Here is a 70,994-nt window from a genome sequence, read left to right on the forward strand (position 1 = left end):
ATGCTGACTTCCTCCCGTCTGTAGGCCTTCCGTGTCTCTTCGGGCTGCACCTCCACCTCAAGTGTACTTTCCCCTGCCTCGCTACTGGCTCTAAATCATTTTCCTCCAGCATGCCACTCCCTTTCCCAGACATTAGCAATCTCTCGCTTCCTTCGACCTCCCCACCCCTCCTTGCCTCTCGACAGTGAGCTACGTGCTGCCTTTTCCTCTATATATGTGCATGACCAGCTCTGGGAGGGAGGGAGGGACCGCATGGCGTTGCTTCTCTGTAATCCCAGAATGCCTCATCTCATCCTGGGTCTTTGCCCATTGACCTTTGTCACTTTTTCAGTACTCTCCCTATTGTGCCCACTGCATGGCGACTGAGTCATCAATGGCTCCCCAGTGTCCTCACGGTGGCCTCTGGAGTCAGACAATGGGCACCTGATCAGCTGTTACACCAGCTAAGGACCTTTGGCAACTCCCTTTCTTCTCCTAAGCCCTGAGCTATGGCAGAACAATCGCTTCCCCAGAGAGTGGGGGAATTTCATTACGCCCAGCCAGCTAGACAAAGAGGAAGTACCCAGGCACAATGCACCTGACATCCTGACTCCACTCCCTCATCAAACAGCTGCAAGGGATTCTGGAACCTTGGTCCCTTAGACCTCAGCTTGGACTTTACATAGGATACACAGACTGGAGAAGTGTCAATCAAAGGTGATCTGGGCTCTAAAACTGAGGTGAGCCTGGGGTGACAGATCATTCATGCTACCTGAGACTTTCTTTGGCTGTTGAAGCTGCCTGTCAGTCAGTGTTCTTTGTGTTTCTTCTGTGAGCACTGGGGCCCTGCTGGGGATGATGGGCTAAGAAGCTTCTGGTTCATGTCTTGGAAAAGAACCTTTAAAGAAGAGCTGACAGGAAGAGGAAGAGTCCTTCCAAAGGCCCCAGTTCTTGGCCAGCCCTCGGTTCCTTCATTTTTCTCAACTTTTGTTTTAGCCATCCCCAAGTGAAAGCACTACCCTTTGTCACCTAAGCTGATGTTGTTTTAGCAGTTGAAATGGGAACCAGCTTTGATGCTCTGGCCACCTACACTGAGACAGGAGGGAGGGCAAAGGGCAGGTGAGGTGGAGGAGCCAAGGTCGGGGAATTTATGGCAGTCCGAGGTTTATGGCTTTGATATGGATTTATTAAGCACAATTTAGGGCCGAATGTTCGCCTCTGATCCCCACCCCCACAGCCGTGTTGGCAGGAGTGGAGACAGGGCTTATTGCAACAGCATCAAAATATTTCCTGGTGCTTATGGCGGAGGGAAGGGACAGGAAGGCAGGAGTGGCCCCGGGGGCCAGGAAGGGAAGTTAGTGGGTGCTCTTCGAGATAGCAAATGCGATGGTTTGTCTCACCCCAGAAACTTGTGTGAGGACAGCACCCCTCAGGGTAGTGTTCCCATTACAGCTGGGCTTACAGAGGTGGAGTGATGGGCCCTACATGACACTGACCACAAAAGTGTGTGATTCACAAACTAGAATGCTTACGAACCCCTTTGGGGGGGGGGGCTACAAGTGTCACTGTAGCTGGGCAGGAGAAAGTCCCACCATTCCTGGATGACCTGGGAAGCGACACCCGGCTTTCACACACCGGCCCTAGCACACCCCACCTGAATGTGAAGATGTGATCTGCACTGGCCAAAGATGGTGCCATCGCGACCTAAGGGGAAAGGACCACCAAGACTCGAGACCTGGCTGGAGAGCCTCCCACACACACCACTTCATTATTATTGCTCTTATGACTTCCTGGTGTCCATATGCCTGAAAGGTTGAGGTGGCCCAAAAGAGTTCCATCTTTGGATCTCTGTCTATTCTTGCAACCCTCTGCCTCCTCCCTTCCCACGTTCACTCTCTCAATACATCTGATACTTAGAGCCAAGAAGCCAGGGTCGGTCAGGGCTGGGAAACAGATCAGTTAGTAAAGTGCTTATCTCGCAAGCACAAGGACTCAAATTCAAGCCCCAGAAGCCAGGCGTAGAATCACATGTGGTGGCACACACCTGTAATCCCAGCACTCGGGAAGGAGAGACAGGCGGATCTCTGTGAGTTCCAGGCCATCCTGGTCTATAAAATTAATCTGGGCCAGCCAAGTCTACACAGAGAAATCCTGTCTCAAACCAAAAAAAAAAAAATGTTTTAAATTAATTCATTATGCATGGGTGTTTCCCCTGCGTGCATACTTGTGCGTGGCATTTGTGTCTGGTACCTTAGGAGACCAGAAGAGGGAGCTGGATTCCCTGCAACTGGAGCTACAGATGGTTGTGAGCCACCATGTGGGTGCCAGGAATTGAACCCTAGTCCTCTGGAAGAGCAGTCAGTGCTCTTCATCAATGAATCATCCCCTGGAGAGTGCTGTGAACCCCAGTGATTAAGACGAGCAGATCCTCAAGGTTTGCTGGCCACTAGCCTAGCCTGATCAGTGAATTCCATGCCAGTGAGAGGCCTTGTCTCCAGAAACGATGTCCGTGATGTCTTTGGAACAACACATGAAGCCGTTCTCTGACCTCCCTGGGCGCACGCGCGCTCGCACACACACACACACACACACACACACACACACACACACACACACACACGGTTGGGGGTGTGGTAAAGGATTGGATTTCTACCTCTGCCTTTCAAAGAAAATCACCTTTCTGAGTCTCAGCTTCCTCATCTTTATGATGGGAGATTATCCATGTAGCTTAACCTCTTGATAGGAAGAGGTTTGTTTTGTTTTGTTTTTGTTTTTTTTGAGACAGGGTCCTCTATGTAGTTCTGGCTATCCCTGACTCGCTTTGTAGACCAGGCTGGCCTCGAACTTACAGGGATCCCACCTACCTCTGCCTCTCGAGTGCTATGATTACAGATGTGCACCACCACTGCCCAGCAGATAGGAAGAATTTTCTAAAAGGAAGGATTCTTGCCCACTCTGAACATCCCAGATTGTCCTTATTCTAACACTAAAGGGAAAAAGACACCAGCACAAGGACTTAGAAAACATATGTGCCATTTATTTTGTTTGATATACATATATTTTTTTGCTAAAACACAGAGTAAGAACTGTTTTTGAGGTTATTTTTTTTCTTTTTTGACCCCTTAGGCAGTAATGGTGGGGACTTGGGGATCAGTGTGGGACCCCATGATGTTTGCACACCCACAGGAAGGTACAGATTTACCTGATGGAACATAGCCTACTTACAAATGTTTTGTGTGAAGTTCACTATTTGTATTTTACCAAGGTAGGTCACAGAGAGTTCTAGCAAAGGCAAATGGCATAGTTACCACAAGAAATCACGGACATCCATGTCTAATCCTCCCTACTCTCTGGAAAGCCTCCTTTATCCTGGCAATTTCTGAGAACTCCCTGAGGAGAAGAGGGTAGTCTTGGGAGAAAACAAGGGAAAAACCCTTGTCCACTGCCAGCTTGTTCTTAGACCCTAACATTATGTATTGGGGGCGGGGGGGGGGGAAAACTCAGAAGAAAAAACTTCAACATAGTGTCCTCAGCTTATGATCAGAAGAGTAAACGTTATTTTATTTCATGTCTCCCGTATCGCAATAAAGTTATTAATGTGAGTGGATTTCTCCTTCAGAAAGGATGAATCAGGGCTGTGGCTGACCCCTGCCTCAGAAGACTGCTACCTACCACCGAAGGCCAGCATTGCCTACTCCGCTTATGAGCATCACTGGGGATGGAGGGACAAAGGGTGGGAACGACAAAGTCTAGAAGGAGCCCAGCTGTCCTGCCTCCTGCAGGGAAGTCTGAGCAATCTGACTGGGGTCTCTGGGGGGACACTGGAGTGAGGGTGGCCAAGGAAGGCTTGAGATCTGTGAGCATGGGAAAATCTCTCCTGAGACCTAGCATTTGGCTTGAGGGGTTAACACAACCTGTCCAAACCTCTTTTTCAGAGGACCTATCCTAAAGGCTGGAATTTCTGGCTACTGGGGTGCCAGCCTCATCCACTCAGAAGGATCAGCCAGTCTCCCACTTAGCACACTTCCAGCCCTGGAGACATTCCTTTTATTCCGGTTGGTCAGTGGCACTTTGTAGAGGCATCGAGAGTCAGCCAGGGCCTAGGCACTGACTGTGGGATTAGTAGTTTCAGAATGTACCCTGAATGTAGCTCCTCAAGCAAGCCTGAAATCCAGGCTTTCTTGTCCCTCTCCTGCCCCTCACCCAAACTCTCTCAGCCCTAATTGCTGGACTAGACCTCTTCCGGGAACCACAGCCTTGTTGCTCCTCGCCTATGCTTGGGGAGAGCAGAGGAGAGAGAGGACAGGAGCCATGCGTCCATTTTACTATTAACAGTAAATGGGATTCTGGACTGCCAGTGGACTCTAAAACAGCCTCTAGCCGGCCAGTTCTGCAGAGGGTAAGTCTCTGGATTTGACACTGGTAAAGGATAAGGAAATCTCTTGAATTGCATCATGGGAAAGACAAGGCAGCTAAGATCTACTTTCATCTTCTGTGACAATGTCTGGGTGATGGGGAGGATTCCATAAGATGGTGGACGTCAAATGCCTTGTGACATCATCTGGGAGTATGGAAGAGCTTGGCCGGCCCTGGGGAGAGCTCTGATCCATCCCTTTGCCTCATCCCCAGGCTCTGGTATGTCCTCCTTGCTCGCTACCAGCAGTCCTACATCTGTGGGATGTTGTATTCATTTTCTGACAGCCCCACACTGCAGTTACTCCTGACTTTAGTCTATTTTTTCCAGTGGTCTCCATTGAATCCATGGTCCCTAGTGTGTGCCCCATCTCAATGCCATGGAAACTGATTCCTTCACTGCCTCCTTCCCATGATATTTTACCTACCTCCAGGCCTTTGTCCTGGTCTGCGTCAGTTGCTGTGCTACCCAGAAGCCCACCTTCCCTGCCAAGGGACCGCTGCAAAGCTAGACTCTTTCTAGATGCTTTCCTGAGGACGGCTGCCTGCTGCAAAGCTAGACTCTTTCTAGATGCTTTCCTGAGGACTGCTGCTCTCTATTCATATTCTGCTGAAATTGTCACTCTTGAGCGGTTCTCCGCTGTAGAAAAGCGTAGAGCTTATCACTTCAAAGTTACAGCCTAGTGCTTGAGGGAACAACGTGTTGACCCAGGTCAGTGCTTACACAAGGTTCTCGGAATGGATGGGGGAAATGGCTGCCACGTCTTCCTCGCCTTCCAGAGAAGTGGCTTCGGAGAAGTCAGAATGGCTGAGGAAGGTTACAAGAGAGGATGGGGTAGAGGGTCACCTGAGGTCAGCACAGCAGGAGAGGGAGGAGTACCACACTGCAAGCTGACCCAGCCTCAGAGTCTTGGCATCCAGACTGCCCTGACCAGCACCAGGAAGGAAGGGGCCCCACCTGGGGGGGGGGGAAGGGCCGTGTGTTTAAACAAAGTCCTGTAGCATCTGCAGATGGCCGTCCTTTCGGGGGTGAAGAAGTTGCGGGAAGATACAGAGGGAGATGAAGACAGTGGCTTCAACTTGAGAAAAGTAGTCCAAGCAGTGGAAGACTTCCCAGCCGGGGTCTCCTCAAAGCAAAGCCCTGCCCTCTGGGATGTGGGGTCAGGGGTTGGCAATGTGGTGTTTTTGGGCCCCTACACCCTTTCCGTGGCTGCTCTGGGACTGGCCCTCTTGTCACAGCTTCCTTGCTGTGACTAAGTTTCAACCAGGCGGTCTCTGAGGGTGTGAGCCAGCAGAAGCCCCAACCCCCCAGCGACTTGCTAGATGGCTTCTTGCTTGGTGATCGTTGGCTGGGGAGTGGCAGAGGGAGGCTTGATGATGGTGGTGATGGCTCCTGGCAGAAGCTTGTAGGGTTCAGATCCTGAGCCACTTGGTGGTGATGGCTGTGGAGTCTCAGGGGTGGCTGAAAGGAGAAAGAAATAAGTTACCCAGAACTGCAGCCTTTGTGGGGGATAACTGAAGCTTCTCTAGGGAAGCTCTTCCATCTGCCGAGACAAGTCCATAAAACACAATGATAAATCTAGTCCTTAAGATTCTAGGGAGTCGCAGACCCCAAAATCTGCGTTCCATGAGGTCCTGCTGGCCATGTCTCTGCCATTTGACTTGGAAACTCAGGCTGCTTTTCCCAGACCAGGGCCCAGGTGTGACTCTTCCCAAAAGTAATAAGACATGTGGTAAAAAAAGTATTCTGGCTTGGAAGAAAGAGCAGCAACTGGGGCCAAGAAATAATAACTGGACCAGAAATGGCATTTTTTTTTTCAATAATTAGGGGAAGACTAATACAAATGAAAAGGTTCTCATCACAGGTTAGGTGAATAACTCTCAGCCAATTGGCTACTTTCACTCAGAAGGTAACTTTCCCAAAACTAAACTCAAAGAAACCCCTTTCAGCCCATTGGCCACGTCATCTCACTGATAATCCTGTCCTTTGAAGAGTTTTGGTTGGTCCTGCTTAGTTGTCAGTCTTATTCAACTGCCCAAAATGACCTTACTTACTATCTGGCCAGCCCTATTTCCATGAACACTCTCATCCACTGGATGACTTCATCTGATGGAATTCCCAGCCAACAAACATTCTCAGCGGTCCCCTCACCTAGTGGATGGCTTCACTCGGTAGACATTGTCAATCACCTCACTGAGCACACAGCCTCATGGAATAAACAGCTTTAATTGGCAACAGCCCCACCTCCCCAATGTCCACTCTGAAATACAGAGAACTATTATTCCCCGGTTCCAACTACTAGATACAATCTTCTCCTGCCTCCTTTCTGAGGCCCCCTCCCCCACACCCCCTTGTAGGGTAGGACCCCAGGCTGCCCACCTGCCTGCCCCCTGGGTCGGGGCCACTCACACATCTGTCCATTGCTGAGGTGAGAGGGCATCGTGTTGGCAACTATGACATTGGTGCCCATGTGTTCCTGCATCAGGTGGGGGTGCAAGGGGTGGTGAGCATGGGGCGCATCGCTGGCAGACCCTGTAGACAAAGAGGAGGATGTCAGTCAGGATTGGAGATCTTGGAGAAGGAGCACAACCTTGAGGTACCATTTCCCCCAATGTGGCAGTCAGTCTGCCCATCAAGACCAACAGTGCCTCTTGGGCGCTTATTCCTGGCTTAGTAATGCTGAAATCACCAGGTGCGTCCATGGGCTTGGTGACTTGAAAGAGACCAGGCCCTTCTGAGTTGAAATACAACGAGTGGTCCCTTTGGTTGCATAGTAAGATGACCACTAATTGCTCAGCACTGCCTTAAAGCACTTTCTAATTTTTACATAATTTTATCCTCCTGTTAGTTCTACAGAACGGGCACCATTATCACCCCTTCTACAGACGAGATAGCAGTACCCAGGGAGGTTATCTCTGCCAAGCGTGTTGGGAAGCAGATCACAACTCCTGATCCTGACAGCCAGTGACACCTGACCCACAACAACCTATTCACAGGCCACCCTGAGAACGAGGTGAGTCCTGCCTGACAGTGGTTCTCACTGTAGGAAACATTTGACAGTTTCTGGAGATATTTTTTTTTATTGTGACTCCTGGAGAAATTCTCCTTACATCTCATGGGCAGGGGCCAGCCATGCAGCTAAGCAACATGCAGAACATCCACTTCAAAGAGGAGTCACCCCCAACCCCAAATGCCAACAGGGCTGAGGCAGACAGCCTTGAGGTCGCTGGGCCACCTCAGTCCTCCCGGGGCCTCCAGTTCCAGCTTCTCCTGCTGAGTGTCACCTACCCCAGAAAGTGCTTCAGCCTTATTGAGAGGGCTAGGACTGACTGCTCGCCTTTTCTCTAAGGGGTGTTGTCCAGTTTTCCTTTAGTTCAGCCAAGATACCATGGTCTGTGGCTAAAACCACCGTCTCCCAGCCAACCTCAGCTCTGGCCCCGCTCCCCTTTGTAGGGAATGTTATCAAGGGTTTGTCTGTTGTGTCTCGGCTTCATCACTTTCCCATCGCCCATCGCTCACTATGTGATACCCTCCCCATCTGGTTTCCATCCTCCAAACCCTCTGATACTGCTCTCAACAAAAGGACCGAGACCTTGCATGCTGCCACTCCCTTCCCTCTTCCTACTCGACCCTGCATGCTGCCGCTCTCTTCCCGCTCCCTACTCAATCCTGCACGCTGCCACTCCCTTCCCTCTCCCTACTCAATCCTGCACGCTGCCACTCCCTTCCCTCTCCCTACTCAATCCTGCATGCTGCCACTTTCTTCCCTACTCAGCCCTGCATGCTGCCACTCCCTTCCCTCTCCCTACTCAACCCTGCACGCTGCCACTCCCTTCCCTCTCCCTACTCAACCCTGCATGCTGCCACTCCCTTCCCTCTCCCTACTCAACCCTGTATGCTGCCACTCCCTTCCCTCTCCCTACTCCTTTCTTCTGGCTTTCATCCCTTCCCACGCCCTCTTTCCTCCCTTCCTTTTTACCTCCCTTCTCCCTGCCCCCATCTAGCACCATCGTACTTGGCTCCTCTGGCTTTCCTGCTTTTCTCCCATGTCCCTGGCTGGTCTTTTCTAAAGCTTCCATGACACTCCTTAAATGCTACAAAGCTGCCTTTCCTTTATTGCTGGGGCATCTGATGTATGTGCTTATGGTCTTGGTAACCCAGTTTGGATTTCCAACAAACCTGCTGTGTCAAGTCCTGGGCCTGGGTTTTCTGACCTGCATCCCAGATCTATTCAGGTATTTCCCATCTTCCTTGTCAGTAATTTATTCCATTGTTGTTTCTACCACTCAAAGGGAAAATGCAGACTTTTTCTCTTCTGTCATTCCTTGCTTCAGCATTTGCTGCATACAGAGTTTCTTTCTCTGCTTGCTCTGTTCCCGAGTCTAAGCCACCACTGTTTCTGGTGCTAGGAGAGTAATATTCCAAGGAATTTTCTCTGTCCCCTGCTCCCTGAAATTCACTATTTACACCTAAATATGACTGGCCTAAGCCGGGCATTGGGAGGCAGAGGCAGGAGGATTGCTATGAGTTTGAGGCCAGCCTGGTCTACAAAGTGAGTCCAGGATAGTCTAGGCTATATAGAAAAACCCTGTCTTGAAAAACTAAACCAAACCAAACAAAAAAACAAAAAACAAAAAAACAAAACCAACCAACCAAACAAAAAACACCCCCCCCCAAAAGACTGGCCCACTTAAAATTTTAATTTTGGTCTTTTTATAAAAGTTGCAGAGAGAAATAGATACAATTCCCCCCGCCCCTTTTTTCCCTTATTATCTTACTTCTCTCCCTCTCTTCCTTCTTTCCTCCTTTTCTTCGTTCCTTTCTCTCATTCTTTTCTTCCGAAGCCTCCTGATGTTTCCCAGGTTGCCTCACCAATTCATCATCCTCCTGCCTCAGCCTCCCTGTTGCTGAGGGTTTGCTGCTGGATGAAAGCTCAATCTTTTTGAGCCTGGCCCATTAAGCCCTATTCGTGACCTGGTTCCTAGTTCATTTCCACCTGCATCTTCTCCAACAGTCCTGACTCATACATGCATCCCACTCCCTTACCACAGAGCCTGGGAAAAAGTGACCTCTGCTTGGAACGTTTTCCAAGACTCTATCTAAACTCTAGTGATTTTACCCACCAGTCTTAGACACCAACCACCTCAAGGAGGCATCTTTTGGTTGCCTCATCTAAAGGCCCACGCATGACCTGTTTTACATTCATTTTTGTTATTTACTTGGTTATTGTCTGTTTCCATGACATTGTCTCCTACTTACTTGCTAGACCCTCAATGCCTGAACAAATAGACCTCTTTTTTTTTCTTTTTATCACCAGTTTTTCTTCCTGATGAGAAAACAAGGTCCAACAGACAAGGAAGATTGTCCAAAGTCCTCACAGAGGAAACAGTGGAGCCTACAGGCTAGCTCGCTGAGGCCTATGTGAAGCCTGTGCCCCAAAGAAACGCAGCACCACGGATCCACAGAGAGCCCCCCCAGTGTCACACACCTCCAAGCAGCATCTCCTGCAGCAGGTTGTCAATCTTGGCCATGCCAAAGAGCTTAATGAACTGGATCTGCTCGATCATCTGCCAGGTGATGCTCTGCAGGGTGGGCAGCAGCAGCAGCAGCTCACCAAAACGGCCTCTGGAGTCGTACTGTCTGTCGTTGATGTAATCCTCCAGGCTCACCTGCACCTGCGACCGCAGCCGCTTGATCTTGCCTGGGTCGCTCAGCCCCTTGGCGTCTGAAATGGGAGAGCTGGTCAGGGAAGGCCACATGTCCCCTGACTTGTAGGCCCAAATTGGGCAGCTTCTTCACCTGAACAGAGGGAGTCTTAACCACTTCTGGGATAAGAATTTAGGGTCCTCAGCAACCAGTTTAGTCTAGAACTAGTCTAGAACAAATAGTGGAAACAAATAGTCTATAACCAGGCGGAAAAGATGCAAGGCCCACCACGGCATCTTATAATCTCTTATTTATTTATTCATTTATTTATTTATTATCTATCTATTTTATTTTTATTTTGGTTTTTTGAGACAGGGTTTCTCTGTGTAGCCCTGGCTATCCTGGACTCACTTTGTAGACCAGGCTGGCCTTGAACTCACAGCGATCCACCTGCCTCTGCCTCCTGAGTGCTGGGATAAACACATGTGCCACCACGCCCGGCTTCATTTCTTTTTTTAAAAAAATTTATGCTATGCTAGGGATCAAACCCCGTGTCTTTCACAGACTAAGTGTCGAGAGGCCCAGTCTCTCTCTGTCTTGGGCAAGGAGAGATAAGGAAGATGTGGCCAGTTCGTTTAATCAGTTGTTGGAAGGACACAGGTAAGTTTTCACCATCTAGACCTAGCACTTGTCATACCAAGATATTCTCTCGTCCCTTGCCTGCTGCCATCTGTCACCCGGGGACTCAGGTGAGGCTTCAGCTCCTCTGACGGAAAGAGACCCCACTCACACTTTGCATTTTTTTTCATCCAGTCGCTCATCTGTCATGGAGTGCCTGTTCTATTCTAACCTAGACTAGGTCCTCTGCCCTCAGCCAAGCTGCTGACTCTGAATCACACCTGTCACTTAGCAATGACCACCTGCTCAGCCCCAAGCTTTGCGCTGCGGGACTAGAACTAGACTCTTGCCCTCTGGGAAATCAGGAGTTGGCGTGTGGAAATGCAAGACCATGAATTGGAAAGACCTACATAACAGCCTGAAGTTCAAATCTGTGACCTTGCTGTAGCCAATCAGTCCCCGTATATCTCCCTATTTGAAAATGGGGCGATGATGGTTCCTACACCGCAGGTAACATGCTGTAAGATAATCTGCACGGAATGTTTAAAACTATGCACCTGGGAGCCCTTAGTAAATAAATGGCGGTCGTTTTCTTCTTAACTGCTAGAGGCCATGTCTGTGAAACCAGGGACCAGCACCAAGGACAGCGCCCAGCGCCCTACAGGTCCCCTTCGTTGCAGGTAAGGGGGAAGCCAGCAAGCCGCAGATACTGAGAAACAAAAGCAGATGTTGCACAAAGATTCCACTACAGACATCTGTGCAAACTCAGGGACGAGAGTCAACACAGTCAGCAGGGAGAGGAGAGAGAGCCAGAAGGCGGGGGTGGGGGGTGGGGGTGGGGGTGGGGGGGCGTACAACATCCTGATCCCAAGAAGAGAAGGGTGGAAGGCACTGCCCATAGCTGGTGAGACAAAGGGTAAATAAAGTGTATCACTAAAAGCTTTAATTAGCAGAGACAGAGGGCAGCAACAGTGGTGCCCTGGGAGGATGGGAGAAAAAATGCTCAGGGTTATGGACAAGAAGGAAGCTTGGAAATGTAAAGCCGAGGCCTGTAGTCTGTGCCCTGCCAAGTCCTTCCTCCCTGAGAACCCTGGTCTGATTCCTCGACTCAGTGGGGTTGTGAAATTCTTTTTGTTGTCATGACAATGCACGAGGCTGTGAGCCTAGCAGGAGCTCCGACAGCAGGTCTGGGGATGTGAAGGTCAGGTTAGGGGGCGTGCACAGTTACCTGGGTCGAAGAAGATGATGGCTTTGAGGCAGGCGTATTCGTTGTCGTCGATCTGTAGCTCCTGGAAGGGCAGGACCAGCTCGTCAAGGATGCGAATGGACACTCGGCTCATCTCTGCTAGCTCCGGGCAGTGCCGAGGGACGATGTAGTCATTGCCTGGATGGGTGGAGGGGAGAGGATGGGGCTGTCACCTCGCTTGACCCCATCACCCTGGCTGTGGCTTACAGTTAAGAGCGTGCCTGGTACTCCTCGGGGGTGGGGGGAGCTATTGGGTCACCATGCACATTTCACAGATCAGAAATCTGAGGTCAATGCGAGAAAGGTGATTGCCTGAAGTCCTGGGTGAGCTAAGAACTTGGCTTTTTTCGGGGCTTTCCATATCACCCAAACCTTTTTTTTTTCCCCAGCATGTGGATTATACATTTTATTTCTACAGAAAAGACTATATGATTTCCCCCTATTTAGTGTGTTTGATGTGTGTGTGTGATGTTTCTCTTTCCCAATTAGTTTTATTTACTTGTTTGTTTGTTTATCCATTCATTCATTCATTCATTCATTCATTCACTTTACATTCTTATCACAGCTCCCTCCCTCCTCTCCTCAAAAACTACACAAAAAGACCAATATAGTCAACTGAGGACCATGGGGCTCATGGAGACTGAACATGCATTGACATACTATTCACATATGTAGCTGATGGTCAGTTTGGTCTTCATGAGAGTCCCCTAGCAATTAGAGAGAGGTCTGTCTCTGGCATGGGTCCTCTTTCCTGCCTTTGGATCACTTTCCTCTAGTTGAGCTGCCTTGTTGGGCCTCAGTGGAATCAAATGCATTTAGTCCTGATGCCACTTGATGTGTCAGAGAGGGTGGGTAGGGCGGGAGGGTGATGGGCAGGCTCCTAAACTCCTTTTACTTGCATGACTCAAGATAAAGGAAAAGAAGTCAGGGCTCCCTTAGGAGACACTAAGGCATCAAGGTCAAAGGTCAGATTCTGGAACTGAGTCACCCCATCTGAATGACTCTGTCACTTATGGCTGGATGTATGTTTAGGTAACATAGTTGACTTGTTTGTCCCTAGGTTTCCTCAACTACAAAAACGTTAATATCTAGCAAATACCCGGAGATGGTGTATTGAAAGAGGTCATAAACATTTGTCTGGCAGTTTGCACAGTCCTTAATATATAGGGTATGTTACACAAGCACTCCAAATAATAAGTACGTCCTGAAGGCTCAGGTGACTTGGGCGTGTGCTGGGGTGGGGTGGGGGTGGAGCACTGTACCACTTCTGGCCACTTTTTGTTCAACTCCAGAAAGACCTTTGAGATGTACTTGAGGTTCTGGGAACAATGGGCTGCTCCCTAACTTGAAGGCTAGGAGAACCCCTCCCTCGCACTTGTGTTTCCTACATCTGACTTGGGGAACCACCTGAGAACTGGGTTCTGATATCTTGGTCAAGTCTAAGAGGAGGGCTGAGTTACATTTGTTTTAATTTTTCCACGGTGGTGTGGGTAGCCATGCGTTCTACTGCCGAGCTACACCTCCAGGCTCCCCTTAAAAGTTTTTTTTTAATTGCACTTTATTTACTTATTCTGGGAAGTAGTCTGTGTGTCACAGTGTGCACCCAGAGATCAGCGCACAATCTCAGGAGCTGGTTTTCTCTTTCTACCATGTGGGTCCCTAGGCTCGAACTCAGGTTATAAGTCTTGGCAGCAGGCCTCTACCACCTGAGCCATCTCGCCAACCCAAGGTGTTGCTAGTACACTCTCGACTGAGAGTTCCTATAATTTTTTTTAAAAACTTATTTTAGCTGAAGATAAGGTCTTGTTACGTTTCCCAGGCTGCCCTTCAACTGTAGGCATAAGGTTATCATATAATTCAAATGCTGATTTCTGTACCCCCTCATATTTGGTTGCAATCCTTGTTCTGAGAATCTCCTGTCTCAATGTTGTGTAGCCATACATTCAAGCCCCTATGGGCATATTTTGACCTTGTAAACCTTCTGCCTAGCTTCCTAAGTAGCTAAGATTACCAACTTACAACAGTGTATCCAGTTTGGGATGTTTTTTTTTATCTGCCTGCTGGTCCCTGTGTGTTACTATAGAGACACTCTTCCCTTGTGGGTGTACCAATCTGGGCTTCCAGATCTCAAGCTCTAGCAGCCTCCTCACCTAGGAGCAGCACATCCTTGAACACCATGGACCTCTTGGTGGCCCCAAGCAGCAGATGCTCACCGGCATGGGCTCTGAGCAGCGCCACCTGGAAGAAAGAAAGCGTAAAGCCTAGCATCTGCATCCCAGGAAGACTGCACACAGTCACGTCAGTGGCCTTGGCAAGCCAGCTCTGCCTTTGCTTACCTCAAGTCTGAAGAGAACAGCATAAAACCTCCACCTTCCATGACTGATGAAACAAGGGGCATACAAAAGATTCTAGGAAGGTGGAAGTCTGTGCTCTGCAAACTTATTTTTTCGCTCTGCTCTTGAACTGCTGTGTCTCCATCTTTGGGCAAGGAGCCATGCCCCGGCCTCATCAGGGTGTTGGCCGTACCTGGTGTGCATGCTTCAGAACCAGTTCCTCAAAAGGGCCTCAACTTACACCAGATGTTTTAAAACCGGGAGCCCCAAGTTCCTACCTGTGTGCCAGCTTCAGGGAACTGTGGGGGGTGCTCTATGGAAACTCACATAATCTTGGGCTCAGCCCTCAGTGGTTCTGATTCTGGATGTCTGAGCTGGACCTGAGATAGGCTGGCAGCAAGCTTCCCAGCTGGTTCTAAGGCTCCACTGAGTTTGGGAAGTCACTGGTTCTAAACACCGCCACAGAACCTGTGCTCCTGACAACGCTAACCAAGATTCTGGGATTCTCAGGGACTCTGCATGAGCCTCCATGTGGATGTCAGTTCAGCTGTGCTCTCCTCAAGTACAGGAACAGCAGGAGGAGATCTGTTTTCAGGCGTGAAGACTCAAGTTCTGGGGCCAAGTCCAGCTGCCTCACAGGACATCGCCTGTACCTTGGCCTTAGTGCCTGTGTGAAGACCAAAGAACAGCAACAAGCTGGTGGCCCTGGGGGACCTGTGTGCTCAGTGGTGGTGTCGGCCCTGGGCACCTGTGTACTCCACAGGAGGCTGCAGATACCAAGATGGTAGGTGGGTCATGTGCTGCTATATACTCATTTGTTTGATTTCTCATTCATTTAGTTGTCAAATATGAGATGTCCATGATGTGTCACTTTTTAAAAAAATGTATTGGGGTGTGTGTATGTGTGTGTGTATGTATGTGTATATGTGTGTATGTATGTGTATGTGTGTGTATGTGTGTGCATGTGTGTGTGTGTGTGTATGTGTATGTGTATATGTGTGTATGTATGTGTATGTGTGTGTATGTGTGTGTGTATGTGTGTGTGTATGTGTAGGTCAGAGAACAAAGATTCTCTCCTTCCACCCAGTGGGTCCTGAAAATCAGCCTCGGCAGCAAACAACTTCACCTGCTGGATCATGTCACCACTCTTCCTAGACACTCAGACCGTGTGGGGACACAATGGTCTCTGAACTCATGGAAGTGTCAGGCTTGGAAAGGAGGAGAAGCGAATGATAAACTAAGCAGTGAATTGGGGGGGGGGGGCTGGTGCTGCAAGGGGAAAGGGGGGAAGAGGGAGAGAAGGAAGGGAGCACAGAGCAGTGAGGCAGCGAGCTCAGGATAAGCCCCTCTAAAGCTGCAAATTGCTGAGCAGCCCAGAGGATCCTCAGAGCACGGCAAGCACACAGACCTTTATTGAAACCCGTGAAGGAAAAAATGAATGGCTGAGCCAGTGCCCTGGCTTCCTTGTCAAACCCAGTTCCTCCTGAGCCCACTTGTTATGGCCCCTTTCCACTCCACCATGGCCGGAAGCCATAAGAGAAACCAAAGATGAGAAGAAACAGGAAAGCTTGGAGGTGAGACACTGCTTTCCGAGAACAACAGGAAAACGTTAATATCTGAGTAGACTCTACCCAGTAGGCACCAGTGTGCCCTCAACCACCTGCCATGTGCCTCTCAGACTGTGGAACAGAGGACCGAGTCAAATACCAGCTTAGTGGGCAATGTGCCCCGGGCCTTAGGCCAATCACTCTGTCTCCCTAGGCTCTCTCCGGTCAGATCTGGCCTTCTTGATCCAGGAAATGGCTACCTAGGTATAAGAAGAAGATGGCCCCTGGAACAGTGGAAATGTGGGTCCTTTAGAAGGCCATGTGCCCAAATCTCCCAGGTGGCCTCACCCATGTGAGGCAAGATGGGTTCCTCATGTACCATGAGTACGTTCCCAGGTCCAACCCTCAGACATGGCGGCTATGGGCTGTGGGTGGGCAAGGGGGCGTTAATGATTGTCCCGTGTTACTGGCTACCCATCACTGCTCTCAGAGAATGCTCTGAGCCCCAGCCAGGGAGGTTTGGGTGGGAAAAAGAGGTTAACAATTGCTCGGCTTGGGGTATCTTGTCTTGCTAAGTTCCTGGGAAGGAACAGGGGGTGTGTTTGGGGGGGAATTAAACATTAATTCGGGCTCTCCAGCAGAGGGACAGGGGCTGGAGCACCAGGAGGAGTGGGAGAAGGCAGGGACAGCTTGGACATGATCCCTGCTGTCAGCTCTCCAAACCAGAGATGCATCCAGGGTCCAGACCCAAGGTGAGGTCGGGGAACAGCCAAGCCAATGTTGACCTAGAGTGCCCATGGCTTTCTTAGAGGTGTTTAAAAGAGGCTGGGAAGACATGACTTCTGCAAAGAGGAGCAACTGTGGAGGCTGCAAGACTTCTCTGAAGTTTTAAGAGACTGTATGCAACCAGGCATGGTTAGCACCCAACTTTAATCCCAGCACTTGGGAGGCAGAGACAGGCAGATCTCTGTGAGTTTACGGCCAGCCAGGGCTACATAGTGAGACTCTGTCTCAAAACAACAAATAATCCCCTCCCCCCCCCCAAAAAAAAAACAGAAAATGAGACAATGCAACGTCAGACTCACGTGCAAAGAGCTTGTGTTTTCAGTGTTGGAAAAGCACTCCCCTCCCTTTTCCCCAGGCAGGGAAGCTGTCTGTGGAGGCTAAGGGGTGTGTGTGTACCTGGGCTATTGTGTGAGGCATTTCAGAAACGAATCCATCCAAAGACTCAAACTGCACCCCTCCCTGGACCATTTCCATAGTCCGGAGAAGGTGCCTTGGAATATAAAATGCTGACTCAAGCCATCTTAGGAGCAAAAACAAAGACAATAGTAGGGAGGGCAGTGGCAGTTCAGCTGCTGTGCTGTTGCACCATCCCAGACTTTCCAAACAAGGATGGCCTTAGCTTTAAACAACGCTCAGAAGAGATAACTCCCACGTGCCAGATAAGAACACTGGGCCTTGGAGAGAAGTGATTTGCCCCAAATCCAGGGAACTGGTCTCAAAACCAGAGCTTAAGCCACACCTCCTGATTCCCTCAAGCCTCAGGTCCCTGTCAACACCTCCAGGCCTGCTGAATGATGCCGTGGTTATGAGTCTGGACTTTGGAGCTTCTCTGGCTGGTTCTAACCCCTGTTATGTTGGTTACTGCTTGTGTGACCTTGAGTAATTTACTTAACCTCTCTGTGCCCCAGTTTCCTCACCTGGAAGATGGAAAATATCTTTACTTCATAGTCCTTAGGGGGATTGAGCTAATATTTGTAGAGCGACTTAAACAGTGTGGGTGCACGTGAGCATTTCCTCATATAAAATCAAACCAGCCCTAGACTATGTCTTTGGTAGGTCAGCTGGATCCTGACGGCCCAGTGTCAATCACTGCTCCCTGAACACATGTCCTTACCTGGTCATCCAGAAGAAGCTCACAGAAGGCTGGGATGTACTTGGCCCATTCGACCAGAACCAGCAGCTGTTCCTTCATGGACTCACACACGTCCGTTATGTTGGCGATCTTCTTTGCCCGAATGTCACCATTAATCCCAGAGACAGGAGAGGTGATCTGTGGAAAACAAGAAAATGCTGAGGGTGGCAGGTTGTCCCTGCACTCCCTGTCCCTTGCACAGAGCCCATACCATAGGAGGTCTCTCTGTCTGGTGACAGCTAAATTGCATGTACTGCCAAGTCAGTAGGAAGCTCTGAGCGAAGGGACAGGGAGGACTTATAAACAGGGAGCACTCCCTTTGCACCGTCATCTATTGCCTCCCTGCCCCGTCTCTTCTAGTCCCCGAGTCTTAGGAATCCCTTTGCTGTAGAAGAGGAACAGGGCATTGCCCTAATCTCATACACGAAGTCACCATGGCACAGAGAGGCACTGTGACTTGCCTGAGGTCACACAGCCTAGTGGCTGGCTTGAACCCATTTGTCACCTTGTTACTGCAATGGTTACTTCTGTTCAGTAGACTGCTCTTGAGCCCTCAGGGAGAGCAGTCTGTGTGGTCTGTGAACACAGACATGGGGAGAACTAGGTGGTACCCCAGGATGCCAGACCTAGGTTTGAATTCTATCGGCCACAAAACCAGTAAGAGGCACTGGGCTCGGTTTTCCTTCCTGTGGTACTTTGTGGCCCTTTTGATGTGGGTCTCCAGGGTCTGGATGGAGGAGGCAGAGGCAGAAGAAGTGAATTTCCCCTAGAAGGGAGCCCCGGTAGTTAAGAGGATCCCCTGGTACCTGCTGGGACAGGACCTCTGCCTGCAGGAGCGCATTAATGGAGGGCAGGCTGCTGTCCTCATAGCTCGACCTCCGCGTGCTGATCCGGTCCCGCTCATTTTGCACGGCTATGAGGAGGCAGAGAGAGGTAAGGAGCAGCACTGAAGGGAGGGAGGAAGGGAGAATGTCCCTTGACCACTAAGGAGCTGGGAGGTGTGGGAGGAGACTGACCAGGGCCACCAGAATGCTGCAGGTGGACATTTACTGTGCGTGCGTGCGTGCGTGCATGCGTGCGTGTGTTCGAGCATACATGTGCCATGCTGCACGTGTGGAGGTCCGAGGACAAACTGTAGGAGTTGGTTCTTTACTTCTACCAAATTGAGGTTGCTACCAGGCTTCTCTGCCAATGCCCCACACGTGGGCTTTTTCTAACCCAGTTTGCAAAGCTTGACAGACACCTACACTTCCCCCTAGCCCCATGTACAACGAGAAGGCTGAGGGAGGGAGTGGCTATCACTAGGGCAGGCTAGTGGCAACTCAGTGGATAGACCACAGTCTGAGTAGTACAGAGAGAATCTGTCACCGTCCCAACCCAAGATCCCCACTCACAAGCCAGTTGGTCCCTTCCCTTCCAAAGGAGCCAACCTCTTCCTCTTGTGACAAAGAAATCTCAGAATGACCCTGAGATTCCTGAATGCCAGGCAGAAGTCCTGGCTCGGGGCGTGGAGGCCCAGCTGGCCCAGTGGACTGTCGGCTGGGAGGAATTCTTCTCTCTAACCTGGCAGAATCAGGGAAGCAGGCTTTTTCCTGCGCACACCAGGAACTCTCCAAAATTCAGGAACCTAAGACCTTGTCTCATAGACCTCCGGCCCACCATCCACCCCTAGCCAAGTCAGTATGGGCCTACAGCATCAGATGTCCTCTCACTGTCCCACAAGTGCCCTGGAGTCCAAGGACCTCACTACAGACAGAAGGGAGGGAGGGTGGGGCTTCAGAGACCATCGCCATGTGTGATGGTGGGAATACTCTCCCTGGCGCCTATGATTTCCACCTGTCTTAAGCGTCTTCCTACAACCTGCTTCTTGCTGGCAGGCAGCGTCCCCCTGCACACAGACACACACCACTGTGATGACCATCACGTAGTAGACCCTGCTCTGCCCCTGAAGGCCCCACCACTTTCCCCTGGGCTGGACCAGACCCTTCTAGAGGTCCTGGCTTTACCCTTCGGGGTTGAGCTTCTCTCAGGGCTCCCTCTAAACACATCCAGGTCGCTTATCACACTCTGCTCAGAATGGCCGTCTCACCATTTCACCACAGCTCCTTAGGACTCTGCCCCGCCCACCCCCTATCTCCCTGCGACTACTTTCCTCTCGCTACACCTGCTTCTCCCTACATCTGGATGTCCACGCAGGCCAGCCGTGTGCTCGGCACCATCCCAACCATTCCTGATGCCTGGAAACCCCTTCCCCTCACCTTCAGCAGCCGGAGAAATGGCTCAGTGGTTAAGAACATGTACTGTTCTTGTGGAGGACCTGAATTTGATTCCCAAAATTCATATCAGGTGGCTCAGAACTGCTCTGCAGTCACCTGTACTCATGTATGTACGCACGTATACACACAATTAAAAATAAAGCAAATCTTAAAAAAAAAAAAAGTCACCTCAGGTACTTTTTCAACCACTTCTGAGAGTTTTGTACCTGGGCTCTGCCCTCTTCTCCTCTTTTAAATTTCCCTATAGAAATTTGTACAGTCACAGGACAGGTGTATAGTCACAGGACAGAGTTTTCTAGTAGCTGTTTGTTTGTTTGGGGTAGAACAGAGAGACTGAGGTGTAGAAGTCTACCCCTCATGGCACTGGTTGTACCAGCCTGCCACACCCCTCCCTGGCAGCCCTGTCGCCTGCCCCCACTGGGCGCCGGCGGGGAGGCCGGCGGAATGAAAGCCACAGTCAGCAGCTGTGGCTACAGCTCCTCAAGGTTAGCTGGGCCTTATCAGCACCCAGGAGCTCAGTCACGGAATGATGTTTTCCTAATGTTTGCGCAGTATTAGCAGGGTCGGGGACCTAATGTAACTTCCATTGAATATTAACCGACAGGACAGGGGTGGAGAGGACATGTGCCTGTCTTCCTAGAGAGCCCTGGGTGGGCCCTGGGGGCTGAGCTGGGCCTGTGAGGAAGGTCCTACAGGGTGGGCTATGTTCCTCCCGTGCTTCTTCATCTTAGTCTCTGGCCTGGCATTCTGCTGCCAGGAGGTGGGCTTTGTCCTGGACCAGGGAGCCAAGGCTGTGCAGACGTCCCTCTCCCTGCCTTTAGTCACAGGACAGAATTTTCCACTAGCTGTTTGCTTGTTTGCTAACCCCCAAGGCTCCGCCCCCTCACACCCCCCAACCCCCACCCCCACTCCCTCCGGGTCTGTCTACTCCAGGGAAGCCCTAGTGCCACATCCTCTGCCCCAGGCCCATGGGCTCTTTTCTGCTGTGCCAGGTTTCAGTGGCACCCCAAAAGGATCTTTCCAAATTTCAATCTATCGAGTTTGAAGGCTCAGTCCACCCCAACACACTATATCACTTTTCTTGCCTCAGTTTCCCCAGCTGAGAGTCAGGTAGCCCTTCCTTTACTAGGCCCAGCTGCTCTGTAAGCCTTGCTCCAGCTCACTTCCAGGTCCTCGAGAGCTTGAGTGTGTCAGTCCTTAAGTCCACGTGCAGGATAGGTTAGCAGGATAATAAATGAAAACATGTCCCCAGTCACCTGGTCGGTGGCTTAGGGGTCTTTCCATCAAGCTGAGGAAAGGTTCTGGGGACTCTAAAACAGACAGATCTAGCAGCAGCCTGGCTAGTGCTTGTCCATGGCAGCCTGGGATGTTTTACTCTCCTGGTCTACTTGTACCTCACAATCTCCCAATAATGCAGGTGTGTATATACTCAGACACACACACATACACACACACACACACACACACACACACACACACACACGAGAGAGAGAGAGAGAGAGAGAGAGAGAGAGACGGACAGACACACAGACACACAGACACACACACAGAGAGAGAGAGAGAGAGAGAGACAGACAGACAGACAAACGCGCGCGTGCGCGCGCGCACACACACACACACACACACACACACACACACACACACACACCACACCTTTACTGGCCATTTCTCTCTGACAGTGACTCAGTGGCTCTCCTGTTCTCCTCCCTTCCCCCAGTAGAAGGCTTACTTCCCAGCCTAAGAAGCAAGCAGTTCATTTTAAGGCTGAGCTAAGGCTGCATGGGGTGGGGCTCCTGTCCTCTCAGGAGCTAGGTCTAGGGTCACTTGGCTCTGTGGATCACTGGGAAAAGCAGAGCCCAGAGGGACTGCAAGCCTTGCTCAGTTTCCCCCTGGAAACTCTGCTTAACCAAAGGTATATGACACGGGACCACATGCAGACTGAGGGGCTATCCATCTGCCTCGGTGGCCTGCCTGCTTTTCTCTCACCTGCTGTTAGGTCTCCAGGAGAGACTCGGGCTCAGGCGCAGTGCTTCTGAGTAGCTATTGTGCTTATTATCACACGGAACTAGATAACAGAACCGCCAGCTTTTAGAACTCTACAACAGGAAGTCCTCAGCTGTAGCGCTTTGTCTTGTCTCCAATATTCTCACACACACACACACACACACACACACACACACACACACACACACGGCAGTCCCCTCCCACAAAGAAGTCCTCAGTGAGAAGACGAGGTTAGCCCATGGGAAGCAGCAGGGGACAGGGTACCGCGGCCCCTTTGAAAGAGGCCCAGCCCCCACATCAGAGAAGCAGAGGTCTGTGAGAATGTGTTGTCTGTGGTAGGACCCTTGGGCTCTAATTTTCCAACTCCCTACATTGCACTAAGGAACTACCTGCAAGGATCCTTCTGTAGGACAGGCAAAAGGAATAATCTCGGGATGGGAGGGCAGAGGGGGGAAGGAGAGAAGTGTGTGTGTGTGTGTGTGTGTGTGTGTGTGTGTGTGTGTGTGTGCTTTACCACAGGACTAGACAGACTGGGGATCTGGCCAGAGGAGTACAGTGTGGACAGGAAATACATGTAAGGAGGGGGAAAGTGACTTAAGAGAAGGTAGAAGAGGTTTAAAAATGAACTAGGTTATTTAGAAAGGAAAAGCTTATTATTATTATTATTTTTTATTTGTGAGCTTGAGAAAAAAGTAATTCTTTTTTCCTCCTTCCTCCTTTCCTTCCTTCCTTTTCCTTTTCCTTTTCCTTTTCTTGTAGGCAGGGGGTGGCCCAGGGCCCTGCACGTTTGCTAGGCAGAAATAGCTCTAGCACCACGCTACAGCCCTGGCCTCTGAAAACAACTCCTAAGCAAGACCTGAAGCCCAGCACAGTGTGGGCAGCACTAAAGCTAGAGTTGGGACATCTGCTCTTCCGGTCACTGCCGTGGGGGCTTCAGCGAGGTGACCAGCCACTGTGGTCTTCAGTTCCCTCTGCCATGAAAGGGGGATTCATTCCAGCCTCGCAGGGATGAAATGACATGTGACACAGGGAATAGCTAGCTCCGTGTCTGATGCAGGAGTTGGCCGGGGCAGACTTAGAGGACACTGCGTTCAGTAATTCCATCTCCATGATCCAGGCTGGGTTTGAGGCCTCATTGTGCTGTTAGGACAGGGAAAATTCTAGAGCTAACCTGACACCCAGGAATGGGGACTAAGGGAAATGGTATGCTTGCCTTTGGACAGGAAGCCCAAAACAGGGACCCTCTGTTTGTATTTGTGAAGTCTTGGTGGCAGGCCGCCTGCACGCTCTATGCTTTTCCTAATGCTTGCAGTCTCCATTAGAAAAAAGCACCCGTCTTGGCTGCCTCATGGTGGCACACACAGGGAGGTCCCAGTGGCAGTTGCTGGGAGCTGAAGTGAGTGAGTGGGAGTTTTATCTCTGAATCTTTCTCAAGACCAAGCCCAGCCACTCCCTGTGGTCAGATCTCCAGGCTCCTCCCTCTTCTCAGCCGTTAGCCAGTCATCCCAGTGCCTGCCGCAGAGCCATAAAGTATGGCTACTGTTGTAAATGCGGGGTTGGTTGGAGCCTGGGTGCAGGTGGGGCAGGGGTGGGGGTGGGGGGGCGGGGGGAGGAGGCGAGGCTCACCTTCCTTTTTCATGCCAGCCCGGAAGCACTTCTTGAGCCTGCAGTAGCGGCACTGGTTCCTCTTATCTTTGTCCACCACACACTGCCGGCTAAACCTGGAGGGGATGTTGGATGGTTGGATGGAGAAAAAACAGCAACAGCCTCCCCCCCCCCCACACCCCTGTCCTTAGCACAGAATGGGGACCCCTGCCATCAGTTAACCCCCAGCCTCCTTGCTCTGTCTTCGCCCCCACAGGAGTTCTACTGCTAATCAGAAGCCAAAAGGGTCTATGGAACTGTCTGAAAGTCCAATTTGTTCCACTCAACACAGGAAACTGAAGCTCAGAAAGGTGACCTGTGACTTGGCTCACTCAGCTGGTTGGTAGCGGAGATGAATTGGAAACCTTGGTTTCTTGGGTACCAGAGCATTTCCACCACATCCTATGAGAGCCCATAGTGGGGTGATGACTATGGGGTCAGTAGCTGGCCCACAAAAGGTTAAAGGCCAGGTTATGGGGGTGTAGATTTCAATACTGACTCCACCATTCATCCAAGTTGGTTGTCCTCAGATAAATTCCTAGCCCTCCAAGATAAAACTTTCACCATCTATGAATGAGGATAATAACTGTGACCCCCTCAGAAGGACACCGACAGTGACAATGATGTATTACATACAGGCTTGGCATGGGGCAATGGCTCAGTCAACCACCCACACTATTTTACTGCTGTTATCCAAAATGAGAGATGCTTTTGAAAGTGAGATTTTCAGAATCTTGTGTGTGTGTCGGGGGGGGGGGGGGGGGAGGAGCCCTGAGATAGATGGAAAGGCTTAGGGACAATGCCTTGTTAGAACCTAGAAAAAGCAGCAAGTCAGAGAGCTGGTCCTATCCTCTCTAAGGTTGATAGGCAGTTGCTAAAATAGATGCTCCTACCTGTATCCACAGATGCTAAGAAACAGGACAGTCCTTGAACATCTGGAAGGGCATGTGCCTCAAGATGGACCCCAGAGGACATGAATCCCGGTCTACCCACATCCCAGCTGAGGAAGTTGAGGCCCAAGCTGGCTCCTCACCTGCAGGAGTACATGTGGTTTTTCCTCACGCTCCTCCTGAAGAAGCCCTTGCAGCCGTCACAGCTGGAGGCTCCGTAGTGTTTGCCTGTGGCCCGATCTCCACAGATGGCACACAGGGCACTGACACCCAGGCTGTTGGATGAGTTGAGGTTGGCACTTTCAGACGGAGATGTGTCTGCACCAAAAGAGACTGAGTGAGGATCCAGGATGGGCAGAGAGTGAAAAACCAAACAAGCCTAAGACTTGGAACAGATTCTCCAGAGCTGGGGGCCTATGTGGCTCCATCCTTCTGGCCTCAGTGTCACTTGTCTTTTGGAGTCTCCGTTTTCAGGCTCTAAATCAGAACCAACTGCACTGCCGACCTCCTGGGGCACCTGCAAGGACTTGCTTCTCTACAGAGAAGGGAGGAAACTATAGCAGCAGCTTCCTCGGGATGGTGTGAAAACCTGGCCACCATAGTCATGTACAGACTCCTAACTGGGAGCCATGGGCACAGTGACCACCCAACCTCTTTGTCATCAGACGACCAGGCCAGAGGGACCTTGAGCTTAGCCTTCAGACTCCACAGAACCTCCTAAGGAGTGGAAAGATACACACAGAGCGCATTCTTCGCCTCTGGGGTGGGTGCTGACAAGGGTCTGGGCAGATGCAGGACCCTCTTTACCACAGACAAAAAGCCATCTTCCCATATGAGTGTAAGGAGGACAGACTCTAGGTCTCTGGCAAAGGAGATTTCAACTTGTCTGCCAAGAGTCCTGGGCTTTTGTACCAGTGCTACCCCTAGCTCACCTCTGGCCTTAGACCAGCTCCTTTTCCTGGCCTCAATTTCCCTGACTACAAAAGGGATCATTTTAACTAGTTCAGACCTTTTCTAAAGGCAAATCTTCCACCACAAATAAATGCTTTAGAAAAATCTCCTCACTGGGGAGGCAGAAGCAGGAGAGTCAAGAGGTTTCAAGGCCAGACTCAGTTAAATAGTAAGTTCCAAGTCAATCTGGGTTACCTGAGACCTTGTCTAAAAAATGAAAAATAAAAAATAAAAAAAATTTAAAAAAATCACCCTTTGGAGATGATAAAATCTATAGTTATCCCCCCCCAAAACAAGAGTCCACACATGCGTGACACACACACACACACACACACACACACACACACACACACACACACACACACAAACACATACACACCGGGACGAGGTGGGGGAGGAGGGGGGTGACCTTGGATTCCTAAGGGCATGTCCTATTGCAAACCAGAGAGGGCTGTAGTATCCTAAAGCATAGGCTCTGAAACCTCATAGCATTGGGTCAGATCCCCATGGGTCTTGTGGCACTGGGTTGTTTCTTGTAGTCCTCCCCCTTCCCCCCAGTGTCATCTCCTAGAGTTATCCATAGGTTCAGCGAGTCTGTCTGCCGGAAGTGCTTGGCACACAGTAAGTTCCAGACCCACCCGTGTCTGCGGGTTAAATGCTTCTCCACTTTTCCGCAGAAGAGAACTCTCCCAGCAGTTGGCTTGCAGCTGTTTTCTCATTTCTGCTGTCTCCTGGCTGAACCCTTCCTAGGACGCCTGAGCGTCCTGAGGGGAGCCCTCTTGAGCTGGTGAATTATTCCCAAGGCAGGGATAATTGTTAAGCTTCATCGGTGCCCTTTCTCCCTCAGCCTCTCCTCCCTCGACCCCTGGGGAGAGCTGAGCCCGCAACTTGGGGCAGAGGCTGGCAAGGTGTCCCCTCTCGGGGCAGCATAGACACAGTTAGCTGGACCATCTCCACCCCCACCCCACCCCACCCCACCCCACCCCGTGAGGTCAGCAGGGCCACTTCCATTTCCCAGCTTAGAACACTGAGGCTCAGAAAGAACAAGGGACTCGCCTGGAGTCATTTACACTGCAGCCAGGCAGAGGGGGCTGGGTTTTAGTGGCAGTGTGGTGCTTTGCTCTGGCCGTGCTGCCCTTGCCTGGGCATCTGTGGGGATGTTTAAAAACTGTTTCTGATCTGGGGGTGGAAGGTGAGAGCAGATATCCTTAACACCTTCTAGCCCTTAGCTCAGGACAGACCCAAAATACCTTGGAGGACAAACTCCTATAACCTCAACTCAGACCTCTGGGAACTCCAGCAGGGAATACAGACCCTTCCAACATATACAGAGTCCTAGAGACCACCTATGTAGGGGCCAGGGCAAAGCCAGGGCCAAGAGAAATTCTTGTAAACTGTATTAAAGTAGGATGGTTTTACTACCTATGCCCGTTTTACAAATAAGGAAACTGAGGCTGGGCAGAAAGGCTTTTTTCCAGAGCTGGGGTGACTGAGGTGTCTTCAGGACACTTAATCAAAGGGCTTGGCTGCTGGTACATGAGCTCAGGACTCCTCGGTACGGAAGGGATTGTGTGATGGCCAGGTGTATGACAGCAAGTACTGACCCTGTTGGGGGAGGGTGTCACATGATATCGTCTCAGGGCAGAAGCGACCTGTTCACCACCACTTCCAATGTGTGTGTGTGTGTGTGTGTGTGTGTGTGTGTTTTCCCCTGAACACCTCCTCTGAATCACCCATCCTTCTAAAAGCTTCTGGCCGACAAGGCCCGTTCTTGTACTGCACAAGAGACAAAGGAGAAGATAACATGCCCAAGGTCATACTCTACATGGCAAGAGATATCAGGGCCAGGCAGCTGGAGGGCTGACCATGGACAGAGCCTACACGCTGCCTCCTCTTTCTAACTAGACTGAGAGACCTAAGCCCTGTCGCCTGACACCTGCTGTATGTACAGTCAGAGTCATGGATGGAGGGTGGGAGCAGACCAGCCTCAGACAGGTACCATTTCTCCAAGTCTAGCCTGGAACCTGGTTCCCTCCCTTCCAGAAGCTCCTATCATCCTCCAGGGTGCCTGCCTTCTCAACCCCCTGGCAAAGGAAACACCATCACTCACTCCAGACCTATTCTCAGTGACACTGGAGCAGATGTTTGAATTGGGGTGACACATGTGGACAACAGAATCTGCTCAGACACGAACACACATGCTGCTGATGTGAATCCCGATTTTCGGTACATAGCAACAATTAAGGCTCTCACAACATAGCCCAACCCAAGTAATTCTGGGAGGCTGGAGCAGAGGATCTCAAGTCCCAGGCCAGCTGGGGAGCACGTTCTAAGTTTCAGGCCATACACTCTGCATCAACAAATAAACAAACAAGCAGAAACAAAAGCAGATTGGGTCTGGTGGGTGCATGCCTTTAATCTCAGCATTTGGGAGGCAGAAACAGGTAGATTTCTGTGAGTTTAAGGACAGCCTGATCTACACAGTGGTAGACAGCCAGAGCTATGTAGAGACTCAGTCTCAAAACAAAAACTAAACAAACAAACAAGAAAGCCAGTTGAATGGCGCTACACAGGCATGTATGTCAGAGCTGTGCCCAGCAGCGCGGGGGCTATAAGCAGTTGGCATATGCAAAATGTTACCCACATTCACAAACATGTTAGGTCTATCTAAGACCCACTTTCACAGATACTACACACACACACACACACACACACACACACACACACACACACACATTCGAGCAAAAACCAAGAACCAAAGCAAAGCAAAGCAAATGCTCCTGGAAACACAACTACAGACCATTCACCAAACACATACAGATGAAGCCAGGACGCAAACGCAAAGAGAGGAACAAACACGGAGCTGTATTTTTGCATTTGCCAATCCACCCGTACAGTTACATGGACACACGGGACCGACCATACGTGTAAACGCTGCACACCGCTGTGTTGGCCTTTTAGCTGGGACGCCTGAGAATTCCACTTTCCTCAAGTTTCCCAAAAGCCTGTCGCCATCTCTAGGCGTGAGACAGATTTTTTGTTCTTGGCACATAGTAAGCCCAGGGGCTTGAAGGCGAGGCCATGTTGGGTAGGATTTCTGTAGCCACCCACAGGAAGCTCACCATCATGGCCCTATTTCCTTAACGTGGTAAGCAGGGCAGCGTGAGACCCCAGGGCCTAAGTAGGGAGGGCCCTGGGATTTTTTCTGCTGGAAATCCATGTCTGCAGGCCTCCCTCACCCAGAATGCCTCTGGCCACATTATGAAGGCCCACTTACTTCACCAGGCAACACCTGTACAAGCCTATAGGACCAACCTACAATTTTCTGTGTTTCTCCTCCCATCCCAAAGTCCAGTGCCAAAGATCCGCTCCATACCTGGGCACAACTGCCCCCACCTACCATTGCCCATGGTCAACACCTGCACATTTTCGAACTCCAGGGTGGTGTAGGCTGGGTCCAGAGCGGCACTGTAGTCAGCCATATCCATGTCGACGAGGGATTTAGAGAGTCGCATTCTCCCCTACCCACGACTCGGCCCCCTGTCCTGCCCTGCCCAGGATGCCACCCAAGCCCCTGGGCTGAGCCCCAGCCCCCCGTCCCCGCCCTCCCCCTTGCCTCCTCCCAGGTCCCTTCTCTGCCTTCCTCTGTTTCAAACTGTCCTCTGGGAGACTCAGCCTGGCGTCCCGGCCTAGCCTCTGCAGAGGGTGGAGGCTGTGTGGGGAGGGGTGGGAGTTAATGGTTAATCACCCCCGTTGCTGGGTAGGCTAGGCGGAGCCGCAGGGATTTGGCTGTTTGTTGGTTTCTGACTGACACCTGGGGTGCTAATTACAACTGTTGGGCCCCAGCTCATTAATATTCAGTTATCAATCTTCCGAAGCAGGCATTGAACAGGGCTGGCGTTTGTTGGGCTCCTACCTCAGCAGTCCCCAAGCCAAAGTCGCTCCAAGTTGGACATCCCAGCTGATATGCTTAGACACTGACAAGTCTACCTCCAAGAAGCCCTAATCCAACCGTACCCCAAGCCATAGACATCCATCCCTGATGCAAGATAAAGCTTGATGCAATGTGGTGCTTGAGACCTAAACCCCAGGCCCATACTTGGGTTTTTCGGATCCTTGCTGAAGAAGAGTCTTCTGGGTCCCTATTGGTTTCTCACCTACCCCGGGAGCCACTGGGACTCACCTTCAGGTCCCTTCTCTGGCCCCTCATAGCTCCCGGCTGCTCCAACTGGATGAAACGCCATGGATGGTCCCCTGTCACACTGACTGCTTTCACAGTCCCCCACTCCTCCCAGGACAGGCACAGACAAGATCCAGCCCATAGACCCCGGGCTTAAGTTCAGGTGCCTGTCACCTGCTAACTGTGACTGGGTAAATGATTCTCCTTGCACGCCTCAGTTTCCATCCCTATAAAATGTCCAGGCAATCTGAAAGGATGAATTTGGTAACACATGAGACATAAAGATAGCTCAAGATGCGCTGGCCAATGCCTTAGCCCCAAACCAGCGTTTTTGCTCTGCTGTGTAGCCCAGGCAGGGTTCAAATTCTTGATAGTCCTGTCTCAGCCTCCCAAGAACTGGAATTAACAGGAATGTTCCACCATGCCTAACTAATTTCTCTTATTGTGTTGTGTCCCTCACTTGTTTCTCTCTGTCTATCTCTTCCCTTTGGGGTAAGCTTTATGGATGCACCCCTGTGCAGTCACAGAGGAGCTTGTGCTCAAAATGTCTCTGTGTGCTCAACACTTGTTCCATCCTGTAAGAGTTTTTTTTTTTCAGATTAAAAATAAATTATCTGTAAAATTATTTGCCTGCATGTATGTCTGCACACCACATGCATGCCTGGTGCCCATGAAGGCCAGAAGAGGGTGTTGGATCCCCCTGGAACAGGAGTTAAGAGGCAGTTGTGAACCACCCTGTGGGTACTGGGAATTAAACTCTGGTCCTCTAGACGAGCAGCCAGTGCTCTTAACTGCTGAGCCATCTCTCAGTCCTCCCCCTCCCCCCCCCCTTTTTTTTAGCCTTCAAAATGCTTTTTTCTTCCTATTTTCATTTCATTGTCCCCATCCTTTATGAGGCTTGACTATGGCCCCGGTGCATCTGTCCTCTTGCACGGTCCCCCCTCTGTGTCTTTCTCTGTTGACACTTTGGAGACTCCCACTAGCTGGGAGAGAGAGAGAGAGAGAGAGAGAGAGAGAGAGAGAGAGAGAGAGAGAGAGAGAGAGAGAGAGAGAGAGTGTCTCAGAAGGCTAAGAGGGAGGGCAGGAACTCTGGGAGCTTCAGGGCCCGCCTTGCTCAGCTAGTTGAGAGAGCAAGTCAGAGGGTATGGTAACAACACAGAGCAAGCAGGGGAGACAGAGTCTGCTTTGGGGTGAGTGAATGAACCAGGAAAGTGAGTGAATGGGAGCCCATGTGAAATAATGAATGAACGAGTGAAACTCGTGAGCGTGTAGAAAGGTGGATGGATGAGTGAGTGGGTGGGCAACAACCGTTAGCAGCCTTCATTCTGTGCTCCTTAGCTTCATTACGCCCCCTTCTATCTTTCCTTAGAGTAGCAAGATGGTGGAAGACAGCATGGGAAGGCAATTGTGGGGAAGTCAGAGGCAAGTGTCCCACGAGCCAGCTCAACGGGTAACAGCACTTGCCTGGCAAGCTTGGTGATCTGAGTTTGATCCCTGGCATGCCCTGCTCCTATCGTATACACTCTCAGATGATTGAACGCAAGCGGAAGCTACTTCTGTCACTCTCCAAATGGCTTTGTAGTTCACATTTTTTCCTCTGGGCTTCTCTCATTATAGTAGAGGGAAGACCCTAGTCTCATCCATCATTTCTTGGTTGAAGGGAGAGGAAAACATTGGAGCCTGCAGCCCACACCTTAAGATCCAAAAAAGATTTAAGGTCCTTTCCAGCGACACTTGGCGACATCTGGTCCAGTGACCCTGGCGGAAGGGCTGGGTTGGGCGGAAGGGGAAGGCATGTGACAGGCTACACACAGCTACTACTACACAGCCTTTGGTGTATGTGTCCTACATGGGACTTGTCACCCAGAAGAGACACAGTTCCGCGTTTCCACAAGTGGAATGTGATCGTTACCAAGCCAGAGTTTTATTAGGCAACAAACCAACACCGGGCCTTTTTTATAGATGACAACGTAGATTCCATTAAATACAGTCAGTGATCAACTAGGGTTGGCCAGGACGCAACGTGCATAGACATAGAAATCTCAAGAGGACAAGAGAGCTTGCATGACCAGAGCTGCCAGGTACACAAACCACAGTGTACACGATGTGTTGCACATTCCACCCCTACCTACCCTCACTCTGTCACAACTCACCCACAGCCACCTACCCATACAGCAGTCATAAACTGTATAAATGACTCATCCATAATTTCCTTCCCCTTTAGCCGACTCCAACCAGTACCCTCATGGCAGCCTTCCTTCACCTCCACACATCACCTCTGCGATCCTACAGTCCTGGAGTCTGGGACAAGCTATTTTGAATCTAGTGTCTCCGTAGAACAGGCCTGACTTGAGGGGTTGGCTGTTGTTTGGGTGGCAATTGAGACCCTGCTGTGACTTAGCTGCCCTTGCTCACTGTCGCTATAGATCATGGAGCCCAACATACGTGGGTCAAAATCTCTGTCTCCTAGGGCTCTAGTTTTCTCAGCTTTGCTTTCAGCACCAGGACGGACCCTTCCCACAGAAGGGTATGGCCATGGCCAGTGATGACCAAGATGTCAGCCAGCTCTCCAGACCCACAGGTTTTACATTCAAGGATTGACACTTTGGATGGAAAATACTAGGAAAGAGTGTGTCTGAGCCAGAGGTAGTGGACACGCCTAGAGTCCCAGCACCTGGGAGTTAAGCCCAGCCTGGAACAAAAGAACAGCAACAACCACAGAGCTGACTAGATGGCTAAACAGGTGCTTGCCTCAGAAAACGGCTGGCCTGAGTTCAACTTCTGGTACCCACAGTAGAAGAGAACCAACTTCTCAGCGTAGTTCTCTGATATCAACATGATCGTGCCCACCTTCACCCCACCTCTCCACCTCTGTGCCCACCCTCACCCACCTCTCCACCTCTGTGCCCACCCTCACCCACCTCTCCATCTCTGTGCCCACCCTCACCCACCTCTCCACCTCTGTGCCCACCCTCACCCACCTCTCCATCTCTGTGCCCACCCTCACCCACCTCTCCATCTCTGTGCCCACCCTCACCCACCTCTCCACCTCTGTGCCCACCCTCACCCACCTCTCCATCTCTGTGCCCACCCTCACCCACCTCTCCATCTCTGTGCCCACCCTCACCCACCTCTCCATCTCTATGCCCACCCTCACCCACTTCTCCATCTCTGTGCCCACCCTCACCCACCTCTCCATCTCTATGCCCACCCTCACCCACCTCTCCATCTCTGTGCCCCCTCACCCACCTCTCCATCTCTGTGCCCACCCTCACCCACCTCTCCATCTCTATGCCCACCCTCACCCACCTCTCCATCTCTGTGCCCACCCTCACCCACCTCTCCATCTCTGTGCCCCCTCACCCACCTCTCCATCTCTGTGCCCACCCTCACCCACCTCTCCATCTCTATGCCCCCTCACCCACCTCTCCATCTCTGTGCCCACCCTCACCCACCTCTCCATCTCTGTGCCCCCTCACCCACCTCTCCACCTCTGTGCCCACCCTCACCCACCTCTCCATCTCTGTGCCCACCTTCACCCACCTCTCCATCTCTGTGCCCCCTCACCCACTTCTCCACCTCTGTGCCCACCCTCACCCACCTCTCCACCTCTGTGCCCACCCTCACCCACCTCTCCACCTCTGTGCCCACCCTCACCCACCTCTCCACCTCTGTGCCCACCCTCACCCACCTCTCCATCTCTGTGCCCACCCTCACCCACCTCTCCATCTCTGTGCCCACCCTCACCCCACCTCTCCATCTCTGTGCCCACCCTCACCCACCTCTCCATCTCTGTGCCCACCCTCACCCACCTCTCCACCTCTGTGCCCACCCTCACCCACCTCTCCATCTCTGTGCCCACCCTCACCCACCTCTCCATCTCTGTGCCCACCCTCACCCACCTCTCCATCTCTGTGCCCACCCTCACCCACCTCTCCATCTCTGTGCCCCCTCACCCACCTCTCCACCTCTGTGCCCACCCTCACCCCACCTCTCCATCTCTGTGCCCACCCTCACCCACCTCTCCATCTCTGTGCCCACCCTCACCCACCTCTCCATCTCTGTGCCCACCCTCACCCCACCTCTCCATCTCTGTGCCCACCCTCACCCCACCTCTCCATCTCTGTGCCCACCCTCACCCACCTCTCCATCTCTGTGCCCCCTCACCCACCTCTCCACCTCTGTGCCCACCCTCACCCCACCTCTCCATCTCTGTGCCCACCCTCACCCCACCTCTCCATCTCTGTGCCCACCCTCACCCACCTCTCCATCTCTGTGCCCACCCTCACCCACCTCTCCATCTCTGTGCCCACCCTCACCCACCTCTCCATCTCTGTGCCCCCTCACCCACCTCTCCATCTATGTGCCCACCCTCACTCACCTTTCTATCTCTGTATCTACCTTCACCCCACTTTTCCATCTATGTACCCACCACCTCTGTGCCCACCCTACTATACCTCTTTATTTCTTTCCACCCACAAATAGTAAATAATTTTTATTTTAAAGCAATTCTGGGGAGATGGTCAGTGTGTAAAGTGCTTGCTATATAAGCATGAAGACGTGAGTTCAAATCCCGAGCACGCACATGAAGAATTTGGCATGGGTTGTATGTTCCTAATCTCAGTAACAGGAGGCAGAGACAGGAGGATCTCAAGGCTCACAGCCCATCCAACCTATCCAACCAGTGAGCTCCAGGTTCATTGAGAAACTCTTGTCAAAGAGCAGGGTGGAAAGTAATAGAGATACCGGACATATAGACATATTTATTCACCCCACACATACACGTGCACACATAATAAACTAAGCCACAAACATATGAACACACGTACTACCAAAATTATTACTATCATCACTATTATTAATTATGACCTCAACATGTGCAAAATGAGGATATGTGTTTATTCGAGATGGGGCTTACTATGTTACCCAACCTGGCCTTGAACTCCTAGGCTCAGAGAATCCCTTTGCCTCAGCCTGGAACACAGACAAGCACCACTTGCCTGATCATGATACAGATTTTTTTTTTCCCCTTGACACTACTCTTTCACTGAGTTAATCTAACAAGTAGACAACTAGATAGCCAGCACTCCCATGGCGCCATACATAACCTGAAGATGACTGAAAACGCAGCGGGCTGTGGGTAAGGCCACATGCATACGCCAGGAGTCATTGTATCAAGTGCCTGAGTAGCTGTGAGGTTGGATATCGGAGAAGGAGGGTTCGAAGAGCTCCATCGTGGATGCCCAGGGATACGGGGTACAACACAATGGTTGTCATCGCTGGCTGGGGACACCTGGCTCCACTGGCCTCGTGATCTTTGGGAATCAGAACCTTTTCTCTAAGGAGCCCCTAAGTAGGGCGGTTTCCAGTCTCAATACCGTTAGTGTGAGGACTTGTTCATCACCTGTGTTCTTTCTTGTTGGGGCCGGTCAGGCCCCAGCTCAAGCGAGAGATGAGCTCAGAGCTCGCCTGGAGGCCCAACTCCTTCACCTTGCAGATGGAGACAGAGCTCGAGCAAGGAGCAGAAGGGTACAAAGAGGCGGCAGGTAGCCAAGAGGAGGGCTCACACGTCTCTGCTGTGAACAGAGTAAGGACCCCGCCGCAATGGACCGTGTCTTCCTCCCTAGCTCTTTCTTTCTGAGGCCGGGTCTCCTGTGGCTTCAGCTCTCCAGGTAGCCAAGGGTGACTTTCACTTCTGACCCTCCAGCTTCCACCTTGTGGATGCTGGGACAGCGGCTGTGTCCCACCACGGCTGGCTCACGAGTTAACCCAAGGGCTTCCCTCATGCTAGCAAAGCCCAGTGCTGACTGAGCTTTACCCTCAGCCTCTCAACCAAGGGGCAGTGTTCTTGGCCTCAGGATAAAACCCGCTCCCACCCTCATTTTCCTGAAGCCTGGAGGGTTCTCACTTTCTAAAACCAAATGAAGACTCAATGAGGTGAACTACATTTGCCCAAAGGCCATGAAGCGTCTAAGGCGCTGCCATTTGCACCAAGGCTGACTTTGAGACTGAGGGCCCCCTCCCTCCATGTTGCCCCATCCCCGCGGGGTGGGGTGGGGTGGGGTGGGGTGGGGAGGGCGTGGGAGGGGGGGTGGAATAACTACAGAATCCTGGAGGTTGGGTCTGGCTCCAGCTGGTTTCCTATCTCGGAACAGCCGGAGGTGGGGGTGGGGGTGTTGTCATGAACCTGAGTAGCCTCCCGCCCTGTCTCTGGTCACATGCCGGTCTAGAGGCATACTACTACAGACATCTAGCCACCTGGGGCCACCTGGCGCCTTGGCTTCTCCTCTCAGAGCTCATCTCAGCTCTATCTCCTTTCCTTCCTTCCCCCCACCTGCCGCCCGGGGCACAGTGCAGGGGAAACCACTTATCAAGACAAAGAACAAAAGTCGTGGGGGCAAGAAGCCAAGAGCCATCTCCACTCTGGGGTAGGGCCTTCAGCTTCGCCCCTTTGAAATTTCAAATTCCAGTTTGTGGACAAAGTCCTAACTACCTCACAATATAGGTCCCCAACTGCTGACCAAACTCCAGTCCAGGCAGCCACCTGGCCTGAGACTGGCCTGGCTTTGCTGGTCCCTTTGGAGGTTCCCGAGGAGACCTGAGGGTAGTTGTCCTGGGTAGCTGGGACCTGCCAGGCCATCCTGCAGTTCCCAGCTCACTACCCAGGGACCCCTGTCCTATCTGAGAGGACTACCTCTGCCTGAAGCTGTTGGATGCCAACAACTGAAACCAGGTAGGTATCCTCCGTGGGCCTTTCCACTCCTCTTTTGAGATCCTGTGCTCTGTCCCACCGAGACCTCCTGGAACCGGAAAGCCGTCTTCCTAAGCTACCCATAGGGAGACCCTGAAGCCCTCGAGCCAAGGGTACACTTGCTGCAGTTAAAGGAGCTGGGCCAAAGACCTGGGGCCTCTCACCGGGCCCAGAGAAGAGAAGGAACTTGCTTCAGGCTAATTAGTAGTGGCATGTGAATTCTGTCTTTAATAAAAGGGACTCCATTGCTTTCTCACCTCACAGACCATGTCACCTCACTCAGTGGCTGACTGATGGCCCAGTGACCATGGTATCTCAGAGAGGAAGATGAGGGAGTTGGGGGCTGAAGGCCAGTGTTTTGTTTTGTTTTTTTTTTTTTTTTGGAGGAGGAGAAGGAAACAACATCTATGTGGTTAACTGATAACTGGGCCCCATCCTTGGGCCTCCAGCGGCCTCTTCCTCCCTCCGTGTCCTCGCCGCGATTAAGATGAACTTACCTGCCTGCTAATCATTGCTGAGCCTCTTAGTCTCGCTTTAAAAAATTAACTGGGCATGAGTTTGCTGTTTGCCTCACCCCTAACCCTGAAAAGGCCCCGGGGTGGGCAGGAGGCCTCCTGGGTTATGCAAGAGGCCATTGGCCTCTTCACACACACGTCCAGCAGCCTCTGCTGCGCCCCCCGGAGGGAGGGGAGACTTTGCTCGAGTCAACAGCCTGCAAGTGCCCTGCTCCAGGGCCGGGAGTATATTTGTTCTGTTACCACAGGGAGATAAAGGTAGCGTCCCATCCCGAAGGGGGTTGTGAGGCAGAGGCTTTTAGCTCTAATGTCCCAGACAGGGAATCTTAGGGGAGACGCAAATGGAGGCTTTTCAAGCTGGGTCTGGGAGTTCCCAGGAGCCCACAGAGCGGGTCAGACGATGCCTCCTTATGTGAGATTAGAATATTCATTTGCTAGCTGGGAAAATACTGGTGATGGAGGCAGAGAGGGGACGCAGCCTGTCCAAGAGCAGGCCACTGGAGATAGCCTGGGTCTCCTGGGATGGACCTGACAGGCAGGCACTCTCTGGGCTTGAGTGAAGTGTTGAAGGACACTGAGGGTGAGGAGTCTTTTCCCTTTGCTGACAGGTCTCTGAGAGCCCCCGGACGCCCCAAGTTAGGAGATTGCATCTGTGTCCTGCAGGCCCCTGAGTAGTCCCAGTGGCAGGAATGTGGGGTTGGGGCACCTCGTAGCCTTGGCTATGTCCTATCTCTGGAAGCCTCAGGCTCATAGAGAAAAGACAAAATAGTGTCAAAGATACACATAGGCAACATGTGGACATTTGTGTCAGGGAGCTTTGCTCATGAAGTCTCACACTGCCCCCCCCCCCCGATGTTTCTGGGTTTTCATCAACAGTTTGTAGGACAGCATGCCCAGAGAGGTCAAATTATGTACCCAAGCTCACACAGTTGATAGGAAATAAAACTCAAATCCCAGATGTCTCCAGAACCTGTATTCCTAGTCCCGCGGCTACCCCACCCTTCCAAGACTTTCCCACACAGAGTGAGTGCTCAGGGAAGGCTGGCAGGACAAGGCCACAGAAGCAGCCCTGGGAAGACAGCAGTGTATCATGGGAGATGCTGGCTGGAAAGGCTTAGGAGGTTTGGTAAGAGGACGGACGGACAGACAGACGGTCTGGGGGGGGATAATCAGGTAGAAGCCAGGATTTGGGCGGTGTTTCCTGAGGGGCTGTTTGCCTACTGGCAGGTGGCTTGTGACATCTGAGCTGACATTGCCACTGTCCTGTTTGTGTTCTGCAAGGGTGACCTTGGCCTGTGTGGTGGCTGAGGGGTGATGGGGGGATCCCCTGCTAAGCCAAGTCCTGGTTTTGGGGGTGAGGAATAAGCCTACCGTTCAGAACTCACCCCTCATCCCCCTGACTCCCGTTCGGAGGGGCCCCAGGGACTTGTCTGATGTCACCAGGGTAAACTGTTTGGGAGTTCAGAGACAGGCCAGAGTCATTGTGTGTGCTTGCACAGCTTGCTCATTGCTCAAATGTTCCAGTCAAGAAGGCTGCAATGGGGGATGGTGAAGAGGGCGGAAGTCCAGACCTGTCCCGAAGCCCCAGGGCCTGCCCTAGCCAAAGAGGTTCAGCGTTTCTTATTTGAGCAAAGGCTCCATGAAAGCCCTTCAACAGCTTGTCCCAGCTTTGTTTTCAGCCATGTGTGGCCTTGGTTTCTCATTTGGAAAATCAAGCAACAGGCTCACTTTGGACCATGAAATGGAACCACGTACGGGCTGTAAAGGTCTTTACATCCTGGCTCTTAGAGGAGGGCTTGTGCTGGAGTAGGGCTCGGTGGGAGCATGCTTGCCTAGCATGTAACAGGCCCTGGGTTCCGCCCCCAGCACCACACGAAAGAGAAGATAATGACAATGGTCCCCAAAGCCTGTCACAAACCAACAGGCAAGTCTTGGGCTCGGGTAGCCAGGCAGGCAAGGTAGCGCACGCCTATTAGTTACAACGGGAGGACTGGGAAGCCCAGACCAACCTGGGCTACATCCTGGTGAGTGGAAAGCCAGCCTGGGCTATGTAGTCACACTCTATCTCAAGACAAAAATCTTAAGAGTCGGATGTGCAGCGATAGGTAGGTGTTGGAAATTCCCAGAGAAGTCTAGCGGACGGCCGTAGTTCAGAACCTCTGTGAGACCACAGAGAGCTTGAAATGCCTCAGTGTGGGTCCAGATTTGGCCATGCGAGTCAAACTTTGGTGAGGCTCAGTTTCCCCATGTGGGTCAGTGATAACGTCTCACAAAGCCCGAATGCTGACTCATGGGTGATGTTTACACCACGCCTGGGCCTGTCTCCAGTTTGTAGACAGCTCCAATTCCAGGTACCGAGGGCTAATGCTGTTATTTTTGGCAAAGGCATATTGGCTCCCAGGCCAAGGGTGAAATGACACAGGAGCCATTCCTAGGACGCGCATCTCAATCTTCCCTGAGCACCTGCCGTTATGGAAGCACATCTAGTTACTGTTCTTATTTACTAGTTTACCTCATTTAAGTTTGTAGTCTTGAACCCTTGCTACACTGCTATGGCTCAAAATAAAAATATAAAAAGGCACCTGTCAAGAAGTCTCGCTTCCCTGACTCTGTCTGTCCGTCACCCTTTCCAGCGTCTGCACCACTTGCACCATCTCTTACTTTTCCTTGTCTTCTAGGCTTTTCTGGAGCCTTGCATGTACCGCACTCTCCTGCACTTTGCTTCTCTAACTTCTGGTGGTGGTCAGTGGGTTATCTTATACCATCAGGGCAAGCCTTGGCTAAGGAGGAGCCAGCTCAGCCAGGAGGCCTCAATTTCCCAAGGAACAAAGGCTCAGATTTTTTTTTTAATAGGGTTTTGTACGTGGAGCCTAGGCTGGCCTCAAACTCGCTAGCTAGTGGAGAGTGACCTTGAACTTCTGCTCTTCCTGCCTAGGCCTCCTAAACGCTGGGACTACAGGTGTACACCATCATGTCTGATTTACTCAGATAGAGCTGAGTACAGAACACAGAGCTTCATGCGTGCTAGGCAAGCAAGCACTCTACCAACTGTGTCCCCAGACCCTGGGGTTTAAATTTCCTTCCTGGGGCCAGGTGTGGTGTCACATGCCTTCAATCCCAGCACTCGGGAGGAAGGGCAGGTGGATCGCTGTGAGTTCGAGGCCAGCCTGGTCTACAAAGTGAGTCCAGGACAACCAAGGCTACACAGAGAAGCCTTGTCTTGAAAAACAACAACAACAACAACAACAACGCTTATTATTATTATTATTATTATTATTATTATTATTATTATTATTATTATTATTATTATTATTCCTTCCTGGTTGCTGGATTGCCAGGGATTTTTGGAGCTGAAATTCCCAGAAAAACTAAAAGGTGAATGATGCATCAAAACAGAGACCCAGAGACTAGCTGTTCCCTGGGTGTCAGGGCTCAATGGCCAAGCCCTCTGGCACTGTGGAGCTGGTCTAGAACTCTCTGCCAGCCTCAGGTTGAGTGGGCCTATGGCTGAGAAGGTCAGGAGGGGAAAGCAGTGAGAAGAGGATAAAGCAGGCCCACTGAGACAGGCTGCTTCCAGCCTCTGAGGACAGAGAGGATAAGGTGGAGTTCAAGACAGAGTGACAGTGAGTTTCCTTTTGTTTCTTTTTACAAATGTTCTGTTTAGATCACCTTGAGGTCCCCTCTGAATTCTTCACCTGCTTCAGTTTACTGACTTTAGGCAACTCACTTCTCTCTCTGTCTCTCTCTCTCTCTCTCTCTCTCTGTCTCTCTCTCTCTCTCTCTCTCTCTCTCTCTCTCTCTCTCTCTCTCTCCCCACCCAGGCCTTCCTTTTGGACATAGTGAACTCAGGAGCATACCTGGTGGGTCCTGCAGGAAGCCCTGGCCCCTGTCCGACATCTTCCTCCTGTTCCTATAGGGTCACGCACGGTGGGCAACCTCCTCATCCTTGAACAACTTCCTGCTGCCACTCTGGCACCCAAGACCCTGCAAGGGCTGCTGGAGAGCTAATCCCTTAATACTGGTCACAATGAGATTTCGGAAACAGTGGGAGGTGGTCACCATGGAGACTGAAGACCTTTCCAGGACCCATGGGAGCAATCAGCAATAGGATTCAACAGGCGCCTGAAGGCCCAACCTAGGTAGGCTCGGCAGGCAGAGCCTGCACTTGGGGACCTGTGAGGACCTCCTGCTGCCTTTCTATGCTCTCCCTCTAAACTGGGAGCCAGCCATACTTAGTACTCATTTTACACACACGCGCGCACATACACACACACACACACACACACACACACGCATGCACACACACTAACATACACACTCACATGCACAGAACTAAAGCCACCCTGGCATCACTTGGGGTAGTGATACCCAGTGAGTGTGGATGACTTTCTTGTAACACTGCACACTCCCTGCACAGCCACCGGCACAACCCCATGATCCTCCCTCCCTGCTCCCTGACAGGGCTGTGGATCTCCATGTCTCATCTCATCTTGGTTGTCTCTCTCCGGGAAAATCTGATGCCCTGGATGGGCTTGGCCACTCCATCTCTGTCCCTTCCCAGACCCCAGAGCTTTACACTGCATTTTTCCATAGTCTAATCAGGGGGTGACTGCCTCCTCTTTTGGAGGAGGACACAACTGGTGCTTAAAATAAATAGGTCGGCTAAATAAGTGAGTAAAGAATTGAAGGAATTCACCCATCCAAGCACTCAGCTTTTTTTGTTTGTTTTGTTTTGTTTTGTTTTGTTTTTGTAGACAGGATTCTCCATGTAGCCTTGGCTGTCCTGGACTCACTCTGTAGACCAGGCTGGCCTCGAACTGACACGATCGCCTGCCTCTGCCTCCAGAGTGCTGGGATTAAAGGCGTGCGCCATCACCGCCCGGCTCCAAGCACTCAGCTTTATCAGCACCATTATTGTGGAGCCTGGAGATTGAGCAAGGAAGACAGTGAACGAGAGCCTTCCCTTGCAGGATAGCAGCTAGCAATGAAAATGAAAACATCAGCTGGGCATGATGGCGCACGCCTTTAATCCCAGCACTTGGGAGGCAGAGGCAGGCGGATCTCTGAGAGTTCGAGCCTAGTCTACAAAGAGAGTTCCAGGACAGCCAGGGCTATTGCACAAAGAAACTCTGTTAAAAAAAAAAAAAACACCCGAAAAAAAGAAAAACAAACAAACAAAAACAAAAACACACAACAAAACAAATGAAAACATCCAGTGAAAGTGTAACTTTGGATACACAACAGATATTTTGTAGCATAAGTATATCCCAAACAATGCATTAGACACACTCATACTCAGCAAATAAGGGAGAGGTGTGAGATGGCAAGTAAAGGTCTCTCCCACTTCTAGTCTGACTCTGGTGGCTAGGGAGCCTACCCAGGCAAGCTGTCACCTCCACAGGGGCAGAGGCCACCAACCCACCGTCACACTCATAATAAATAAAAATACAAAAAAATGTTTTAAAGGAAGAATGTGGTTTATCTCAAGTCTAAAAATAACTGAGAACCCTGGCCTGTGTCTGGCAACCTCATTCTCAGCCTGAAATAACTGGCAGTAAGGGAGGTAAATGAAAGAGGGAAGTGAATTTTAATTAGTGAGGGACAAGGAAGCTGAGACAGACGACAGCATCTGGTGGTCCCTGCCTCTGGGTAGGGTGAGCTGAGCTAGTACCACTTCCTGGGAGGAGACAATTTATACCCCGGTGAGGAGTTGTTGGAAAAGCTTAATGCACATGTCCATGTTCGAGGCTGTTACTTCGGAGGGACTGGCAGGGGGCTGCTGGCTGCTGAGTCACTTGCTAGGCTGTGCAGTTTTGCACCTTGGATCTGGGCCTTCGCAATCCTCCGCAAACCCACGGTCCCACCCCCCAGGGCAGCCAATGTCCTTGGTGGGGCTGGGAGCCAGAGGAAAGGGGCCAAAAGAGCTGCGCAGAGAAGCGTGGCCACCTAACCAGAGCTCAGCGTCCTGAAACCTTCTTCTGGCCCATCCCTGTCCCGAGATTGCTTCACGGCTAAGGGTGGCAAGAGCCAGCTCTGCAAGTCTGCGGAGGGCACCCAGCATTGCGATTTGGCCTTCGAGGACTCCTTCTAGTGGCCAATGTAGGAACTGGCGCTCAAACTCGGTACAGTCAGATTCATCCCGGGCACTGCAATCCAATCACAGCCTGCTGCCACTGCACCAATCAGAATGCTAGATTAAAAACAAAACAAAACAAAACAAAAAACAGTCTGCATTTCTAACTTCCATGAAAGTTCGGGTTCCAACCCCGGGTGCCAGGCACTTTTGAGGAAGTTCCCAGGCCTTTGTTCTGGCATCCAATAGAGGCCTTCATTTGAATGCAAATGGTATACTGCGCTCCCCCATCATAAAAGTTAACATAGAGGCTGTAGAGATGGCTCCATGGTTAAGAGTTTCAGAGGACCAGTGGGGTTCCCAGCACCCATGAGGCAGCTCACAACCTTCTGTACCTCCAGTTCCAGGGAATACGATGCCTTCTTCCGGCCTCCTTGGCTCTTGTACACACATGGCACACATAAACACAAATGTCCACATTCAACATACAACACACAGACACATTGTGTGCACAAGCGCGCTAATAATGAAATAATAAATAAAAGTTAACATGGAGAGATGAGTGAAAAATCAGCTCTGTTGATTTGGTTCATATTAACAAGACTGGAAGTTTTGTCCAACAGGATGGCTTGCTCCATTCCTAAATTCTCATCATCATCATCATCGTCATTGTCACTTTCATCGTCATCGCCATCGTTGTCATGGTCCCCACCACCACTACCGTCTACCCTCCTCCATCTCCACATCTGTTCCTGACCTTGTATCCTCCTGTCCCTCCAGGGCCATCAAGAAACTCAGTACACTCTACCTCCAACAGCAGCTAGAATTTTTTCCTTTGTTCCACTACAGCCAACTGGGGCACAATCGCCATGTTTTCTGGAATTAAGCAGAAATCTTCCCACACTTCCTTCTTGCCCACCCTGGCTCTTGGACCATCTGTGGGGCGGTGATCCTGTGCAAACACACCTTGCCTCGGATCTCTCTCCCCTTTTTAAACTTTTACGGTGTCCTGAGCATTTATAAAGCTTACAAGGCTCCCCTCACAAGCGTTTTATTATAGCGTTCCCACCTCTCCAACTGTAGCTCGGCCCTCCATTTCTCCTGCCTGTCTCAGGGCCTTTGCACATCCCGTTTGGGTTGACTTTGGTTGCCGCGCTCTGGAGTGAGAGTAGCTCTCTGCCTCCAACCTTGCCACTTTTTGTCACTGGCTGTGTGAGTTCTGTACCTTCCTCAGCCTCGTTCTCTGCCTCTGTTATGTCTTCCTCAGATGACAACTTGAAATGGCCTGTGGGTCTGGTTACTTGTAGATAATCTATTTACACGTCTCCAGACCCCATTTCGGAGATGCCTGCTGGCTGCATCTCTCGTGGTACACCCCAAACAGGGTTCCTATGAAACAAAGGAGAGGCACTGGCAGCACTCTAATGAGGCCGGTGAGGAGAACTTGATTAGTATGCTCACAGTGAGCTCATCAGGAAAAGGCGCTTGCCTCTTGGCCCAATCGCCTGAATTCAATGCCCAGGGCCCACATGGCACAAGGAGAGGACCGACTCCTGCCCTTTGACCTCCACGTGATCACTGTAGAACACCCTTCCCCAATATGTATAGACATGTTTAAGGAAGAGGATGCCACCAAGTGCCTAGTACACAGTAGACGATCAGTGACAAGAATTCTATGACGTCAGTAGAATTCTTGCAAAGTGAACGAAACAGTCTGCGAATCATACGTGATTTGGTGGGGCGTGGTGGCAAATGCTTTAAAACCCCAGTGCTTGCAAAGTGGAGGCAGGACAGGAGGGTTCAAGACCATCTTTGGCTACATAGTGAGTTTAAGTGTAGCCTTGTACTATATGAAACCATGTCAAAAAGAAAGGCGCGGGGGGGGGGGGGGGGAATAGTTCTTTAAGAGACCAATGAGGTGGCTCAGTGAAGATCACCTCCAGGGACTCAATTAGCGGAAAAGCAGAGCTGGCTCTCATTAGTTATCTCTGAGCGCCACACTGCCACACTTGCTCACACACACACACATGCACACACAATAAATACATGAAATGAAAAGGTGGGATACGACAGATGCTCAGCAGGGGAAGGTGCCTGATGACCTCAGTTTGGTCCCTGGTAACCAAGTGATGGAAGGAGAGTTTCGTGCACTGTTCCCAACATGCACACGGAGGCCGCGCATGTGCACATGTTTGTAAAAGGAACTTTTATTCACTGGTTTAATTGTTGTCTCAGAGGATTACCCCTCTGTCTGCTAACCTAGGCCTACTCCTGGAAGCTTCTAGCCTCCGTACAATCTGACCTAGACCTAGAATGTTTTCAGCCTCTGAGACTTAACTGCTTAATAAGCTCACTCTTACTTGTTCTTTCTGAGCTCTAGGCTGGCTGGTTTAACAGCTGTTCTGGCTCAAACTCCTCTCCCAGCTGACTTATTCAATCTGGATTTTCTATTGGCCCCTGAATTACTCTGCTTGGCCTCAAATTAACCCCAGGAATCTTCTCTGAACTCCTGGCTCCTTCTCATTCTCTGGCTCATTCAGTCTTCACCTGAGCTTTCTCCCTGCAAACTATCTCTCTATTACTGTCCTGGTAAAACTGCCTCCTCTCTGTAAAACTGCTCCTTACGTAGCTTCCCTTTCTTCTCCCTTCTCGTGAGAGCTGGGCATATCCTGTTCTGTCAAATCTTCTCTGCTTTGTCACTTTCTTTTTCTGCCACTCAATTAGGCATCACTTTCAAACAGGGGCACTTCCTTCTACAAACTAAATTTACCTTCATTGTTTGGGATTAAAGGCATGTGCCACCATGCCTGGACCTAAGCTTTTCTTTACCTGAAACTTGCTCTATACTAGGCTGGCCTTGAACTCAGATCTGCTTGCCTCTGTCTCCTGGATTAAAGGTGTGTCTGTATTCCAGCCAGATCACACAGACCTAGAAGGCCTTTGGATGTGACCTATTGCCAGAGCAGCCACGTTCTGAATTAAAATTCTTCTATACATGTACATGCATACAGCTAAAGTAATAAACTATGTAAGTTACTAATAAAAGCATTTTTTAAAAAGTTTTAAAGAGGAGGAAAAGCCCCTCCAGCAGTCTCCTGAGGACTTGAAGCCACTCTCAGCTGTGGCTCTTCCGTTCTCTTCCTCCCCTTTCCAGCTAATCTACACTAGCTACCTGCTCTGATGTCCTTTTAAAACAAGACAGAGCCAACCTCTAGCCCCAGCCCAGCTTCCTTCAGAGCTTAGATAAAGGCTGGCCAGTTAAGGGAGAAACGGCACCCTCACGAAAGGCATGGGGCATGCGTTCATAGAGGCGACCAGGCTCATCTGCTCCCTTACCTAGGCTGCATGCAGGACACTGGTGGGTAAGGACAAATCAAAAGGCCCTGGCTGGATCCACCTCTCTGGACCAGTGTGTTCCTAGTGTATTTGGAGCTATTCACATTGGTTGTTCTGTTCTCTGAAGTTGGATGCAGCTGTGAGATGTGAGGAAAAGCAAACTGGGTCAGGCCTAGTGGGAAGCTTTTGAGACTAGGTGCCTTTTTTTTTTTTTTAAACAGAAACAAGGGTGGGTATTGAGTTTCCTGGGTGAGGAGCGCCCTCTGCTGACCAAGGAGGGACACACATTGAAAGAGAGCTAGAACCAGCTAAAGGAACTTATCTGGGGCCATTTTGTCACTGATCAGATAGGATAGACTTCCCAAAGCATCTCAGCCTCCCATATCTGGAAACCACCTCTAATGTTACCTACATACAATTTTTCTTGCACCAGGTCACTTCTTTTTACTTAGATTTATTTCCACCTCCCTAGTGCTGGAACTACAGGAATGTGCCTTTAGGCCAGTTTCTAATGGAACACACTAGGCAAACACACACCCTACTGCCTGGTCTACATCTCTGGCTCCTAGATTTATTTTCAAAGGAAATGTTATTCTCATCAGGTGAAATTTCATTTCCTAAGTAGAAAGCAATGAAAAATAATCAGAATGAAGTAAACCATTTTGTTACACCCTGTCTTAATACTGCATGCCTTTCAATGCCTCCGTGCCCTTAGTCTGCTCCCTCTTTGTTTTGTTTTGTTTTTGTTTTTGTTTTTTTTAAAGGGAGGGTTGCGGGGAAGTGTCACTTGGGAGAGAGAGGCAGTTGGATCTTTGAGTTCTGAGTTTGAAACTAGCCTGGTCTATAGTGTGAGTTCCAGGACAGCTGAAGCTACACAGAGAAACCCTGTCTCAGAAAACAAAAACAAAAACAAAAACAAAAAAAAAACATGAAAAAGAGAGAGGGTTCCCTATTGTCCTGCAAAATAGAACCCCAGTGGAGATGGTTAGAAAGTGTGGAGCCAGCGCCATGTCAAGGCTAAATAAAAAGAAGTCCAGGCCTTGACTTTCTGGGTTTGGATGAATATGCTCTACCACTGCACTGCATCCCAGCCCTGGGTCTGTTTCCCTACTTAGAAATAGTACCGTCAATGTGTAGGCTGCTGGGCTATGGTATGGATCATTGGCATTCATGTAGATGAAGGGTAAAACTGTGTCTGGCACACTGTGAGTGTTACGAAGATACTAGCTGCAAATGAAAGACCATATAAAGATCCAAACACCATCTGGCCACAGTGGCACATATCTGTGATCCCAGCACCAGGGTCACTGAGGCAAGAGGGTCAGGAGTTCAAAGCCAGCCTGAACTGCAAAGGGAGGCTGGCATGGGCTACACGAGACCGACTTAAAACAAAGAAACAAAACACAACAATGACCCAAATGTCTTTGGACAAGAGTATAAACCTCAGGCTGGGCATGGTGGTGCTAGGAAGGTAAAGGCAGGTGGGTGGGTCTCTTTGAGTTTGAGGCCAGTCTTGTATACAAAGTGAGTCCAGTTCAGTCAGGGCTATTACACAGAGAAACCCTATCTCAAAAAGCCAAACAAACAAACAAGCAGTATGACCCTCCATAGAGAATAAAAAAAAAAACAAAACAAAAAACTTCCCCATAGATTAAAAAGAAATCCCAGGGATGTGGCAGACACTGGAACACTCAGGACAAGACAGGCTGCCAAAGCTGTGTCCTTTGGAGAATGGCTGAGGTTGTGGGCAGGACTGGGCTGGGAGCTATCAGCAGCGGAGAGGCAGTTCATCTGTGTGCTCTGGGCTGTGGCCTTTGACCTGTCTGATCCTGGGCAGGTTGTAAGCTCTTCAGATCTTATTTGCTTCACCTACAAGACAGGACTCAGCAATAGGGCCTCTTTATAGAGTACTTTGTGGGGCAATTGTGATAAGCCTTATGCACCTGGCGTGCAGGTGCCCAACAGGCAGCTATGTTTGGGTTCAAAATGGGTCTGAGGCTATAGCTCATAAGACGTATCCAGTATGTTCAAGGTCCTGCATCTTATTCCAGCACTGCAAAACAAAGTATTTCTTGGGAAATAAGAATTCGTGTTAGCTGGGTAGAAACCCTGTCTTAAAGACCAAAACAAACAAAGAAACAAAAAATAAAAACAAAACAAAAACCCAAAAATCACTGGCTGGGCGTGGTGGCGCACACCTTTAATCCCAGCACTTGAGAGGCAGAGGCAGGTGGATCACTGTAAATTCGAGGCCAGCCTAATCTACAAAGTGAGTCCAGGACATCACAGAGAAACACTGTCTCAAAACAACAACAACAACAACAACAACAACAACAACAACAACAACAAACCACTTTTCTCTCAGTTTTCACTTTTCTTAATAAATATATGCTCTGTCTATGCTCTCATGGTCTGCATTGTTTTTTCTTCTGCATTGTTTTTTCTTCAGAGACAGTGAGCCAGATGCCACTGGCCCAAGACAGCTTTGACCGCCATGACCATGCAATACTCTAGGTCCCTGGGCTTGGTGAGCTTAACAAGCCAAGAAAGATTCCATTGTTCCCAAGGAACCCACGTCAAAAAGATATTCTCATCAGAGTACAAATCAGTCCACAGGCTGGAGGGAAAATACTTGTCAACCATCTAGGAGGTAAGAAGGCATACAGCACAACACCAGAAGACAGGCAGCTTCACCTGAACGCCTGAATAGACATTTCTTCAAAAAAAAAAAATGATCAAATGGCTGCTGTAACCATGGAAAGACAGCACCACAAGGCATTAGTGAAAAACAAAACAAAAGCCACCGACAACAAGAAAACCAGATGCAGTGATGCACGCTTGCAGCCCCAGAACTCAGTAGGCAGAGGCAGGAAGATCTAAAGTTCGATACCAGCCTGGGCTACATAGCAATATTCTGCTTCAAAACCCAAGCCAAGCTGGGTGTAGATGAGGCCGACCTTTAATCCCAGCACTCAGGAGGCAGAGCAGGGGATCTCTGAGTTTGAGGCCTGCCTGGTCTACATGGTGAGCTCCAGGACAGCCAAGGCTACACATAGTGAGACTCTGTCTCAAGAAACAAAACACAAAAACAAGAGCACAGCCTCCTTTGCAAAATACTATGCAACAACTGAACAGAAGCCATGCATGGTGCTTTCTGCCTGCAATCCCATCACTTTGGGAAGATCGGGCAGGATGAATGTCTTGAGTTCAAGGCCAGCCTGTGCTAGAGAGTTTGTAAGGGTGTAGAAACATGAAAATCCTTGTGCACTACTGATGAGAATAAAAAAAGTAGTAGCCTCTGTGGAAAGCACTATGGTGTTTCTCAAAACACATCCATAATATAATTTATGGTCATATTCACTCTCCCTCTATTACCCTTGCTGCCCGACTCCTCTCCCGCTAATCCTTTTCCTCTTCTTAAATAGCCCTCCTTCCTACTTTCATACAGGGTGTGTGTGTGTGTGTGTGTGTGTGTGTGTGTGTGTGTGTGTGTTTGTATATGTTTGTGTGTGTGTTGTGTGTGTTGTGAGTGGTGTGTGTGTGGTGTGTGTGTGTGGTGTGACTAAATGAGGTCACTGGAGTTATTTACAGGACACTGAGCACCTTACCAGGGGGTATACACTACTGAAGAAACTGTCTCTCCGTCCTCCATCAACCAATTGAATTCCAAACGCATCCTTCCGGAGGGCGAGGCCTCATAAGCCCCTCTTGCTATTTGTCCTTTGAGGCAGGGTCTCATGTTCTAGGCTGGCCTCGAATGCACTGTGTGGGCAAGGACAGCCTTGACCTTGCCATTTTCCTACTTCCATCTCCTGAGTTTACAAGTGGATGCTTATATGGTACGGGGGAACAAGTATCCATCTTGGTACCCACCAGCCCTTTGTCTCTGACTCCAGTCCCTGGAAGCTAAGTTCAAGGTAACCCTGACTTAGTGACCCCCTCACTCAAAAATGTTCAGCCATGGCTGTCTACTTGTTATGATATATCTAGCTGGGGTTTTTTTTGTTTTTGTTTGTTTTGTTTTCTTCTGTAACTTGCTTACACAGATACCCAAGATTGTTTGGAACTGCCTTAGTCACTTGGCAGGACAGACCAGCTTTTGCTGGCTTGTAGATATTGACGGTCTTTTTGGGGTTTTCCTCTTTAAACATCTTCCTTTGTACCCCTCCGACATGGCAATCTCAAATTTGGCTAAGAGATTGTTCATCTTGCTAGCAGCTAATTAATAAATCTTTTCATTAGAATTGGACTGAGTCTATGTTTTTGCCCAAGGGATCACAAACTCCATAACTCAAACCTAGAGTTTCAGGTATGCCAGGCAAACATTCTACGAGCTAGCGGACCTCCAGACCTGAATTTTACTGATTTTTAAAATATGGTCCTCTATAGCCCAGGCTGTCTTCACACTGGCTATGAAGCAAAGGATGACCTTGAACTTTGTGTGACCGCCTCAGAAGTGTCCTCTTGCCTTAAGTGGTGTGGGAAGACCCATCCTGTATGTGGATGCACTTTTTGGTAGCATTCCAGATAAAGAGGGCGTGGCCGAAGGAAGTGTCTTTGTTCGCTTGGCCCCAGGCTTTCTCAGTCTTCCCTCTTTGCCAAATTAACTTTTCTTGTTGTTGAAGCCGCAGATTCCTTCCCGGCAGCAGAATCAGCATTTCCGCACATCCATCATGACTATGGATCAGTTGTTCTCCCAGAATCCTTCAGGGCTTGGCACTGAGCACCTACTACTGGATTCTGGGCCTCTGTAGTGTGAGATAGCCACTGTGGAGCCAGCCTGACCGCTGAGGCACCCCACTTCGGTGTCACAGAACTCCCAGAGTCTCAGCCTCTTGGGTGTTATTATTTCAATGTAGACTGATTTAAACAATTACACGTGTCTTTTTTCCTCCCATCACTTCTGCTCCACTAGAGTCCTGACAAGTGAGTACACTGCAGATCCTCCTGCCTCCAGCTCCCTAGGGCTGGAATTACAGACACACGCCTCCATGTCCTGCCCTTCTCAAGAGCTTTTTAAATATAGTTACTGAACCCAGAACAGTATGTGGCTTGGTTTTTGTCAACTTGGCACAAGCATAGACATGACTGGGAAGAGGGAATCCTAATTGAGAAAATGTCTCTATAGATTGGCTTGTAGGCAAATTTGTAGGGTGGTGCCTTGATTAATGATTGATGTAGGAGAGCGCCGTGTGGGTGCTGCCACCCCGGGGCAGTTGCCTAAATGGTATAAGAAGCAGGCTGAGCAAGCCAGTAAGTAAGCAGCATCGCTCCACGGCTTCTACCTCAGTGCCTGCCGCCAGCTCAGTCCCTTGGTTCCTGCCCTGGCTTCCCTCAGGGATGGAGTGTGACCTGTGAGTTATATAAAATAAACAAATCCTTTCCTCCCTAAGTTGCTTGGATCATGGTGTTCTGCTACAGCAATAGAAACCCAATTGAGACAGACAGTTAGTGTAATGAAGTAAAAAATTATGACACTGTAAGCCAGTTACCCAATAAAGGGTAACCTGTTCTATGACTAAGGTGAGACCAACTGTTCATCCACATGACAAAAACTATAATCATACTGGCAGGGGTTTGAAAGTGCCCCCTCCCCTCCCCGCAGGTGTCCGGGTATTCAAATATCTATGTTAATGATATTCTGGAGGAAGGGCCTCCGATAGCTAGTTAGCATTTGATGAGGTCATGAAGATAAGACACCAGGAAAGGCCTTCAAGGGAAGCCCATAACACACACTTCTCACTTCAGAACTTTGTTTTGGGCTTGGTTTGGTTTTTCTGAGACAGAGACAGGGTTTCTCTGTGTAGCCCTGGCTGTCCTGGACTCACTTTGTAGACCCAGGCTGGACTCAAACTCACAGTGACCCACCTTCCTCTGCCTCCTGAGTGCTGGGATTACAGGTGTGCGCTATCACATCTGGATTCTCAGTTCAGAATTTTGGGTCAAATTATCAACTTTTCTTTTCTTTTCTTTTCTTTTCTTTTCTTTTCTTTTCCAGGCAGGGTTTCTCTGTGTAGCCCTGGCTGTCCCAGAACTCACTCTATAGACCAGGTTGGCCTCCAACTCACAGAGATCCACCTGTCTCTGCCTCCTTTGTACTGGGATTAAAGGTGTATGTCACCACCATCTGGTTTCTTTTTATTGTTGTTTTAAATAAAATCTTTATTTTTTTATATGTGTGCTTATGCATCTGTCTCTCTCTCTCTCTCCCCCCCCTCTCTCTGTGTGTGTGTGTGTGTGTGTGTGTGTGTGTGTGTGTGTGTGTGTGTGCCCATGAGTGTAGCTGCTCATCAAGGCCAGAAGAGGAAGTTATATTCCCTGTAGCTGGAGTTACAGGTAGTTGTGACAAGTCCAATGTGAGTGCTAGGAACTGAACTGGGTCCTCTGGAAGAGCCGCGCGCACTCCTAACCCTCGAACGCCCTTATAAGAACTGCACTTTATTGTTTTTGTTTGCCAAGACAGGGTTTCTCCCTGTAGCCCTGGCTGTCCTAGAACTCTCTCTGTAGACCAGGCTAGCCTTAAACTCACAGGAATCTGCTTCCCTTTGCCTCGTGAATGCTGAGATTGATGGTGTGCGCCACCACTGCCTGGCATGAACAACAGTTTTTAAATCGGAGGTGGTAGCTCATGTCTACTTTCCAGCACTTGATAGGGTGACACAAGCTTAAGGCCAGCCTGAGCTGTCTCGAGAGAGACCTGTCTCAAAGAGATAGACAGACAAACAAAACATCAGTAATGACCACAAGACGGCAAGGTAGCTCAGGGGGCAAAGGTGCTTGCTGCTGGGTCTGATGACCTGAACTCAACCAACCCACACGGCGGAAGGAGAGAATCAAGCCCCACACTTGTTCTCTGACCTTCACATGGACCTCCACACGCATGTGCTCAACTCACTCCATGCACACAAAACAGGTAGGTAGGTAGACAGATAGAGATAGAGAGGGAGGGGGAGAGGGAGGGAGGGAGGGAGGGAGGAGAGAGAGAGAGAGAGAGAGAGAGAGAGAGAGAGAGAGAGAGAGAGAGAGAGATGTATTTTTTAGGCTTTTTAAGTTTTATTTTATTGCATGTTTTGTGTGCATTCGAATGTACACTTCATGTATGCCTGGAGGTCAGAAGAGGCTATGGGAGCTGTACCCTGGTCCTCTGCAAGAGCACAACGTGCTCTTATCTGCAGAGCCATCTCTCTGGTCCCTGTACATTTTATTATTTTATGTGGATGAATGTTTTGCTTGCATATGTGTCTGTGCACCATGTGTGCCTGGTGCCCACAGAGGTCAGAATAGGGCATCAGATCCATAAGCCTGGATTAAAATAGGCCCAAGTAAGATAACTCAGCAGCTAAAACCACTTAGTACATGTGCCCAAAAATCTGCAGCCCATGGGAGAGAATCAACTCTGAAGGATTGTTCTAGAACATCCTCACTTGTATTGTGGTACATGTGTGCCTACACACACACACACACACACACACACACACACACACACACACACACACACCACTAGTTTTTGTTTTTCAAGATAGGGTTTCTCTGTGTAGCCTTAGCTGTCCTGGATTTTCTCTGTAGACCAGATTGGCCTGGAACTCAAAGAGATCCACCTGCCTTTGCCTCCCTGAATGCTGGGATTACAGGTGTGTGCACCACACCTGGCCCACTAGTAATAATATCAATAAAATGATAAAACAAACATAACTAAACTCAAAGAACATATAGCCACATAGTAGGATTTGATAAGAGTGAAAGGTGGCTACATCCTTGTTAACAAAATATCACCTTCTGGGCAGTTGTCCATATTTGAAATATTTTCTACTTAGGAAAAGAGAGAGTGGCTGGAGAAATAGCTCAGAGGTTAAGAGCACTGGCTGCTCTTCCAGAGGTCCTGAGTTCAATTCCCAGCAACCACATGGTGGCTTATAACCATCTGTAATGAATTCTGATGCCCTCTTCTGGCCTGCAGGCAAACACTGTATACATACATAATAAACAAATAAATAAATCTTAAAAAATAAAGAGAGAGAGAGAGAGCAACTTGAGGGTGGCCGGTCTACTGTTTTAATGTGCACCAGCAACACACAATTCAATAATAAAATCTCCTTGAGAGGAGTTTTGTGTAGCCCAGGCTGGCCTCAAACTCATTCCACACCAAAGGCTGGCCTTGAATTCTCGGTTCTCCTGCCTCTCCCTTCCAGTTACAGGGATGTAACATCATATGTGACTTTATTTTTAAAACCCTACTGTTTAAAATGTCTAGAAAACTGGGCTGGGGATGCAGCTCAGTTGGTGGAAGGTTTGCCTACACACACACACACACACACACACACACACACACACACACATACACACACGAATGAGGCCGTGGGTTCCATTCTTAGCCTTACATAAGCTAGGGGTTGTTGTAAGGTCAACAAACATAAGGAGATAGTTTGGCTTGAACCCCCACTTTGGTTTGGAGTTGTACACACCCCCTCTTGTAATGATGCACTTGGCAGTTCCTTCATTTGTACACAATGCACACACACTTCTCTCTAGATAATGCGTCCGGCAACCTCAGAACAACCAAGGGTTGCCAACTGTATTGGGGTGCATGTGCTCCTGCGCGTTTCCCCAGCCACCACCCCCCCCACGCCCATAACGTTCAGATTCAGACAGTTTCTGTACAAGTGTATTTCCAGCACACCTGGGTGTGAACCAGAGAAGGACTGATCTGGCCTGAAGTGGCTTTGTACATGGCAGGAAAGCAAAACTGCTGTCCTCTAGTAATCTCTGATGGGCTATCCCCTACTTAGCATCTCATGTCTCTGCATAATTGGGTGGCAAATGGTTAAAAAAAAAAACAATTGCATTATGGGAAGGGATATGCAAATCAGAGGAAATTATTATATAACCTAATCTATCAATCAAAGTGGGGAACCATGTAATTATACCTGCTAGTAACAAGTTCCACCTCCTTTTGAACCCCATAAAAACAAATACTCAGGGCTCGTGAGTGTTTTCACTCATGGGGCCCGCTGTCAGTCATGACAGTCTCCCTCGATGACCTGCACTTTGGCTTTGCTATGAATGAAGTTCATTCTGCATATCTGTGTGAGCCCTAGTTTTTTTAATATTTATAGAGGCCAAGAACCTGGAAAGAGCAGGCCTAGACGCTGACCAGCACTAACAGTAGCACACGCCTGTGTTTGGCACACATGCTGGGACTTGGAAACTGGAGGCAGAAGGATTGTCTACACAGTGAGTTCAAGGCCACCCTGGGTACCATGGGACCATGTCTCAAACAAAACAAAACAAACAAGAAAACCAAAGCGAAATAGCTAGAAACACAGCTTTTAAAAATAGGTTTTAGGCGTATAGAAACACTTCTAAGAAGAGAGCTTTCCAGGTTGAGCCAGGGCCAGAGAGAGCTCTGTTAGCTTGACAGGGGCTCTGTGGGAGGGGACGAACCCACTCTGGGCTTTACACACTGTGGGCCCCACACATGACCACGTGCAAAGGGCTCTGAGTTCTCTGGACCTAAAGTCCTTGCTTCTGCAATGGGACATTTTTCACATGCCCAACAACAGAATCTTTCCTGTTACGGTGGCGTCATGTCACAGTAAAGGCCGGGTGACAGGTGGCCTCAAAGGCACCTCCTGGGTCTCACCGGCCTTCATTCTAGCCTGGGCTCTGATACTAGCTTGTGGCTTGGCCCAGGGCTAGCATGCCCTGACTGGCTGGGAGTGCAACATTAGTAGGAAGGAAGAAAGGAAGGAAAGAAGGTGAGAGGGAGGGTGGGAAGAAGACTGGGAGGGAAGGAGGGAGGTGGGAAGGGGCGGACAGCATTAATGTTATTCCTCTTCCCTTAGTTAACTTTAATTTTTTTATTTTTAAGTGTGTGTGTGTGTGTGTGTGTGTGCATGCATTTGAGAATGAACGTGCGTGCGTGTGAACGTACACACACACACACACACACACACACACACACACACACAATTACAGTTGCTAGTGAAGGCCAGAGGCACTGGCTCTCCCTAGAGCTTCAATTAAAGATAATGGTGAGGTTAGCTGGAGGAGGTGGTGCATGCCTTTAGTCTGACACTGGAGCCTAGCACCTGGGTGGCTGAGGCAGGGGGATTGCCATGAACTCAAGGCCACCCTGGACTACATTCTGAGTTCCAAACCAGCTGGGCTACAGAGTGAGACCTTGTGTCAAATGAACAAATCCAAACATGGCCCCGTAATGTACAGGTGAGGCAACTGAACCTCAAAGGCAGATGCCTGGGCATAGCGCTGGGACTATTTCCTGGTTCCTCTTGTGCCCACAGTTGAGCCCAGCAGGGGCCACCAATGCCAGCTCCGGTTTCCTGGGCTCTGCCCAGTACAGGCCTCCCTCTGCCTGCCGCCGCCCCCCCTCCCCCCCAGGGCCTCCTTTTTTTTTTTTCCAGTCCTCCTCAGGGCTGTTCAATGAACTGAGTGGCCTCCCAGCCCCTCCTTGAGGTGTGGCTGCCTCTGCTGCCTGTCTTGGGAAATCCTGGGACCTTGGCAGTGCAGCGGCCAGTCTTGGCCAGTCCCACAACAGACACTTGTCAAACAGCGGCTGTCTGCGCAGAGGGAGGCATGTTTACCTAGGGCAGGGCCCAGGCAGGGGCTGTGGCTTCCTCCCACACCATGAACCCAGCCAGTTGCTCAGTACACTGACCCTACTGTCCTCATCTGTGTTTGCATAGCAGCAATGTCTATGGAGCACCTACTGTGTGCTGTACACACTGTGTCAAACTTCACTGGCATCTGAAAACACGAATCAGCCCAGAATGATAGTGCATGGCCTGTAATTTTAGCTGAGGGTGGAGGATCTGAAGTTCATGGCCACCTTGGGCTACACAGCAAGACTCTGCAGTAAATGAACAATGCTAAACTTAGTTGTTTGTGCCTAGAATCTCCTGCTTGGCAAGGCAGAAGGAGGCGGGAGAGTCAGAGTTCAAAACCAGCTTCAGCCACCGTAGCAGGTTTTAGGCTAGCCTGGGCTACTTGAGGCCTTGTTTCTAAATAAAGTTTTTTTTTTTTTAATTTGAGAGTGAGAAAAAGGAAAAAAGGAGCTGGGATAGATGTGAGAAAGCCATGGGGGTAAAGACCAGTGTTAGAAAAGTAGCTAGGCCGTCACTGTTGCATGCAGGTACCTGATGAAAGTCTGTGGGTGTGGTGAAAGTCTGTGGGCAGGTTGAAAGTCTGGGGGCGTGGTGAAAGTCTGGGGGCGTGGCATTACACAGACTGATCCCAGCTCTTTGTTGTGTGTCCAGAAGGACCTCACAAGATGTGAATTTGTCCAAGGGTCTGCTGCCTTTTGCTCTGGCACTAATATCTTTTTGTTGTTGTTGTTTGGTTTTTTGGGACAGGATTTCTCTGTGGAGCCTTGGCTGTCCTAATCTTGCTTTGTAGACCAGGCTGGCCTCGAACTCACAGTGATCCTCCACCTGCCTCTGTCTCCCGATTAAAGGCGTGCACCACCATGCCCGGCTGGCCCTAACCTCTTTCCAGCCACACTGGCCTCCTTTTTTATTATTTAATTAATTTATTCAGATTACATCTCGATTGTTATCCCATCACTTGTATCCTCCCACTTCTCCCTCCCTCCCGCTTTCACCCTATTCCTCTCCCCTAGGTCTATGACTCAGGGGGACCTCCTCCCCCACTGTATGGTCATAGGGTATCAAGTCTCATCTTGGTAGACTGCTTATTCTTTCTCTGAGTGCCACCAGGCCTCCCTACCAAGGGGAAATGGTCAAATACGGGGCACCAGAGTTCATGTCAGAGTCATTTCCCGCTCTCCACATAACTGTGGAGAATATCCTGTCCATTGGCTAGATCAGAGTAGGGGTTCAATGTTTACTGTTTGTATTGTCCTTGGTTGGTACAGTAGTTTGAGTAGAACCCCCTGGGCCCAGATCCACCCGTCATGATGTTCTTCTTGTAGGTTTCTAGGACCCTCTGGATCCTTCTATTTCCCCCATTCTCCTATATTTCTCTTACCTAGAGTCCCAATAGGATGTCCTCACATCTATCCCAATTTCCTGGTAAGTGAAGACTTTCATGGAACATGCCTTTTGGGCTACACACTGGCCTTCTTATCAACCTCCCCACTCTCCCCAGCCCCTCCCCCCCCAACTCCTCCCAACACCCCCCCCCCAGACTCATCCCGGTCCTGGGCTCTCTGCACATGCTACCTTCTCGGCCAAGGGATCCTTTCTCCAGCTCTTCTCATAACTTGGGGTGTATCTCACGTGACCTCCACTCAGAAGGTCTTCCTTGACCACCCCAATCTAAGACCACCTCACCTCTGTCCACCACCACCAAGCCCATTACCTCCTCAGGCAGTGAAGTGACACACTCGTGACCAAAGTGCAAGTGCCCAAGTGCTGTCAGAGCGGGGGACTCCGCCTCGTGGAGAAGAGAGCAGGTGCCCCAGCACCCCTCGTGGTGATTTTTGTAAAAGTTTGTGGTTTTTTGTTATCGTTTTAAGTCAGGATTTTCCTGTCACGCAGGCTAATCACACACTTGTGAACTTCCTGCCTCACTGTCCCAGGAGCTAGGATTACAGATGTAAGCTACCCCACTGAGCTTCAAAGTCATCGTCTTCCACTGAAGGAACACATCGCTGGTGCCGCTGTTCTCCACAGCTGTCGTCAACCCTAGCCTCGGCCTCCTATGCTCTGTCTCCATCAACCTTTGTATAATGCTGATGCTTTCCACACAGAACACTTCCACAGTTCCCAGAGGAATCCAGAGATCACAGAATTCCCTCTGTCAGCAGAGCTACTAGAACAGGGAACAGAACTAGCATTGTTCCCCTCAGTCTCAGAACCAGGAGCCAAGGGTGATACAGAAAACGTTACCCATGGCAGTGGAGCGATGGGGTAAAAAGAGGCATCTTCCAAATAGTAAGAAAGGTGTGTGTGTGTGTGTTCGTGTGTGTGTGTGTGTGTGTAGGGGGATGGTGTCCCCCAGATAACTGTGCTTGTTATATCAGTCACCTATGCTTGTCTTCAGAGTTCAAGTCCCATCACTCAGGGGCTGTGTGATGGGTGAGCTATTTAACCTCTCTGAGGCTTGCTAGCTCAACTTAGAACTGATGTTGTTACAGCACCTACCTCACTGGGTGGCCAAGAGAAATGAAAGCTCTGAGCTTTCCGAAGTGCTTTCAACAGTTCAGAGTCCCAAAGGGGTCAAGAAATAAGCAGCTGTGGGGCTGGAGAGATGGCTCAGAGGTTAAGAGCACTGACTGTTCTTCCACAGGTCATGAGTTCAATTCCCAGCAACCACATGGTGGCTCACAACCATCTATTAACATGATCTGATGCCCTCCTCTGGCCTGCAAATGTATGCAGGCAGAGCACTGTGTACATAATAATAATAAATAAATCTTAAAAAATGAAAGAAAGAAAGAAAGAAAGAAAGAAAGAAAGAAAGAAAAAGAAATAAGCAGCTGGAAAATGAGTTTGTAGGACCTGGAAGCAGCCTCCAGCCTCCCATGCCCCACATCCGGTACCCCACATCCGGTACCCAACATTTGTCTTCTCCACAACTCTTCACTCAGCTGCCTATTGGCTGTACTTTCCTTTCATGCAAACATTTACTTTTTTTTTGAAGGTACATGTCAATATTTTAAAAAAGAATATGAGGTGGCACATCCCTTTAATTCCAGCACTTGGGAGGCAGAGGCAGGCAGATCTCTGAGTTCTAGACCAGCCTGGTCTACAGGACTCCACAGAGAAACCCTGTGTCAAAAACCAAACCAAAACAAAACAAAGGGGGAGATTTTAAAGAACACGGAGCGCTTCATGAACTCGCATCCTTGCACAGAGGCCGTGCTGGTCCTCTCTGTGTAGTTCCAATTTCAGTGCATGTGTTCCTGAAGCAAGCAGGACACAGGCTAAGTTACAAGGAAATTTTCCTTTCTGCTTTTGTTTCTGAAGAGCAAGCAAAGTTAATTGAGAAGTAAAGTAGACACAGTAGCAGGGAAGGGACCAAAAAACAAACAAACAAACAAACCAAGAGTTCCCTGGGGGCTTTTTTATTTATTCTGTGTGCACATGTGTATGTGTACGAGTCAGAGGACAACTTGCTGGAGTCAGCGCTCTCTCTCTCGCTCTCTCTCTCTCTCTCTCTCTCTCTCTCTCTCTCTCTCTCTCTCTCTCTCTCTCCATCTTGCAGGTTTGGGGGATCAAACTCAGGCCATCAGGCTTGGCGGCAAGTGCCCTCACCTACTGAGTTCTCTTGCCAGCCCTCCCAGGAGCTTTTCTATTGATGTCTTAATATACCTGTCATAAATCTTCCGAACATGATGTAAAACAAATTCAGAAAGATTTAAAAGTGTTTGCCCCTGTCCTGATACATCCAGCCCTGCATCCCAGGAGACATCATGAAAGCGGTGCTGCTTGGAAGTGTGGTCGTGGACTTTCTTGAACATTCTATCCTGTGGCTTTAAAATCCTTTGGTCACCAGCCTCATTTCAGAACACGTTGTGCTATATATTCTGTATATACTGTGCATATAGTAAAAACACAGACCCTGGGCCCACCTGCCTGGGCTGGCACCCGTGCCACCTCATTGATCTGCACCTCCATTTTCCCATCTGTAAAGTGGGCATGGTGACAACACTGGTCACCTCACAGGATCACTTTGAGAATGTTGAGCCCTCATTGGAACACCATAGAGGTCTCTGTTTTGTATTTTAGGACAGAGTCTCAACTATTCTGGGCTGGCCTTGAACTCACTATATCTCAGAGGCTGGTTTTGAACTCCACCCTGATCTGTTTGAGTGTTGGGATTATAATCATGCATACACTGTTGGAAAACAGTTGCCTCTTGGAACCAATCACCTCTCCCTCTTTCATTTCTGTTCACTCCATGACAGCTAAAAAGATGCTTGGCACACAGCAGGCCTGCTGTCCCTTGCAGGTGAAAAGTGCATCCTCTGTAGCTACAGGAATAAAAGCAATGGCTGAGAGAGGCACATGGGCTGTCCCGGTGGCCCCTTCCAGCCTTCAATTTAATCCTCAGCACTATACAAATCAATTCTTTAAAAAATTAATTACATAATTACTTTTTAAAATCCATATAGGCAAACTGCATTCCACCCTCATTCCAGCCCAAAGGAAATATTTCTCTCCTGGTTGGAGTGTCATTCTCATGCCACGGACATCAAAACAAAACAAAACAAAAAAACAGTAGAAGGCACAACCTCTGCACTTGGGTATCCCAGGTTGCTTTTCGGAGCTAGATAAAGCAGACACAGAACAGCTAAGGCAGGACCAAGACATTCTTCATAAAGGGCAGAGTTGATCGCTGCCAAGTGTTGAGCAAGTGAGCCCCATGTGTAGTTAGGCTCTGGCCATTGTATAAGCTGTTTCCTCAACTGGAACCCTCTCTCCTCCCCTCCCCTCCCCTCTCTTCTCCTCCCCTCCCCTCCCCTCTCTTCTCCTCCCCTCCCCTCCCCTCCCCTCTCCTCCCCTCCCCTCCCCTCCCTTCCCCTCCCCTCCCCTCTCCTCTCCTCCCCTCCCCTCCCCTCTCTTCTCCTCCCCTCCCCTCCCCTCTCTTCTCCTCCCCTCCCCTCTCCTCTCCTCTCCTCCCCTCCCCTCCCCTCTCCTCCCCTCCCCTCCCCTCCCTTCCCCTCCCCTCCCCTCTCCTCTCCTCTCCTCCCCTCCCCTCCCCTCTCCTCCCCTCCCCTCCCCTCCCTTCCCCTCCTCTCTCCTCCCCTCTCCTCTCCTCTCTTCTCCTCCCATCTCCTCTCCTGGATGACTCCCTGATAAACCTTTCTGGTCCAGCTAAGATATCACTCTGCTCTCCCAGAGACAAGAGGTCCCTGGTCTTCTCCTCCAAGAGCCCCTTGTGTTCCCATTGTTTTCTGCCCATGTCAGGCTGTTATTTCTTCGGTCACTGTTGGCTTCTCCACCATCCCAGCAAATGGAGCCAAGGCCTGGGCTGGCACCCATGGGTTCCCAGTGCCTAGCAGAGTGGCTGGCACAGCCCTACCCTATTAGATAGTGTTGAAGACAGGCATGAACAAGGGCACAGTGAGGTAATGGGTGCAGCAGGCTTTAGGCTGGGGGCAGGATGCACTCTGGGGATTCAAGTCTCTTTTTGCAAATGAGAGGAAGTGAAGCAATAGCTTCCAAACCCCAGGTGACTGAGATGCCTTAAAATCACATGCAGACCTTAATAAAATGACAGATGCTTGGAACTCAAGCCTGGAGACCTTTACCCTCCAGGTGTATAGTTTAACAAAGTCTCCCTTGGGCTTGGGAGATGACTCAGTTTGGGCCCCCAGAGTGCATGTGAAGGCATATGCAGCAGTGTGTATCTGTAATTCCGGCATCCTTACAGAAGAAATAGCAGGCAGAGCTGGGTCAGCTAGCCTGGTGCATATAGTGGTGAATAAAACACCCTGTCTCAAACAAGGTAGAAGGAAAAGACAGGCACCCAAGACTGTCCTTTGACCCCTTACAATGATCTATGGTACACAAGCACCCCTCCAACACACACACACACACACACACACACACACACACACACACCACGACACCACACACGTTCAAAACAGAAAAGCTTTCCATGGGCAGTCAGCCTTGTAAACCTAAATCATAGGCTTCCATGTTGAGGTAGGATGGAAAGGTGTATGGAGGGCGGGCATTGGAGAGCGGTGGGAAAGGCTATACTTTGGAAATGAAGGGTTGAAGCATCCATAGATTCTGGGCATGACGCCATGATTGGCTAGCATCTGAGGTTCTAGTCATCTTTGGGCCTATCACCCTTCAAAGGAACAAAACACACTATTGTTAGTGCTTTCCTTGCTTTATTAGCTCATGGAATCCTTACAAACAGCCCAAGGTTTACTTGACGGATAAAGAAATTGAAACTGGATGTGGTGACACACACACATCTCATGACCCAAGAAACAGGAGCAGGAGGATTCCTGCGAGCTTAAAGCCAGCCTGGGATATAGAGTGAATTCCGGGCTAGCCTGGGCTACAACGTAAAATCTAGAGTGTGGTCATGCACACCCTTGATCCCAGCACTTCAGAGGCAGAGGCAAGTGGGTCTCTGCGAGTTGGAGACTAGCCTGGTCTACATATTGAGTCCAGGTCAATTCGGGCTACAGAGTGAGACAAGATCCCCCACAACACCCTGGAAGTGCCAGAGGGAGGAAAGGAAGAGCCCAGTTTTGCACAGCTTTAAGTGAGAGAGCCATTTAAGGCAGAGGGCCTCTGATCCAAGGTTGCTGTTGTTGGTCAAAAGGATGAGGCTTTTATAACACACACACACACACACACACACACACACACACACACACACAGAGAGAGAGAGAGAGAGAGAGAGAGAGAGAGAGAGAGAGAGAGGTTCATTTGATACTTAGAAACAGTTATATTACCCTGATGGAGGCCAGTTGTGTAGTAGCTAAATGACTCCTATCTCCTTACCTGTCCTGTCCTAAGCACTTGCAGATATTGCTATTCTGCTCACCTGAGCTCATCCATCCATCCACTCTTCCTTCCATCCACCCATGCACTCTTCATCCATCCATCCACCCATCCATCTACTCATCCATCCATCCACTCTTCCTTCCATCCATGCACTCTTCATCCATCCATCCACCCATCCATCTACTCATCCATCCATCCACTCTTCTATCCATCCATCCATCCTTTCACTGATTTATCCATTCAATTAAACTCCCCCAAAGACTACATAGAACCCTGCCCTATACAAACCTGTTGTATAGACCATGGAAATATAAGAAAAAAGAATCAGACAGTAGTACAGCCTTAGCCCTCAAAGAGATCAGAGTAGTAAAAAAATGATTACTGCTAAGGGGACAAAGTAATAAGAGAAACAAATATAGGAAATAAACAAAGCCAGGAGTCACATTAGCACACAAGGTGGACACCGCAGCATCTTATACAAACAGTTGCCCAAAACAGCTCCAAAGTCGGCTAAGAGCTAGACCCTGACACCTAAAGCAAACACCAAGCCACAAGTCCCAGTACACTCCCTTACTGCAGACACTGCCCAGTAGCTATTCCTGACCCCATGTAACAAATGGATGGGATATGTGTCCTGAGGGACAGCTGCTTAGAATCTAGAGATTTCTTCAGTGGCCACAGCTGATGGGAAAGGATGCTTCTGGCCTCTGGTGAGCAGGGCAGAGTTCAGGGACGATGCTTACCATCCTACAGCATACAGTAAGCTCTCTGAGACAGTTATCCAGCCAAGATGCTGAGGCCCAGCAACCTGTACCAGAACGACAGGAACAATAGCCTGCTGGGCCCGAGAGGAGCACGGCTGGGCTAAAGCAGCCTTAACTTTCCCATTTCTCCCCGTCTTGACTTGGAGCTTTCCTTAACTGAGGAAAGTCAGCTGAGAGATTTCTGGGGAAAAATGATTTTTTTTTAATTGAAATACAATCATGAAAAAAACAGTGAGGAGGGGACCCCAGGTATACTGAGGGAAACTCTTCCAGTCTTGTTAAACTCACATCAACGATCTGATCAAAGAGATGGTAAGTGTGAGATAAAACCAAATGTGCTGCCGGGCAGTGGTGGCATACTTTAATCCCAGCACTTGGGAGGCAGAGGCAGGTGGATCGCTGTGAGTTCGAGGCCAGCCTGGTCTACAAAGTGAGTCCAGGGCAATCAAGGCTACACAGAGAAACCCTGTCTTGAAAAACCACCCCCCCAAAAAAAAATCAAATGTGCTGTGGACAGACTGAGCATTCACAGGTCCCCATTCTTCCACTGTCACCACACCAAAGAGATCGTACAACTACAGGTCAAAACCAGGAAACAAGATGACTTATCAGGGCCTTTTCCTAGGTCTAAGCACTTGTGATCTCCTTCACTGGGCTGCACAGCTCCTACCCTTCACTGCCCTCTCCTGTTCCCAGCCTTCACCCGAGAGCTAGCCTCTGCTATTCCCAGACTTCACCCGAGAGCTAGCCTCTGAGGTGCCTTCACCTGAGAGCTAGCCTCTGCTATTCCCAGACTTCACCCGAGAGCTAGCCTCTGAGGTGCCTTCACCTGAGAGCTAGCCTCTGCTATTCCCAGACTTCACCCGAGAGCTAGCCTCTGAGGTGCCTTCACCTGAGAGCTAGCCTCTGCTATTCTCAGACTTCACCCGAGAGCTAGCCTCTGAGGTGCCTTCACCTGAGAGCTAGCCTCTGCTATTCCCAGACTTCACCCGAGAGCTAGCCTCTGAGGTGCCTTCACCTGAGAGCTAGCCTCTGCTATTCTCAGACTTCACCCGAGAGCTAGCCTCTGAGGTGCTAGCCTTAGGAATGGCCACTGTTGTCCCCAGGAGAAAGTTTTGGGGTTCTTTTTTTCATCTAAATATTTTTTTTTTCTTTTATCAGAATGAGAGCTTTTCCCAGAGTCTCCCTGCAGGTTTCCCTAGTTCACTTTACCAATGAACTCTGAAGTTCTGGGAAGTTAACTGCACAGCTTGAAGGAAAAAGGCAGAACTGGAAAGCTAACCAAGATTTGTTTCATTAGAGGATAGGGTTCTTGCCGGGCGTAGTGGTGCACACTTGTAACCCCAGCACTTGGGAGGCAGAGGCAGGTGAATCTATGAGTTAGAGGATAGCCTGGTCTACAAAGTGAGTCCAGGACAGCCAGGACTACAAGAAACCCTGTCTCAAAAAAAAAAAAAAAAAAGAACTGAAAAAAGAAAAGAAAGAAAATGGGCTTCTTTAACCATGTCCTACACACACACACACACACACACACATACACACACACACACACACACACACACTACTGCAAATGTTCCTGGGACAATGGTGCACTTTTTTTGTAGCTATGAGAGATGTGTATTATGACTCTAGCCATTGGAGCCCACCTTTCAATGACGAGTCATGTCTGTGGCTTGGCCACGAGGATTGGCAACAGCTGACTATATCATATCTCAAGTTAGATTTTTTTAAAAAAAATCCTGAGCCTTAGGATTTTTTTTTGTTGTCTTTTTTTCCCTCGGGAATAACAATATTGTTTACATAACTGTTTGACCATTAGATGGGACAATAGATACATAATATCCACTTATACATATATACTATATACACGCATATAAATATTTCTCCATCCACCCACACATACATATATACATTCAGCCATCCATTTATCTATCCGTCAACCATCCATTTACCAGTGATTCCATTTTTTTGTTCCCGAGACAGTGTCTCTCTGTGTTGCCTTGGCTGTACTGGACTCACTTTGTAGACCAGGCTGGCCTCGAACTCACAGCGATCCACCTGCCTCTGCCTCCCGAGTACTGGGATTAAAGGCGTGCGGCACCACCGCCCGGCTCCAGTGATTCCATTTATTTAACCATCTATCATTGAACTGTTCGTACAGCCATTCAGCCAAGCACGTGTGTATCCAGCTATCCCATCAACCATCCAACCGTCAATCCGTTCATTTGGCCATCATCCATCCATCCTTCCTACTACTCAACTATTCATATAGCCATCCAAGCACCCATCCACCCAGCAGTCCACCCATCCATTCAGCCATATGTCCATTCACCCAACCAGCCATCCACCAGCCATGCATTTATCCATACATCCATTTATCTATCCATCCAAGTGTTCATATAGCTGTTCACTCAACCATCCACCTATCCACCTAATTCCAACCATCTGTCATTCTTCCGCCCACCCTTCTATCCACCCATACATTTAAGCATCTACTTGTCCAAACATCCATCTGCACACACACCCCTCCAGCCAACCATCCATCTATCTGTGACAGCAACTCTCTTGGATACCAGCACTTGGTAAGCATTGCAAAGAATCTGAAGAGAGAGGACATATGATCATCTTCCCAAGGATAGACCCGAGAGACATAGAGATGCTGCTGAGGGATGTTCTTACTACATTATCCTCTGGGAGGATGCTGTGGGACCTCTTCTTCACCGCTGGCCTGTTCTAATGGAAAGGTTATAGTTTGCAGAACTCCTTCCAGAGCCAGTCCTTCTGGCCACAGGGTCAACCATGTCTTACAGCTATGAATTAAAGTATATCTAGCTCTTTATGCTCCCGTAATCTCTAATCCAGTGAAATTAGTTCCGGTTTTGTTTTGTTTTGTTTTTGTTTTTGTTTTTTTACAAAAGAGGAAGTGGGTTCAGAGAGGGAAGTGACTCTTCCAAGGTCACACTGATGGTATGTGGGACGGGTCTCAGGCTATTTGATTTTCAAGCTTTTGTTCTTTCCTCTGTGTCCCAGTCTCCTGCTTAACAGTGAGTCAAAGCAAAGAATCCCCAGGCAGGTCAGAAGACCCACCAGTCCCTGACAAGCTGCTAGCCATCAAGCCTCAGCTAAGAATGATATCAGGGCGCTGATGACACAGTTCGGTGGGTAAAAGGACTTGCTGACAAGGCTGATGACCTGAGTTTAATCCCCAGGACCCACATGATGGAAGAAGAGGACCGACTCCTGAGGATTGTGTGCCGGCCCCCGTGAGCATGTTAGGATGCAAACACACACACACAAATAATAAACTTACACTTTTAAAAAGAAAGGTGTTAAATAATAATTACTGAGTCCTCACAGTCTGTGTGATGATGTCATGTATTCTACGTCCCGCCTCCATGCCACACTTAGGGATCCACAGCTCCAACTTTGTCTCCATATCAAAGAAATCAATGGCGACAAAGAAACGTTCAGTGACTCAGATGATTATCCCACAACAAAAACAGAGCCAAGATGCATGGCATTCCAGAGGCCAAGCTCTGGACATGTGTGTGCCCATGCAATCTAGCTCCATAAAACAATCCAAGTTATTTTTTTAAATCTAGAATATAATTTAGCTCCATCAAATACAGCAAATTATTACATTTTTAAAATCTAGAATGTGCCTCAAGAGGAAAAACGTTCTCTTGGGTCTCTCTCAGAAACAAAACTGTTACCAGTCTTTGTGTCCTCCTCTGGAATTTTCTATGCAAATATAAACCTGTGTGTACATATATAGGACTGCATCCGTTCTGTTATCAGAAACATCCGCAGGGGTTTGCCGCAACTGAGACTTTCTGTCTGTACACACATCTGCATTACTTTCTTCCACAATGGGGCAGCATTCCATTATAAATTCACATACCCCCCAGTTTGCTGCTCACCCGAAGCCTTTGTGGTCAATGGATAACATAGTTCCCCAGCTTTACACACCCAGTGCAAGATCACACTCATTTTCCTTAGCCCCTGCAGGATTGGGATATCAACCTCATCCTCAAGGAGAGGTGGAGGAACCAACATATTCTCTATCCCCTGGGGTTCATCCACCAGGGTGTCACCCCAGCTGGCTACATGAACAGGCTCAGCATGGCCCTCAGAGGGTTCTGAACATCTGTACAGCGATCTCTACTTCTTACAGAATTATGAAAACCCTTCCCTGGCTGTGTGTTCTCAGAAAAGCCTCCCTCCGGCAAAAAAGAACCAAGGCCGGTGCCACAGTCTCCTGTGGCCCCTCTCAGCACTTCCGACCTAGCCAGCCATCCCCTTGTCAGGGACCTTAGTGAGCATGGTGCACCCCTTCTGAACTTCCGGTTGTTCTAAAGGAACCCTTGAAGGGTCTTGGAGCCCATCAGAAACATAGGGTAGCCTCCCTAACCTGACCGTGCTTCTACCCTGTCCAGCCATCCCCTAACCCCCACAAGTATTGGCCTTACTTACCATAAGGACTTGCCACTGGAGCCCCGAGGGGCGCGTTCACACTGACCATGACCAAGTGTACCCAGCTGGACACTGAGGGGCATGGAGGAGCTGGGGCCCACACACAGCAGCGAAGGGGCCACCCGGAGCCGGTCCACCAGGAAGGCAGTGAGCACAGCCAGCTGCCACCGCCCGGTTATCTTATTGATTCTTCTAATCACCCAAGGTGGGTGGATACGTTAAAGAGTAACCAGTCACTTAGGGAACCTGTGGCTGGGGATTGTCGCTTTTGTCATGGCAACAGCAACCTGGCTAGACCTGAGGTCCACTCAGGCTCTTCTAGTCCTGCACTCTGTGGTTAGGGGAGTCTGAAGCCAGCTGTTAGAAACATCAGCCCTCCAACTTGAGAGAAGAGGTTGAGCAGCAGGGCCCAGCGAGTTGAGAGTGTGTGATGGGTGGAGTTTTACTGCCCTGGACAATGGGTGCGGTGCGGTAAGTGCATGAAAAAGTGGAGAAGTTGAGGGAGGGGTAGAGGAGGAAGGAAAGGTAGAGTTAAGTTTATTGCATACCAGACTGGATGCTGGGAGTTGAATATAGGCATTGCTAAGACTAATTAAGCCGTGAGGTAAAGGAGTTTGAGGGGGCCTAGAAAGATAGCTCAATGGTTAAGATCATTGGCTGCTCTTTGGGAGGACCCTGGGTTTCATCCCCCAGCTCACAGCCATCTATAACTCTAGATTTAGGAGTTACCCAGTGCCCTCTTTCCGGCATCCACAGGCACCCCCACACACATGTGGCACAACATAGGCATACCTGCGGGTAAAGCACCCATCCACATACATTAAAGTAGATCTAAAAGTAAATACATAAAGGACATTGAGGCACAGGGAGAAGTTGCTGGCCTAGAGTCTCACCCTGGGTGCAGAGAAGATCTGGGGTCACAGCCCCCGGCCCACCCACTCACCTCACCATAGGATAGCTACTATGTGTGGTGTTGTAGAAGCAAGCCATGCAGAAGTCACCCTCTCTGCATGGGACTTGTGGACTAACAGGAAGAGATGCAGTTTAATCACATCAGTCAAGAGCGGGCGGGCGCTATTTGAGATGGACCAACTAGTGGTACGGCCCTCTCTACTGGCTGCTCTCTCCGTTCTTCAGGAAACCCCACGGCTAAAGCCTGCAGTCCGGTCTGAGACCTTCTCTCACACGTGACAACCTTCCACCTGGTTCTCTGTTCTGTGCCTTTTGCTGGCATCTCATTTCACTTGGCCCGTTGTTGGAGGTGCCAGCCTGCCTTGGGATTCTGTGATCTAGAGAGATCTTCTCCTGTGGAAAACACTGGTCGGATGACAGACTGGAAACTCAGAGAAATGAACAGCCCTAGCTGGGCCTTTTCTCTCTCTCTGTGTGTGTGTGTGTGTGTGTGTGTGTGTGTGTGTGTGTGTGTGTATGATTCTTTTGCTAAGTTCTTCTGTTTCCTTACAGTAATGTCCCTGTGGTGGGTGTCCCCACCTCCAAACCCAGTTAGTTTTGTCTCTCAGCCTCTCCTTTCAGAGCACTTTCCCACACACTTCCAGGAGACTCACAGAGTCACCATGGGCTTCGTCCGTGTCCAGTTCTCAGCTTCCCAAGTTCACACCCCCCCTATGCCGGCACCTTTCTGCCTTCATTTTATTTCTCACCCAGGTTAAATCTCCAAGACTGTTATCTTAGTCCCTCTGCTTCTCTCTCAATCCCTTCCCGGTTCAAAACCAGGAAGAACCTGAGCGTTTTTGCTTCCTTCACCCACCCATTCACGCTGGAACAAAACAAAAGCCCTTGGGAAGGACAGATGAGCTGCCAACTCCAGTGCATCCCCCGTGTGCTGCCACGAAGTGGCTCGTGGGTTACCCTTCTCTCTTATTCCAGACTTTTCTTTCCCTGCACTTTTCCCACTCTCCTTTTCAACAGGATGAGACTCGGCTTTCCTCAGGGAAAGCAGAAGCCAGGGCGAGCCCTCCAGAG

At 49.8% G+C, this 70,994-nt stretch overlaps 1 protein-coding gene and 1 long non-coding RNA gene across 6 annotated transcripts; one reads left to right on the plus strand and one right to left on the minus strand.

Annotated features, from left to right (window-relative positions):
- Window positions 1-2,995: 2,995 nt before the first annotated feature.
- On the minus strand, window positions 2,996-29,745 carry HNF4A (hepatocyte nuclear factor 4 alpha). 4 transcript variants are annotated; one of them, XM_084775328.1, is made up of 10 exons: window positions 29,650-29,745; window positions 24,659-24,833; window positions 23,608-23,702; window positions 18,508-18,614; window positions 17,684-17,839; window positions 14,054-14,141; window positions 11,886-12,041; window positions 9,882-10,118; window positions 6,803-6,925; window positions 2,996-5,854 (listed from the first exon to the last, which is right to left on the minus strand). In XM_084775328.1, exons 1-10 carry the CDS (start codon window positions 29,708-29,710, stop codon window positions 5,712-5,714), a joined length of 1,341 nt encoding a protein of 446 aa, XP_084631454.1. In that variant the 5' UTR covers window positions 29,711-29,745; the 3' UTR covers window positions 2,996-5,711. The 4 variants fall into 4 exon arrangements, with proteins under 4 accessions (XP_084631454.1, XP_084631452.1, XP_084631455.1 ...); XM_084775326.1 differs by having other exon boundaries at window positions 6,773-6,925; window positions 29,650-29,744; XM_084775329.1 differs by lacking the exon at window positions 29,650-29,745 and adding an exon at window positions 28,867-29,069.
- Window positions 29,746-36,108: 6,363 nt separating this feature from the next.
- Window positions 36,109-51,339, plus strand: LOC311593929. Of its 2 annotated transcripts, XR_014777871.1 has the most exons (4): window positions 36,109-36,379; window positions 40,829-41,051; window positions 48,771-48,848; window positions 50,947-51,339. It is a non-coding gene; the product is annotated as an uncharacterized lncRNA (long non-coding RNA). The 2 variants fall into 2 exon arrangements; XR_014777872.1 differs by lacking the exon at window positions 50,947-51,339 and having other exon boundaries at window positions 36,112-36,379; window positions 48,771-49,807.
- The last annotated feature ends 19,655 nt before the right edge of the window (window positions 51,340-70,994 follow it).

The sequence above is a fragment of the Acomys minous genome (genome assembly GCF_964271855.1).
Source record: "Acomys minous genome assembly, chromosome: 3".
NCBI classification, from domain to species: Eukaryota; Metazoa; Chordata; class Mammalia; order Rodentia; family Muridae; genus Acomys; species Acomys minous.

Coding starts and splice junctions, on each gene's coding strand:
- HNF4A (XM_084775327.1), bottom strand. CDS start 28,981: ATGCGACTCTCTAAATCCCTCGTCGACATGGATATGGCTGACTACAGT. Junction 12,042..14,053: donor CAAGGATGTGCTGCTCCTAG/GTGAGGAGGCTG, acceptor CCACCCATCCAG/GCAATGACTACATCGTCCCT. Junction 10,119..11,885: donor CATCATCTTCTTCGACCCAG/GTAACTGTGCAC, acceptor CTCCCATTTCAG/ACGCCAAGGGGCTGAGCGAC.